Here is a 57,354-nt window from a genome sequence, read left to right on the forward strand (position 1 = left end):
ATCTATAAGAGGGAATACACAGAGGGGCCATCTATAAGGAGGCTACATAGAGGAAGGTATATACTATAAGGGGGGTCACATAGAGTCAGCCTACCCACTAAATGAGGGTGTAAAGGGGCCAATACAGATGTGCAGTTTGTAGAGAGATGAGGATGGTGAGGAGTGAGGACCCTAATATGTTTCTCTGGCACAAGTTCTTGTGATGGCCCAGGGCAGATGGAGAAGAAGATGAAAAGGGAAGAACTCTGATCAGAGAAGATGTCCCCCTGTGAGTTACCTGATGTAACTGCACTGTAGTGTATATGGTGTATAGACCCTGTGTAGAGCTGGTAGGGGTTGATGTTTTTGTTCTATCCCCTATTAGTGATGTTCTGGGGTCACTTCCCTACACTGAGCCCCCACAGATCTATGTATTCTGATCTTCCACAACGCCTCCAGTGTATAATGCACCTAGGACCCAACTACAACAGCTGCAGGCACTACAACTCCCAGCATTTACTGACAGTCTGCAGCCCTCAGGATATGCTGGGAGTTGTAGTACAGTAAAGAGACAATCCTCTGATAACTGCCTCTGTAGACAGATGTATTGCTGGACCTTCAGGGCTGATGGTTGTTACCCACAGATTGCAGCCACCAGGAGACTCTGCATACAGTGATTTATTAAAGGGTTGTCCTCTCAGAGACTACAACTTCCAGCATACCCTGAGAGCTGGGATTTGTCACAGAAACAGATGAATCCAGGAAAGAACAGGGTCAGCATGTCGTCCACCGCTGCGATCTTAACTGTAACTATGTGTGCTCGTAACGAGCGCACATAGTTACAGCCATTGGCTCCCTCCCTGTCAGTCACTCTTGTGGCCGCAGGAAGTGTTTCCCCTGCAGTCACAAGAGGCCGCTCTGTGTCCCTGGTGCCGGCGCTCTACAGGAGTCACTGAAGCGCCGGTGCCATGACAACGGGAGAGCGGCCTCTTGTGACCGCAGGGAAAACACTTCCTGCGGCCACAAGAGGGAAGAGAAGACACGAGAAGAGAAGAAGAGATGCCCGGACCCAGGTGAGTAAAAGTTTTTGTGTTCTTTTTTGTGTTATATACTATATGGGAGGAAGAGCACACAGCGGGGGTCTATATAACAGGGGGGAGCGCACAGTGGGGTCTATATAAACGGGGGGAACACACAGTGGGGGTCTATATAAACGGGGGGAGCACACAGGGGGGTCTATATACTACTGGGGGCAGCACACAAGGGGTATATACTACTGGGGGCAGCACACAAGCGGTATATACTACTGGCGGCAGCGCACAAGGGGTCTATATAACTGGGGGCAGCACACAGCAGTCTTTATTACATTGGGACTGCACAGAACTGCCTATATGCCTTACTACTATACTGGGGCACAGAACATAACTAATTATTAAGTGGGGGCGCAGGGATACCTTAAATCTGTGGGGGCACTGAAAGGTGTAACTACTATATAGGGGTACAGGGGACCTAACTACTGTATGTGTTGGAGCCTAAAATATTTCTCTGACAGATTCTGAAGGGAAGATTGCTGGATGGAGAGAGAGAGAAAGAAAAAGAAGTAAAAGCCGCTGATCAGAGAAGATGCAACCTGTGAGTGACTGGATGTAACTGCACTCTGTTATAGGCTTTTAGTGATAGTGGTCATAGTGTGGCAGTATTATGTAATGGCATCAGGCATCATTGGTGATATCTTCCTGTTTTGTTCAGAGCAGTTTTGAGGCAATATGTAATCTCTGTATGGTGGCAGGAGGGTTATAAGAGGACTACTGGGGGGGGGGGGGCGGACATGGCTTTGCTTGGGGCCCCAGAAATGCCAAGACCACCCCTGAGTAATAGTAATGTAAATACTAAGCAAATAGAGAAGTGGCACTCACCACGATACAGCCGAGCAAACGCTTTATTCAATACACTGTTGACCTGGCATGGAAGGGGGAAGGTGGAGGAGCAGGTGCAGTCCTACACATTGTCTAGCACCTGCTCCTCCACCTTCCCCCTTCCATGCCGGATCAACAATGTATTGATTAAAGAGTTTGTTCGGCTGTATCGTGGTGAGTGCCACTTCTCTATTTGCTAAGTATTCACATTATGCTGTCTATGCCTTTGCTGTTGAGCACCCCTGCAGCTTCCGTTTGCATGACTGTCTAGTTGCATTAAGCTGTTCAGTCCTACACCTCCAGTGCGATGTGAAGCAGGGGTGGATTAACTTTACCATAGGCCCCGGGCTGTTCATCAAGCCTGGGCCCCCCCAACCCACTGTAACTACGGCAGCACTAGCGTGGTGTTCATAGTAGAGGATGGATACTGTCATAATCCCCTGATTTGTGCAAAATTGTGGTAAAAAAAACAGAAATTTTTTGCAGCTCATGGCAGAACTGTAGCCAAGAGACAATACATCACTGAGAGTATAAGTCTGTTTGGGTGGCCATGGGCCCCCTAGGAGCTCAGGGCCCTGGGCTACCGCCCGAAACGGACCTATTCTGATCCGCTACTGGTATGAAGTAATGCCGGATACCTGCTGTCTCACTTTGTTGATAATAATAGTAGTACAGCTGTGCCTGATGGATAGCATAGTAATAGTAGTACAACTGTGCTGATGGGTAGTATAGTAATTGTAGTACAGCTGTGCTGATGGGTAGTATATAATAGTAGTACAGCTGTGCTGATGGGTAGTATAGTAATAGTAGTACAGCTGTGCTGATGGGTAGTATATAATAGTAGTACAGATGTGCTGATGGGTGGTATAGTAATAGTAGTACAGCTGTGCTGATGGGTAGTATAGTAATTGTAGTACAGCTGTGCTGATGGGTAGTATAGTAATAGTAGTACAGCTGTGTCTGATGGGTAGTATAGTAATAGTAGTACAGCTGTGTCTGATGGGTAGTATAGTAATAGTAGTACAGCTGTGCTGATGAGTGGTATAGTAATAGTAGTACAGCTGTGCTGATGGGTAGTATAGTAACAGTAGTACAGCTGTGCTGATGGGTAATATAGTAATAGTAGTACAGCTGTGCTGATGGGTAGTATAGTAATAGTAGTACAGCTGTGCTGATGGGTAGTATAGTAATAGTAGTACAGCTGTGCTGATGGGTAGTATAGTAATAGTAGTACAGATGTGCTGATGGGTAGTATAGTAATAGTAGTACAGCTGTGCTGATGGGTAGTATAGTAATAGTAGTACAGCTGTGCTGATGGGTAGTATAGTAATAGTAGTAATTAGTGTCAGCCATAGATGTGAGGTGCAGCGCTCCTTTCTTTCCTTGTCTGTATTTTACGTTTCTCTCTTTTCTGAGTGGCTGGCACTCCTCCTGGTAAGACCCACGTGACCACAATCAGCAGGAGGCACCTGTGCACACATGACCAGTACCTCCTATATTTCCCATTCTACCTGCTGGTGCAATAGTGAGTGATAAGACCATGTTCACACTTGTGTTGCTTGGTGGCAGCTTTCTCCGTCGGCGGTGCCTGCTGGGTTTTGGCGGGGCCCTTGGGGATTGGTCCTATGACATTGGGGTTGCAGGGCCGTTCTATGGCCTCCCTTCCCTGTTTGTGCTCGCTTTGCGGGGTTAGTGGTAGCTGACTGACAGTGTGGCGTTGGTGTAGGGACTCATGTTGGCCAGGGGACCTGCACGTGGTACATGGGGCAATATGGTTTGATCAAATTATATACCAACATCCTGGCATTGGTTTTTAAATGTAGCCATAGTGTCAGCCATAGGTGAGAGGTGCAGCAGCTCCTTTCTCTCCTTGTCCGTATAGTAATAGTAGTACAGCTGTGTCTTATGATTAGTATAGTAATGCTAGTACATCTCTGCCTGATGGGTAGTATAGTAATGATAGTGGTCACGGAGGTGAAGGCAGTCGGCACCAACTCCCAGCTACTTAAGCAGTTACTGACAATGAATCTATCACACAGGTAGTTGTGGATAATAAAAGGTAAAATATGTAGTGAAGAAACAGTAGCTGGCACTTCACTTCCCCAATGGCACTTCACTTTATTGCAGACACGAACATAGGTAGTGAGGGAGGGGGGCAGACATGGTGCCGGCGTGTTCCATGATGGAATGTATAGGACCCTTTGTCAAGTGACTGTTATAGTAATTCTAGTACAGCTCTGCTTGGTGATTAGTATGGTAATGGCAGTAACCCTTATCCTGATGAGTAGTATGGTTATAGTAGTACTTCTCATCCAGGTGATTTGGGTAGTAATAGTAGTACCCCTCATCCAGGTGATTTAAGTATTGTTCGTATTACCCCTCATCCTGGTGATTTGGATAGTGATAGTAGTACCCCTCATCCAGGTGATTTAAGTATTCTTCGTATTACCCCTCATCCTGGTGATTTGGATAGTGATAGTATTACCCCTCATCCTGGTGATTTGGATAGTGATAGTAGTACCCCTCATCCAGGTGATTTAAGTATTCTTCGTATTACCCCTCATCCTGGTGATTTGGATAGTGATAGTATTACCCCTCATCCAGGAGATTTGTGCAGTAACAGTACTTCCTCTCTAGTAATAGTAGTAACCCCCACCCTGGTGATTTGGATAGTGATAGTAGTACCCCTTTGCCTTGTGATTATTATAATAATAGTAGTACCCCTCTAGTGATTTGTGTAACAGTAATTCCCCCTTATCCCGTTGATTTGGATAGTAACAGTAATACCCCACATCCCATTGATTTGGATAGTAACAGTAATACCCCACATCCCATTGATTTGGATAGTAACAGTAATACCCCACATCCCATTGATTTGGATAGTAACATTAGTACCCCTCATCCCATTGACTTGGATAGTAACAGTAGTATCCCTCATCCTATTGATATGGATGATAACAGTAGTACCCCTCATCCCATTGTTTTGGATGGTAACAGTAGTACCCTCATCCCATTGTTTTGGATGGTAACAGTAGTACCCCTCATCCCATTGTTTTGGATAGTAACAGTAGTACCCCTCATCCCATTGATTTGGATAATAATAGTAGTACCCCTCATCCCGTTAATTTGCATAGTAACAGCAGTACCCCTCTTTCTTATCATTTGTATAGTAACAGTAGTACACCTGGGGTGATTTGTATAGTAACATTAGTACCACTCATCCCGTTGATTTGGATAGTAACAGTAATACCCCTCATTCTGGCGATTTGAATAGAGATAGTAGAACCCCTTTGCCTTGTGATTAGTATAATAATAGTAGTACCCCTCATTCTGGTGATTTGTGTAGTAACAGTAGTACCTCTAATTCTGATGATTTGTGTATAATTCTGATGGTTTGTATAGTAGTACCCTTCATCCTGGTGATTTGGATAGTGATAGTAGAACCCCTTTGCCTTGTGATTAGTATAATAGTAGTACCCCTCTTTCTGGTGATTTGTGTAGAAACAGTAGTACCCCTCATTCTGATGATTTGTGTAGTAACAGTAGTACCCCTCTTTCTGGTGATTTGTGTAGAAACAGTAATACCCCTCATTCTGGTGATTTGTGCAGTAACAGTAGTACCCCTCATTCTTGTGATTTGGATAATGATAGTAGTACCCCCTTCATCCTGGTGATTTGTGTAGTAACAATAGTACACCTTCAGTGATTTGTATAGTAGTACCCTTCATCCTGGTGATTTGGATAGTGATAGTAGACCCCCTTTGCCTTGTGATTAGTATAATAGTAGTACCCCTCATTCTGGTGATTTGTGTAGTAACAGTAGTACCTCTCTAGTGACTTGTACAGTAACAGTAGTACCTCTCTGGTGACTTGCACAGTAACAGTAGTACCTCTCTGGTGACTTGTACAGTAACAGTAGTACCTCTCTAGTGACTTGTACAGTAACAGTAGTACCTCTCTGGTGACTTGTACAGTAACAGTAGTACCTCTCTAGTGACTTGTACAGTAACAGTAGTACCTCTCTGGTGACTTGTACAGTAACAGTAGTACCTCTCTAGTGACTTGTACAGTAACAGTAGTACCTCTCTGTCTGGTGATAGCTTAGACATGTGAGGGCTGTACGTTGTGCAGTGCATATTAATGAAGCTCCTGGGAGAGAACTTCCTGCTCTGTGCAGTCTGCGTCCTACTGATAAATCTTTAACTTTAATAGCTCCAATGCTGGAGGCTTATAACTCCACCGCAGCTGCCACTACTGACCAGCCTGACAGCCGTAAGTCCTGCACATGGGGGGGGGAAGACTGTGGAATTGTGCCGCTCAGGTGTAGAAGGAGGAGTGAAGTTCTTCTCTGTGATACCGGTGACAGTTCCAGGTGGACAGGTCCATAGTCCAGGGGCGAAGGGCGGACATTACGAAGGTAGAGGTAACCATTGTCATATATAGCGTATATAGCATTATAGTCTGTAGTATCCAAATAACAATGTCCACTTGTCCTGCCACTTGTCCTGCCCTCCGCTCTCCTCTCACCTTCACACCTCACCTTGCTTGTAAAATATTCCAAATTTCTAACAATAGTTCCAAGGCGTTTTACGGATTGTGCAGGGAGATTGTTCTGGAACAAACTAGTTACCAGCGAGGTTATAGCCCGAAGCCACCGTGAGACTGAGCATACAGCAGTGAGATAGATACGGCTCAGGATTCCAGAGAGAGTTTAGCTTGGGGAGCTAGTTTGGGTTTCTATGTTTCATACATACAATATAGACATACAGGGGTCATAAATACATCGGGAATAATTATACAAAAAAAAAAAAAATATATTAAAAAAGTATCATGGTGGGAAAAAGAAAGAGGAGAGATTGTCTCCAATGGCAAAAATATGAGCGAAAGCGTCTAACGTGATGGGAGGAGAGTGTAGAGATAATAGCGACAATAAAAAGCAATAAATGCAAATAAAAAGAAAGCAATAAAATTCTTAACAAAAACATTGACAAGACTCTAAAATAAGAACATAGAATATACAAGGGATAAGGAGGAGGACGAATGAAACGAATGAAGTAATATATAAGAATAAGTGTCTGAGTGTGAGCAATGCGGAGAGCCGACACTTCATCCCAATGCTCTCAGGGATCGCATTAATGTTCTCAGAAAGGAGCACTATTAATCACCTGTGATATGGGGAGATCTGGGGACCTCTACCTGAAAGCCGTATGTATCCTAGGAGCCATAACAATTTACAGTAATACTTCTGTTCTCAAACTTAACCCCTTAAAGACAGGGCCAATTTCGTTTTTTGCACTTTCGTTTTTTGCCTCCTTGTGCTTAAAAGGCCATAGCAGTTGCATTTTTTCAAATAGAATGCCACATGAGCCCTTATTTTTTGCGCCACTAATTGTACTTTGCAATGACAGGCTGAATTTTTTTCATAAAAAACACTGCAAAACCAGAAAAAAATTCAAAGTGTGGTAAAATTGAAAAAAAAACAACCCTGCATTTTGTATATTTGGGGGGTATTGGTTTTACGCCACTTGTCCTGGGGTAAAACTGACTTGTTATATATGTTCCTCAAGTCGTTACGATTAAAACGATATATAACATGTATAACTTTTATATTATCTGATGGCCTGTAAAAAATTAAAACCATTGTTAAAGGGAATCCGTCAGCTCCCGGGCACTACCTAAGGTGTTGACAGTGTGCTGTAGCTGGCAGCCCCCAGTGAGCATGGTGCCTTTTTGGTAATTTTCCGTGCAGTGTCTCCTACTGTCACAGAGAAGTTGTTCGTGCCACACTTGTCATGCATCCTCCTCCCTCTTCATGAATAATCAATGCTGCCCGGCCTCCTGCTCGCTCAGCTGTCAGATTGCAGATCAGTCCTCTGTAGGCAGTTTATGTCTGAAAGAATCTTTCCTCTGTAATGTGTTGGAGCTGTGGTCTAGGGGTAACTCACTTGTCTAGAGACCTGATAGCAGGTCATTCTCTGGTTCGAATTCGCTAATGGAAATTAAGTCGATGTCTTTTTTTTCCTTATTATTGTATCATTTTTAAGGCTATGTTCACACACACAGTATTTTTGCTCAGTATTTTTGCTCAGTATTTTGGTCAGTATTTTGCAACCAAAACCAGAAGTGGAATGAAAACACTGAATGGCTATGTTCACACATTGTTGAAATTGAGTGGATGGCTGTCATTTAATGGCAAATAATTACTGTTTTTTTTAAAAAAAAAACAACGTCCGATATTTGCCTTTAAATGACGGCCATCTGCTCAATTTCAACAGTGTGAGAACATAGCCTTTCTGTGTTCTCAATCCACTCCTGGTTTTGGTTGCAAAATACTGACCAAAATACTGAGCAAAAATACTGTGTGAACATAGCCTTAAAAATGATACAATAATGAGAAAAAAAAGACATCTATTTAATTTTCATCAGGGGATTTGAACCAGAGAACTGCTGGCAGGTCTCTAGCCAGGTGAGTTACCCCTAGGCCACAGCTCCAACACATTAGGGAGGAGAGATTCTTTCAGAGATAAACTGCCTACAGAGGACTGATCTGCAATCTAACAGCTGAGTGAGAAGGAGGCCGGGCAGCATTGATTATTCATGAAGAGGGAGGAGGATGCATGTCAAGTGTGGCACGAACAACTGCTCTGTGACATAAGATTGTACATAATCCGCTGCACGGAAAATTACCAAAAGGGCACCATGCTCACTGGGGGCTGCCAGCTACAGCACACTGTCAGCACCTCAGGTAGTGCCCGGGAGCTGACGGATTCCCTAACATAAATATGTTCCTTAACCCCTTAAGGTCCAAGCCAATTTTCATTTTTGCGCTTTTGCTTTTTCCATTTTATGTTTAAAAGTCCATAGCGCTTGCATTTTTTCACCTAGAGACGTATATGAGTGCTTATTTTTTGCGAAACCAATTGTACTTTTTTTGCGAAACCAATTACAGGCATAATTTTTCCATAAAATATGTTGTGAAACCGGAAAAAAATCATTTGCGCTGTCAAATTGAAAAAAAAACGAATTTGTTTTGATTTCGGGGAGTTTTGCATTTACTCCGTTCGCCCTGGGGTAAAACTGACTTGTTATGCATGTTCCTCAAGTCGTTACGATTACAACGATATATAACATGTATAACTTATATTGTATCTGATGGCCTGTAAAAAATTCAAACCGTTGTTAACAAATATATGTCACTTAAAATCGCTCCATTCCCAGGCTTATAGCGCTTTTATCCTTTGGTCTATGGGGCTGTGTGAGGTGTCAGTTTTTGCGCCATGATGCGTTCTTTCTACCGGTAACTTGATTGCGCATATACGACTTTTTGATCGCTTTTTATTACATTTTTTCTGGATTTGATGCGACCAAAAATGCGCAATTTTGCACTTTGGAATTTTTTTGCGCTTACGCCGTTTACCGTACGAGATCAGGAATGTGATTAATTACTAGTTCGGGCGATTACGCGCGCGGCGATACCAAACATGTTTATTTATTTATTTATTAATTTATATTTATAAAATGGGAAAAGGGGGGTGATTTGGACTTTTATTAGGGGAGGGGATTTTTTATTAATAAAAACACTTTTTTACTTTTTTTTTTACATGGACTAGAAGCCCCCCTGGGGGACTTGTATATAGACAGCACTGATCTCTCATAGAGATCAATGCTGTGTATATACACAGCAAAGATCCATGAGATCGGTCATAGATTGCTATGGCCTGCTGCAGGCCATAGCAATCTACTCCCGAGCCGGGATCAGCGTCATTCCGACGCTGAGGCCCGGCACGGCCAGAAGAACGGATCTCCCCCCCGCGATCGCATCGCGGGGGGGAGATCCGACCCACTAGACACCAGGGATGTTGTGCATAAAGCACTTCAATGCAGCTGTCAGGTTTGACAGCTGCATTGAAGTGCTTAATTAGCCGGCGCGGCAACGGGACCCGCGCCGGCTAACAGAGGCACTGCCCGGCTGCACGTGTCAGCCGGGATCAGCGCCGTTCAGAGCGGGGTCCCGGCGGGACCCCGCTCTGAACACCCCCGCGGCGCCATGACGTATTAGATACGTCATGGGTCGCTAAGGGGTTAAAATCGCTCTAGTCCCAGGCCTATAACGCTTTTATCCTTTGGTCTATGGGGCTGTGTCAGGTGTCATTTTTTGCGCCATGATGTGATCTTTCTATCGGTACCTTGATTGCACATATGTGACTTTTTGATCGCTTTTTATTACAATTTTTCTGGATTTGATGCGACCAAAAATACGCAATTTTCCACTTTGGGATTTTTTGACACTTACGCCGTTTACTGTGCAAGATCAAGAATGAAATAAATTAATAGTTCGGGCGATTACGCACGCGGCGATACAAAACATGTTTGTTTATTTATTTTTATTTATACCATAGGAAAAGGAGGGTGATTCAAACTTTTATTAGGGATGTTTTTTTTTTTTTTTACAATAATAACACTTTATTTTTTTTACACCTATACTAGAAGCCCCCTGTATAGCCGAAAGCAATCGAGTGCCGAGCCAGGATCAGCGCCGTAATGGCCGGTAAAGAATGTATGGATCGCTCCTCTGGGACAATGTCCCGGGGGGGCCACTGATTTGCCATGTATGAACATGGCCTAAAAAAAAAGTTTTTGAAAGTCACCACCTGCTCCCATTGTAAACAAATTTGGTGTCGCTTCCTCGCTGTAGAAGTATCTAATCTGTTAGAATAAAACGTTATTCATTCAGCATGGTGGCATAAACTAAAAATAATATCAACGCCATAATGATTGATTTCTGGTCAGATATATCAGCTGAAATAGAGTAAAAGACAAACAAAATGTCCCATTTACCCCAAACTGGTACCAATAAAAACTACACATCACGGTGCAAAACAATCATAATACAAAAAATAATCCTAATACAGCTTCTTAGATTAAAAAAAAGGAAAAAGTTATAGAGCTTAAAATATAGAGATTTAAAACCTTGTTTTAATTTTTTTTTTACATTAGTAAAATATAATGAAAAAAAGAAACAATTCTATGAATTGGATATCATTGTGGTAGTTCTGACCTGCAGAAAAAAGATAACATGTCCGTTGTACAGTAAGGGGAACTGTGTAGAAACAGAATCTTTTACATTTCCAGAAAAGTGGGGTATATGACAGCCCCAGCCTCCTGTTCTGCCACAATTCACCATGTATTATATTCTTCATAGCTGTTATTGTAGCGCCATCTAGTGCCACCACTAGATATAGCAGCAGGTATATAGGGAAAAGAACTGGATAGCAGTTAAAGTGTCGCTGCAGTGCGTCCTCTCCAGACTCTGAGTCACATGATCTGTTGGATTTATAACGGAGCTCTATGGACTGATCAGTCCGATATATAAGGGATGGACTCATGCGACAGGCAGTGCAATCCAGTGGTTTCTGGATTTATTCATAAGTCAGGAATACCTATAATAATTCCTCTATTTATATAGCACAAACTTACTATGCAGCGCTGTAAGTACCCTGCTATCACTCAGATTGGTTCCTGTCCCAGTTAAGGTTCACAATATAAATTCTACAATTTCTACAATATGTGGATAGGGTTCATCATGTGTTCGGCATTACCAGGCTTCATCATGTGATCAGCATTACCAAGTTTCATCATGTGATCAGTATTACCGGGCTTCATCATGTGATCAGCATTACCAAGTTTCATCATGTGATCAGCATTACCAGGCTTCATCATGTGATCAGTATTACCAGGCTTCATCATGTGATCAGCATTACCAGGCTTCATCATGTGATCAGAATTACCGGGCTTCATCATGTGATCAGTATTACCGGGCTTCATCATGTGATCAGCATTACCAAGTTTCATCATGTGATCAGCATTACCAGGCTTCATCATGTGATCAGTATTACCAGGCTTCATCATGTAATCAGCATTACCAGCCTTCATCATGTGATCAGTATTACCAGGCTTCATCATGTGATCAGCATTGCCGGGCTTCATCATGTGATCAGCATTGCCGGGCTTCATCATGTGATCAGCATTACCAGACTTCATCATGTGATCAGCATTACCAGGCTTCATCATGTGATCAGTATTACCAGGCTTCATCATGTGATCAGCATTACCAGGCTTTAACATGTGATCAGCATTACCAGGCTTCATCATGTGATCAGTATTACCAGGCTTTAACATGTGATCAGCATTACCAGGCTTCATAAGTTTATTATAAGAAAAAAACCTGTGATGAAGCCTGATAATACTGATCACATGATGAAGGCTGGGAATACCGATCACATGATGAAGGCTGGGAATACCGATCACATGATGAAGCCCGGTAATGAAGTGGCCAGATAGTCAAATGGGCTGCCTGTTCTTTAGGCAGCCCAGGGCCTCTGTGACGTGTCCCAGGCTTTCTTCCTTATTTTCTTCCTCCCTCCCCTTCCTTACCTGATTTCATGGATCAATGCAGTACATATGTATTACTCATAGGTGTCCCTAAAGGGAACAACAAATTAGTGTAAAAAATTAAAAAAGGACAACAAAAAAAAACTATATATAGAAAATCCAAATCCCTAATGAAAGTTTAAATTACCCCTTTTTTCCCATTTTATAAATAAAAAAATATAAACTAAAAAAAAATTATAAACATATTTGCTATGGCCATTGCTATGGCCAGTGCAAAATTACAGATTTTTGGTTACATGCAGAAAATTTTGTATAAAGCGTGATCAAAAAGTCTCATTTACACAATCAAGATACAAAGTATAGAACATGGCGCAAAAAATGACACCGCAAGTAGCCGCATAGACCAAAAAATAAAAGGTTATAAGGATCAGGATAGAGAAATTTGAAACACATCTATTCATTTTTTAAAAAGTTTTAATCTTTTAAAAGCAATAAAATAAAAGTTAAATAAAATTATTATATTATTAGGCTATGTTCACACTACGTAAATCTACGGCCGTAGTTCTCGCCGCAGAGCTACAGCCATAGTGAAAATGTGATAATTTTATTGTTCAGGCGATTACTCATGCAGCGATATCAAATATGTTTATTTATTTATATTTATAAAATGGGAAAAGGGGGATTATTTATGAATGAGAAAACGTTATTTTTATTTTTTATACTTTAACTTTTAGTCCCCCTGGTGGAGTTTTATTATTACTGCACTGATCTTTTATAGAGATCAGCGCAGTATACTTAATACAGCACTGATCGAATAGATAAGCGCTGTTCTGGGCTGCAGACCAGATACATCGATTGCCAAATATATAGGGGACAATGTGTCAATGGAGACTCTTCAGTGAGTACTCCATTTTAATTTTTGTCTCTGGTCTCCCTGAGCTCAGCGATTGCTGTGTTTCATAGACTGTAAGTAAAGGAGGTTCACATTAAAATTTCTGCATAGAATGTAGGCTTACAAGCGCTGTGGAATTTGTTGGCACTAAACAAATCATTTTTTTTTTAGAATGTTGACACTGTTGACAGAATGTAGGCTTAGAATGTTGATATAGGAATGTTGGCATAGAATGTAGGTTTAGAATCTTGGTATAGAATGTATACTTATAATGTTCACATGAAATGTTGGCAGAGATTATTAACATGGAGTGTTTGCACAGAATGAAGGTATAAAATGTTGACATAGAATGTTAGCATAGAATGTAGGCATAGAATGTTGACGTAAGAATGTTCTTACAGAATGTTTACATACAATGCTGGCATAGAATGTTAACAAACAATATTGTCACAGAATGTTGACATGAGATGTTTGCATAGAATATTGGCATAGAATATAGTCTTAGAATGTTGGTATAGAATTTTGACATAGAAATAGTGGCATACAATATTGTCATAGAATGTTGACATGGAATGTTGGCATAGAATGTAGGCTTAGAATGTTAGCATGAAATGTTTGCATAGAATTTCGGGATAGAATTTAGGCTTACAAAATTGTCATAGATTGTTGACAGAATGTTGTCATAGAATCTTGGCATAGGATGTTGACATAGAAGGTTGGCATAGAAAATTTTCTTAGAATGTAGGCTTAGATTGTTAACCCATTGATAACTCAATGGCACTGCATTTAGCTCTAGCTCACCAACACTGCATATAACTTACCAACACTGCATATACATCACCAACACTGCATATAACTTACAAACACTGCATAAAGATCACAACACAGCATATAAGTTGCCAACACTGCAGAAAACTCACATACACTGCATGTAGACCAGAGACAAAGGGGGAAAACCTGTTGATGTTGCAGATAACCTAACACACTGCTGATAGACCTAACACACCGCTGATAGAACTAATACACCACTGATAGACCTAACACCACGCTGATAGACCTAACACACCGCTGATAGAACTAACACACTGCTGATAGAACTAACACACTGCTGATAGACCTAACACACCGCTGATAGACCTAACACACCACTGATAGACCTAACACACCGCTGATAGACCTAACACACCACTGATAGACCTAACACACTGCTGATAGACCTAACACACCGCTGATAGACCTAACACACCACTGATAGAACTAACACACCGCTGATAGATCTAACACACCACTGATAGACCTAACACCCCGCTGATAGACCTAACAACTGCTGATAGACCTAACACCCCGCTGATAGACCTAACACACCACTGATAGACCTAACACACTGCTGATAGAACTAACACACCACTGATAGACCTAACACACCACTGATAGACCTAACACACTGCTGATAGAACTAACACACCGCTGATAGATCTAACACACCACTGATAGACCTAACACCCCACTGATAGACCTAACACACCCCGCTGATAGACCTAACACACCGCTGATAGACCTAACACACTGCTGATAGACCTAACACACCGCTGATAGACCTAACACACTGCTGATAGACCTAACACACCGCTGATAGACCTAACACACTGCTGATAGACCTAACACCCCGCTGATAGACCTAACACACCGCTGATAGACCTAACACATTGCTGATAGACCTAACACAACTGCTGATAGACCTAACACCCCACTGATAGACCTAACACACCGCTGATAGACCTAACACCCCACTGATAGACCTAACACACCGCTGATAGACCTAACACAACTGCTGATAGACCTAACACCCCGCTGATAGACCTAACACACTGCTGATAAACCTAACACACCCCGCTGAAAGACCTAACACAACTGCTGATAGACCTAACACAACTGCTGATAGACCTAACACACCACTGATAGACCTAACACAACTGCTGATAGACCTAACACACCGCTGATAGACCTAACACACCGCTGATAGACCTAACACACCGCTGATAGACCTAACACAACTGCTGATAGACCTAACACACCGCTGATAGACCTAACACAGTTTGTTACCCCTCAAAATAAAACAAGAGGAAAAAAGGAGAAAGGATGATGGCGCCTTGTGTAATCCTGTTACGTGAAAATGCGTGAAATAAAAGTATAGGTGGACTCTCACCTTTTAACCCCTTGGGCTTTATGCGTAACACCCCACTTTGGGGTAGCTCGTAGCGTTGGAGGATGGCTGCCGGCCAAAGGATCAAGGATTGCAAAATGGTGAAGGGAAATGCAACTCGCAAAATGCGTAATTGCTTATTTTATGTACATTTTTACTGATTTTATCCAATAAATCAGCCATTTTATGTTTTATACTCCACTGGCTGTGAAGGAATTTTTGGCAGCGCCAGGATACCTGCCCAGGTACTTTTTTCTTCTCTCCACTGCATATTACCCCCAAGGTATTTATCTGATTTTCTGCAGTGTTCTGGTTTATGAGGTTACAGGGGTACAGAGGTATGGGGTACAGGGATTACAAAGGTGTGGGTATACAGGTGTATGGTACAGGGGTTACAGAGGCGTGGGGTACAAGGGTACAGCGTTGGACTGGCCCACCAGAGGACCGGAGGATCCCCTGCTGGGCCCCCAGCTTTAGAACCTGCACTAACACTGACATGTCGCTTCTCAGTGGTTCTTCAATGGTGGGCCCCTGGGATCATTTCCTCTGGTGGGTCCCAAATACCCCAGTCCAACACTGCAAGGGTACAGAGGTGTGGGGTACAAGGGTACAGAGGTGTATGGTACAGGGGTACAGAGGTGATGGTACAGGGGTACAGAGGTGTGGGGTACAAGGGTACAGAGGTGTATGGTACAGGGGTACAGAGGTGATGGTACAGGGGTACAGAGGTGTATGGTACAGGGGTACAGAGGTGTATGGTACAGGGGTACAGAGGTGATGGTACAGGGGTACAGAGGTGATGGTACAGGGGTACAGAGGTGTATGGTACAGGGGTACAGAGGTGATGGTACAGGGATACAGAGGTGTATGGTACAGGGGTGTATGGTATAGGGGTACAGAGGTGTATGGTACAGGGGTACAGAGGTGATGGTACAGGGGTACAGAGGTGTATGGTACAGGGGTACAGAGGTGTATGGTACAGGGGTACAGAGGTGATGGTACAGGGGTACAGAGGTGATGGTACAGAGGTACAGAGGTGTATGGTACAGGGGTACAGAGGTGTATGGTACAGAGGTGATGGTACAGGGGTACAGAGGTGATGGTACAGGGGTACAGAGGTGATGGTACAGGGGTACAGAGGTGATGGTACAGGGGTACAGAGGTGTATGGTACAGGGGTACAGAGGTGTATGGTACAGGGGTACAGAGGTGTATGGTACAGGGGTACAGAGGTGATGGTACAGAGGTGTATGGTACAGGGGTACAGAGGTGTATGGTACAGGGGTACAGAGGTGATGGTACAGGAGTACAGAGGTGATGGTACAGAGGTGATGGTACAGAGGTGTATGGTACAGGGGTACAGAGGTGATGGTACAGAGGTGTATGGTACAGAGGTGTATGGTACAGGGGTACAGAGGTGATGGTACAGGGGTACAGAGGTGTATGGTACAGGGGTACAGAGGTGATGGTACAGGGATACAGAGGTGTATGGTACAGGGGTACAGAGGTGTATGGTACAGGGGTACAGAGGTGATGGTACAGGGGTACAGAGGTGATGGTACAGGGGTACAGAGGTGTATGGTACAGGGGTACAGAGGTGATGGTACAGGGATACAGAGGTGTATGGTACAGGGGTGTATGGTATAGGGGTACAGAGGTGTATGGTACAGGGGTACAGAGGTGATGGTACAGGGGTACAGAGGTGTATGGTACAGGGGTACAGAGGTGTATGGTACAGGGGTACAGAGGTGATGGTACAGGGGTACAGAGGTGATGGTACAGAGGTACAGAGGTGTATGGTACAGGGGTACAGAGGTGTATGGTACAGAGGTGATGGTACAGGGGTACAGAGGTGATGGTACAGGGGTACAGAGGTGATGGTACAGGGGTACAGAGGTGATGGTACAGGGGTACAGAGGTGTATGGTACAGGGGTACAGAGGTGTATGGTACAGGGGTACAGAGGTGTATGGTACAGGGGTACAGAGGTGATGGTACAGAGGTGTATGGTACAGGGGTACAGAGGTGTATGGTACAGGGGTACAGAGGTGATGGTACAGGAGTACAGAGGTGATGGTACAGAGGTGATGGTACAGAGGTGTATGGTACAGGGGTACAGAGGTGATGGTACAGAGGTGTATGGTACAGAGGTGTATGGTACAGGGGTACAGAGGTGATGGTACAGGGGTACAGAGGTGTATGGTACAGGGGTACAGAGGTGATGGTACAGGGGTACAGAGGTAATGGTACAGAGGTGTATGGTACAGGGGTACAGAGGTGTATGGTACAGGGGTACAGAGGTGATGGTACAGGGGTACAGAGGTGATGGTACAGGGGTACAGAGGTGTATAGTACAGGGGTACAGAGGTGTATGGTACAGGGGTACAGAGGTGTATGGTACAGGGGTACAGAGGTGATGGTACAGGGGTACAGAGATGAATTGTACAGGGTTAGAGGGGTGTGGTGTACACAGGTGTAGGGTACAGGGGGGTCGCTCACTGATCTCACTATGGGCCGTGGTCACTATGTTATAATTCAGGGTTTGGTCGCCCCCGGCTATTCCAGTTCTCACCCATCACAGCCTCCTCTATAGTATATTTATCTCCATCTATAGGACAGACAGGTGACCACTACCATGCACATGGATGAGGACACTACGGGGGGTATCACGGCTCCGGGGTCGTCACATAAGCCGTACGGAGGTGAAGGGCCCAACGTGCACTAAATTCCGGACAGAAACGGAAAACAATCACTTGTTTTCATTTCCAAATGTGTTTTTCGTGCCTCCACATTCCTCTCATTTCCTCAGCGATGTAGTTAAAGATGGCGGCCACCAGGTCAAGAGACCTTGGCATTTCCTTGAGACTGGCCAAGGTTTCCTGTAGATTGGGAGGGGAAAGAGGTGACAGGAATGGGATGGGATGGGAAGGGAGATTTCCTGTCTCCATTTATATCCCGCACACTTGAGCACACGCAGGAACAGGAGAGAGATGCAGTAGGATCAGGTCAGGACGTCGGCAGGCCGGTGTCAGCTGGGTGAGTGTGCCTCCATGTCTGTGCTGGCGGCGGTGGTGCTGGTGGGGGGGAGGCAGCGGGCCACCCCCCATCTGTGATGCAGGTCAGGACGGGGCCTAGTCTTATGCTTCTCCAGGCCTTTGTGTTGTCTTGGTGAGGTGGATCCACAGACATCACAGCTGTATGATGTCCATGACACCAGGGGACGTTATATCACACATAGAAATATATGACGGCCGTGTATCCGTGTAGCTCATAATAATAAATATCACTCAGGTGAATGTAAAATATCCAAAACTGTAAGACAATGCACTGCTAGGGGGCGCTACATGTGCATCACAAGTGACACTGCTGGACTAGAGCAATAATAGTTAGATATATATGGATATAATGCAGGGTATAATATATGGTATCATGCAGCTAAACATGCAGGTGAAAATACAGGTACAATACAAGTTATAAAAGGAAGCATAACACAGGAATAATACAAAGTATAAAATATATAAAACAGCATAATACAAAGTAGAACTTGGGGTATAATACAGGAAAATACAGTATATAAGTCAGGGTATGTTTATAGAGTATGTTTATAGCTGGTATAAGGTATACATCTCCTGTATATAGTAATATGGAGTATGCTGGTATAAGCTGGGGATCTCCTGTATGTCACTATATATGTACAGCTGGTATAACCTGGGGATCTCCAGTATATAATTATATATGTACAGCTGGTATAACCTGGGGATCACCTGTATATAATTATATATGTACAGCTGATATAACATGGGAATCACCAATTTATAATTATATATGTACAGCTGGTATAACCTGGGGATCTCCAGTATATAATTATAGGTGTACAGCTGCTATAACCTGGGTATATCCTGTATATAATGATACAGCTGGTATAACCTGGGAATCTTCTGTATATAATTATATATGTACACCTGGTATAACCTGGGTATATCATGTATCTAATTATATATATGTATGGTTGGTATAAGTTATACATTTCCTGTATATTGTGTTATAGAGCATGCTGATATAACATGGGAATAACCTATTTATAATTATATATGTACAGCTGGTATAACCTGGGTATATACTGTATATAATTGTATATGTACAGCTGGTATAACCTGGGTATATCCTGTATATAATTATATATGTACAGCTGGTATAACCTGGGGATCTCCTGTATATAATTATATAATTATATATGTACAGCTGGTATAACCTGGGGATCTCCTGTATATAATTACATATGTACAGCTGGTATAACCTGGGGATCTCCTGTATATAATGATACAGCTGGTATAACCTGGGAATCTCCTGTATATAATTGTATATGTACAGCTGGTATAACCTGGGTATATCCTGTGTATAATTATATATGTACAGCTGGTATAACCTGGGGATCTCCTGTATATAATGATATATGTACAGCTGGTATAACCTGGATATCTCCTGTATATAATTATATATGTACAGCTGGTATAACCTGGGTATATACTGTATATAATTATATATGTACAGCTGGTATAACCTGGGGATCTCCTGTATATAATTATATATGTACAGCTGGTATAACCTGGATATCTCCTGTATATAATTATATATGTACAGCTGGTATAACCTGGATATCTCCTGTATATAATTATATATGTACAACTGGTATAACCTGGATATCTCCTGTATATAATTATATATGTACAGCTGGTATAACCTGGGGATCTCCAGTATATAATTATAGGTGTACAGCTGCTATAACCTGGGTATATCCTGTATATAATGATACAGCTGGTATAACCTGGGAATCTTCTGTATATAATTATATATGTACACCTGGTATAACCTGGGTATATCATGTATCTAATTTTATATATGTATGGTTGATATAAGTTATACATTTCCTGTATATTGTGTTATAGAGCATGCTGATATAACATGGGAATAACCTATTTATAATTATATATGTACAGCTGGTATAACCTGGGTATATACTGTATATAATTGTATATGTACAGCTGGTATAACCTGGGTATATCCTGTATATAATTATATATGTACAGCTGGTATAACCTGGGGATCTCCTGTATATAATTATATAATTATATATGTACAGCTGGTATAACCTGGGGATCTCCTGTATATAATTACATATGTACAGCTGGTATAACCTGGGGATCTCCTGTATATAATGATACAGCTGGTATAACCTGGGAATCTCCTGTATATAATTGTATATGTACAGCTGGTATAACCTGGGTATATCCTGTGTATAATTATATATGTACAGCTGGTATAACCTGGGGATCTCCTGTATATAATGATATATGTACAGCTGGTATAACCTGGATATCTCCTGTATATAATTATATATGTACAGCTGGTATAACCTGGGTATATACTGTATATAATTATATATGTACAGCTGGTATAACCTGGGGATCTCCTGTATATAATTATATATGTACAGCTGGTATAACCTGGATATCTCCTGTATATAATTATATATGTACAGCTGGTATAACCTGGGGATCTCCTGTATATAATTATATATGTACAGCTGGTATAACCTGGGTATATACTGTATATAATTATATATGTACAGCTGGTATAACCTGGGTATATACTGTATATAATTATATATGTACAGCTGGTATAACCTGGGGATCTCCTGTATATAATTATATATGTACAGCTGGTATAACCTGGGGATCTCCTGTATATTATATATATACAGCTGGTATAACCTGGGGATCTCCTGTATATAATGATACAGCTGGTATAACCTGGATATCTCCTGTATATAATTATGGCTGCGTTCACACTACGTATATTTCAGTCAGTATTGCAACCAAAACCAGGAGTGGATTAAAAACACAGAAAGGATCTGTTCACACAATGTTGAAATTGAGTGGATGGCCGCCATTTAATGGCAAATATTTGCTGTTATTTTAGAACAACGGCTGTTATATTGAAATAATGGCCGTTATTTACTGTTATATGGCGGCCATCCACTCAATTTCACCATTGTGTGAACAGAGCCTTTCTGTGTTTTTAATCCACTCCTGGTTTTGGTTGCAATATGAGGACCACAATACTGACTGAAATATACGTAGTGTGAACGCAGCCTATATATGTACAGCTGGTATAACCTGGGGATCTCCTGTATATAATTATATATGTACAGCTGGTATAACCTGGGGATCTCCTGTATATAATTATATATGTACAGCTGGTATAACCTGGGTATCTCCTGTATATAATTATATATATACAGCTGGTATAACCTGGGGATCTCATGTATATAATGATACAGCTGGTATAACCTGGGGATCTCATGTATATAATGATACAGCTGGTATAACCTGGGGATCTCATGTATATAATGATACAGCTGGTATGAGTAATACAACTTCTTGTATAAAATGATACGGGCCATACTGGATTTGTGAGATGATGTTATTGGATTAGATTGGATATTTTGTGTGATTTTTTTTAATAAAGATTTGATAGTAATGATCATTCCTTAGAAAGCATCTAACCTGCCGATATGTCTCTATAACACACGGGGTGCTGTAGATGAAGGTAAGTTTCTTTCCTTGATCCTCGGCACAGTTTTCAGGAACTTTGTACAGTGGTACCTCGGTTCTCGAACTTAATTGGTTCCAGGCAGCAGTTTGAGAACCGAGCGGTGTCTTCCCATAGGAAATAATGTAAATGGGTTTAATTGGTTCCAGCACCAACTAATAATTACCTACAGCACCATATATTACATTGATAAGTGCCCAGTATAATGTCTGCAGTACAGTACAGAGCAGCACTATATACTGTACAGTACATTACAGAGCAGCACTATATACTGTACAGTACATTACAGAGCAGCACTATATACTGTACAGGACATTACAGAGCAGCACTTTATACTGTACAGGACATTACAGAGCAGCACTATATACTGTACAGGACATTACAGAGCAGCACTTTATACTGTACAGGACATTACAGAGCAGCATTATATACCGTACAGGACATTACAGAGCAGCACTGTATACTGTACAGGGCATTATATACAAGAAACATTCGACAAAACCAGCAATTATAGTACAGCAGTCACTAACTCCTCACTTATCCTTTACTGTATAGTGCCCCTATCCCAGCACTATAACAGATGGGAGATGGCGGTGCACTGACTGTACTACTACTGTGCTGTATATGCACTCCAGCAGTCTTATACAGTACTGTACTGTATGTAAAGCCTCGCCAGTGCTAAACTCACCAGGTACAACCCACCATCCACGCTCACAAAAACATTCAGATACAGAGTACTTCAAGACTGGGGGCCCGAAAAGTGTTTGAGAACCAAAGCAAACTTTCCTTGAAAATACAATTTGAGTTCTGAGCAGTTTGAGTTAATGAGGCAGTTTGTTGCACAGGGACAGGACTACCACCCTCAGTGCATCGATCCCTCTGGTCCACCCCTTCCTAATATTAGGGTGGTGGTCTGCAGTGGCGGCTGTGATCACTACAGAGCACCAGATGAATATTCATTAGGAGGGGAGGGGCAGCCATATTTGTGCACTGAGGGTGGTAGTCCTGTCCCTGTTCACAAAATTGCCTCATTAGCATATGTATTAAACTACAAACTTCCAAAAAATGGTGCTGAGGATCAATGTATGAAAATTGCCTTCATCCTCAGCACCCCATGCACTATAGGGACCTATCAGCAGGTTAGATGCTCCTCCTGCTGATGGTTTCTCTTTAATGTTGGTAAAGTTCTAACAATATAGATATATAGATATAGTGTGTGTGTGTGTGTGCGTGTGTCTTTTATGGTCTTCGGATCATTGCTTCATCACTCTTGGGTTTGTGCTCTTACCCCTCAGTTTTTTCCATTAATCTTTGGTCCATCCTCCATGTCTCTGCCATCTTTCTGCACCCTTGCTGCCTACCCTCATCAGGGCACCCATTACTTTAGTAGTTACAGATGTTCTGGCTTCAGAACTTTCCATTCTTTTTCATTCCTTCATTGGTTTTTGGAGAAGAGATGATTTCAGGTCTTTAAGTTTTTTTTTCTTTTCCCCAGAACTGAGACCATGCCAGTCACAGCCCCCAATCCATTTGATGAGAACACCCCCCTGGACCGCCCTGCCCCTGAGGGGGGCAATCCCTTCTTTGATGATGAGGGGGAGGGTAAAAGGGAATCATTGGGATCAGATGTAAAACGTCGGGGGACACTTGAAAAAATTGCTGGACTTTCACCATTCTGGAAAGGAGGGAAAAGTCTTCTGGGGGTGAGAGGAACACCGGAGAAAAGACGAGGGAGGAGAAAATCGGAGGATGTGAGTCTCTTGTCTCTTGGCCGCAAAAAGGAGAGTGGAGAGGAAGATGGCGGTGGTCCTGGTGGTGGAGTCAAGCGCCTCTCCTTCCTATGGCTCGGTAGTAGTGGGGGAAGCACGGGCAACCGGTCACGGCGGGAATCTATGGTGGAAGTGGTTCCTGAAAGCAATGAGGTTATCCGAGAAGCAGAGAAACCACGAGAGCCACTCTCAGGTGAGTCACCATGGTGTCTCCGGCAAGTGTGGCCCCTGTTATTAGTAATGGGAACACGTGGGGCCTCACATAATGTCTTGTAGGCAGACATAGGGAAATGTAGGGATTTTTGCCATTTACTCCTTTCATATCTATGTGTCCGCGAGGCCCCCATGGACTATAGTCAGACAACCCTCTGCTTGATCAGCTGGCTGTATGGGAGGAAGAGAGATAAGTCGCCGCCAAAAGTGTCTGGCAGCAGCTTAAGGCCCTTCCGCGTGGGCCAAGGTTGAACACTCATTCCCGATAATCAACCCATGTAAAATGGTTGATTGAATCTTTTGTTTGGTTTTCCACTCAGGTCTCCCCCTCTTCCACCCTCCCTTCCAAGATGGCTCATGTAAACAATGTCCCTGGTCGGCTGTTTCTGCACTCTGTGAGGCCGGGAGGGTTAATCACAGTGAGGTCACCAGCAACTTGACCTTAGAGTAACTCTCCCGCATTACACAGTGCAGAGACAGCCAACCAGGGAAACTCATTAGTCCATCAAGTAGGTTCAACCTGGCACTACAGATCCCATAGACGCCGTCACCTAATATAAGACACACTTCACACACGCCCGAGTGCTCTGTTGTACAACAGTAATGTCCAATCAATCCAACGAGATAAAGACCAGGCACTCACCCATCAACCTGTGAACTTCTACTTTATTTCCAACGATAAATCATAAAAACGCAGGGAGAGGGAGCATGGCAAACAAGTTTCTGCCATGCTGAAACCTGTTTGCCATGCTCCCTCTCCTGCGTTTTTATGTTTTATCGTTGGAAATAAAGGAGTTCACGCGTTGAGAGGTGAGTGCCTGGTCTTTATCTTGTTGGATTGACAACCAGGGAAACTGTTTACATGAGTTGTCTCGGAAGGGAGGGGGGAGGAGGAGGGGGAGACAACTCAGAGACATCCCACTTTTCTGTGTCTTCAGCAGAAAGCAGCAGAGTAGAACTGGGGAAAGGAGAATTTAATGAGCCCCAATATTTATTGAGGCTTCTGTAGGTTCAGCAGATCAGTAAGATCAGAGCTCGTTCCCTGTCTTCCATCAGTGTGGATGTACCTGTGTATACGTATATGGGCAGATCCGGAGAGATAGCTGTCAGCTGAGGAGCTGAACGGACATCACATTTTTATTATAAACATTTTTTAATGACTTTTGTCTGCATACTTCCAATTTTCTATTTTACGATCTCTGTTTTACAATAATCCTAAAATCTTGCCGTTTCCCCTCTGGCCATACAGCCTGATAATAAATGGGCCGAGACTTCCTGTTCTGTACAGGTCACAGCTCAATATTCTCCTCTTAATCATTCCAAACCAAGTTTATAAAAAAACATTGAAGCCCATAGATAACACAAGAATCCGGCATTCACAGTAGGTGCTGGTCACAGCTTTACACCTCCCCTTCCTTGCACAATGACCTCTGCACAGGTCACATAGCATGCCTTGAAAACTCCCTCATAAAAGTCAATGTGTTATCTACACTATTGTTTCATATCATCCAGGCGGTAGGGAAAGTAAATCATATATTGAAATGTATAGCTAGAGACATAACCAGTAGGAAGAGGGAGATTGTGATCCCGCTGTATAGAGCTCTAGTGACATCACATCTGGAATACTGTGTCCAGTTCTGGAGACCTCACCTACAGAAAGATAGTGATAACATAGAACGGGTCTAAAGACGGCTACAAAAATGGTGGAGGGTGTCAGGCATAAAACCAGGATAGACTAAGGGCCAGTTCACACAGAGAAAAACTGGCAAAATTCCATGGCGGAACTCTCCACTGCAGAATCCTGCCAGCCTCTGTGTCATACTGGCTGTCTATGGGAGGGCTTGCGCGCCTCTTTTTTCACACCTCTACGCTCGGAAGAATTGACATGTCAGAGAGAGGAGGCGCTAGGCCTCCCGTAGACTGTCTGTATGACATGGAGGCTGGCGGAGAGTTCCGCAGTGGAATTCCGCCAGTTTTACTCCGTGTACACTGGCCCTAAAGCTGGCCTTACCCTGACTTAAAATCTTAAAAACGCCAATTAAAAAACATGGCTTTTAAAAAAAAAAATAAAAAAATTTACAAAAACGCCATGGCCAGATGTTAGCTGGGGGAACACAATCTTAGATGAGATTAGATGCGGGAATGTTGTGTTAGGTAAATCTACAGTAAGGGAATGTAAACCTGCCTGGAATACACATATATCTATTCTAAGATGATGATAATAATAATAATAATAATAATAATAATAATAATAATAATAATAATAAAGGAAATGCTAATAGGGCAGACTAGATAGACCCAGTGTTTTTTTTTTCTGACAACAATCTTCTATGTTACTATCCATGTAGCTGCTGAAAATAAAAATGCTGTTAACAGAGTAACCAGAAGGCCTGGCAATATGGCTGCACTCATAATAACATTCAAAACTAGTGACAGAAATGCTGAACAGGTCGGTGTATTACTTAAATCATTCTGTTCAGCCATTCTTCTAATATGCAGGAGAATAGGATTCTTGCCACTCCCCTCCCCCAGCTGCTGATTGACAGGTAACTGCCTATACACAGCATGGATAAATAACGTCCAATCAGCAGCTGGTGGGCGGAGCTTTCTGTTTCTCATGAATATCCAGGACTACTGGGCTCATGCACATAATGGAGAGGACTACTTATTGTCCATGTTATTCAGGAGAAGATCTCTGGATCAGCTGCACAGAACAATGTAAGTGATACATCATTCTACCCTGAGATAGGACAGCACAAACTTGCTGACATTGTCTCTTTAAAGTCCCCATACATTTTCAGTAGCTGTCAGCTGACAGTTATCTCTCGTGATCTCTCCATATGGGCTCACGTGTATATGTTCTCAGTGGCATGGCTACAGGGGTAGCTATAGGGGTAGCAGGTGTCACAGCTGTGGCTGGGCTTAGAGACCTCCCTTACCATATGCCTAGCCAGCTAACATTTGGTTACAACGCTCAACAGTATATGGAGGTTTGTGCAGCAGCACTGACAGGAGTCACACAGTTTAGAAGTCAGAGGAATAAAGTAATAAAACAAGAGGCTGCACTGACAGGAGCAGAACAGGTAAGTACTGTGTGTTATTCACAGCCAGACTATGGTAGGTTGGAAGTAAGCTCTGCTACCCAGGGCCTCACTGAAAGGAACAGTTGTGGAGGACACGATGCTCACAATCTGGGGCACAATTTCTAGCAATGTGAAGACTGTTTTCTCACTTTTATCTTAATCCAGTTCTGGAAATCCTACAGCTCATCCAGCGTCGGGAACTGCGATCAGCAGACCAGCACGTTATAGAACTAGAAGCCGAATGTGATGGAGAACTGAGTCCTGTGGGCCTGAAGAGTCCGGGCCGGCAGGCCAAGGATGTGACTCTACTGTATGAGGCCCTGATGAAGGAGATGTGGGCAGTGGTGGAAGAGTCTCTCAACAACAAAGGGAAACATCTCAAACTGAATGAGGTCATCGGTGTCATCCAGCAGGAGGAGGCCCGGGAAAACCATGGCAAGAACATGAGGGGACATTGGGCAGAGGCCGTGCAGAGGAGCGTGCAACAGAGGCTAAAGAGCAACCTAGAGGGCAAAATGGGCTCCCTGCCATCCCAAGCCGACAGAGTGAAGAGAATTGTGGTGGAAGACCTGACGTCAGTGAAGAACTATCTGGTGAGTCTCAGTCTACCTGTCCAGGAGATAAATTTACCTATTTAAGATGGAACATAAACCTAGACAGGGCCTACAGGTACAGTCTGCTTGGGTCTAAGCCTGACTTCTTCATGTCTATGTGGTCTCAGGGAGTAAAAAGACCAAGACATGGAAGGGACGGCGCCCCTGCTGCCTCCATGACCCATAACTGAGGTTTACTTGTTTAATGTCTCTGTTCTCCAGGTTTGTTCGTACCCCAGGGAGTTTGAGGTTTTCCGGATCTACCTCTCTGCCTACCACCGAGGAGTTGCTGATTGGCTCAGTACAGCGACCCAACGTGACCTGGAGACCAATGACATCTACTTTATTTTGGACTGGAACAGTAATGTCTACTGCAGGTGAGGTGAAGCACACGTGGTGGGGCAGGACATGCTTGATCTGGGGGATAGACTATATAGACAGTGTATATATATTATATATACAGTATATTGGTATCAGCAGTGAATATCACATTTTATACAGGGATATCCTATCCAGACCAGAGATCTCCCCGCTCATCAACCCATATGAGTTGGGCCCCCTGCTAACCAGTGACACAAGAACCATGCTGGAGCAGCAGTATGTCAGCCTCATACAACAACGCATTTCCAACAGACTGGAGGAAGAACATAAGGTGGAACAAGATCGATGGACACAGACTATAAGGAATGAAGATCTGCATTCAGGCTTCAGTGGAAGAATCATCCAGGTGCTTTCTTAAGTTTATGACCTCTGTCCATTCTTTGTTCTCTGACTGCTGTCCATTATATGTTCTTTGACCGCTGTCCATCCTCTGTTCTCTGACCGCTGTCCATTATCTGTTCTCTGACCGCTGTCCATCCTCTGTTCTCTGACCGCTGTCCATCCTCTGTTCTCTGACTGCTCCCTATGCTCTGTTCTCTGACCGCTGTCCATCCTGTGTTCTCTGACTGCTCTCCATTCTCTGTTTTCTGACGGCTGTCCATTATCTGTTCTCTGACTGCTGTCCATTATCTGTTCTGTGACCGCTGTCCATCCTCTGTTATCTGACCGCTGTCCATTATCTGTTCTCTGACCGCTGTCCATCCTCTGTTCTCTGACCGCTGTCCATTATCTGTTCTCTGACCGCTGTCCATTATCTGTTCTCTGACCGCTGTCCATTATCTGTTCTCTGACCGCTGTCCATCCTCTGTTCTCTGACCGCTGTCCATTATCTGTTCTCTGACCGCTGTCCATTATCTGTTCTCTGACCGCTGTCCATCCTCTGTTCTCTGACCGCTGTCCATTATCTGTTCTCTGACCGCTGTCCATTATCTGTTCTCTGACTGCTGTCCATTATCTGTTCTCTGACCGCTGTCCATCCTCTGTTCTCTGACCGCTGTCCATTATCTGTTCTCTGACCGCTGTCCATTATCTGTTCTCTGACTGCTGTCCATCCTCTGTTCTCTGACTGCTGTCCATTATCTGTTCTCTGACCGCTGTCCATCCTCTGTTCTCTGACCGCTGTCCATTATCTGTTCTCTGACGGCTGACCATTATCTGTTCTCTGACTGCTGTCCATTATCTGTTCTCTGACCGCTGTCCATTATCTGTTCTCTGCCCATCCTCTGTTCTCTGACTGCTGTCCATTATCTGTTCTCTGACCGCTGTCCATTATCTGTTCTCTGACCGCTGTCCATCCTCTGTTCTCTGACCGCTGTCCATTATCTGTTCTCTGACTGCTGTCCATTATCTGTTCTCTGACCGCTGTCCATCCTCTGTTCTCTGACCGCTGTCCATTATCTGTTCTCTGACCGCTGTCCATTATCTGTTCTCTGACCGCTGTCCATTATCTGTTCTCTGACCGCTATCCATTCTCTGTTCTCTGTCCATCCTCTGTTCTCTGATAACTGTCCATTATCTGTTTGCTGATCGCTGTCCATTATATTCTTTGACCACTTTCCATCATCTGATCTTTGACCGTTGTCCATTTGTTCCCCGACTGCTATCTGTTCTCCCACCACGGTCCATTATCTGTTCTCTCATCGTTATCCATTCTCTGTTCTCTGACCAGGTCCATTATCTCCTCGCTGACTGCTCTCCGTTACCTGTTCTCTGATCACTCTTACTCTTCCATTAGATTATGAAGCCACACATAGACCGAGCGCCGCAGATCAGCGAGGGTTTCGGGGTGATGGTGGCCGTCTCCTGCCTTTCTTGTTTCTCTGAGTTCCTGCGCAGGTATTTGTCGGTGGGACCTGGGGCATTTGGGGCAGTGACTGGGTGGTTGGGATGCTTGATGTGACCTCTGTGTCCTGAAGGTTAGATATCCTCCCTAATCTGAGGGAGGGGACAGACCCCTGGAACGCGTCACTCAATCATATATTTGCTTTTACCTATTTCAATTTTTTACAACATTTTCTGTGACAATCCATGTGGCAGCGAGAAGCATATAGCATTCCTCTGTCTCTCGATAGACTACATTTAATTTGGGAAGTCCAAAGATGAGAGGGCACAGGTCACGGCCATAGGTCAAAGGTCATAGATCCCAGTCATTATTCACAGATCTCCACCTCTTTTCTTCCTTCCTCACTTAGGTTCCACAAGTCCGTAGAGAGATTTTACTTGGAGCAGGAAGGACTGACAGAGACGACTGAGGCCTTTATCTATTGCATCATCAGTATCGTCAACTGCTGCCCCCCATTCCGGTGAGCGACCCCCAGTCTGCTACCTAAATGCACATGTGTTCCTAACACCGGGATAAAGAAGAGCAAGGAAAAGATCCAACAAAACTTCAAATGGGGACAATGTAGGAAATGAACAGCACAGCCCTACCTAATGGCAGGGGGAGCAAAAAGTTACCAATAGGTGACATCACATACAATATATGACAAAGTACTACCTAATCACGGATATAATGTACAGCACAGCGCCACCTAAAGGCAGGGGGAGCAAAAAGTAACTAATATGTGACATCACAGACAATATATGACAAAGTACTACCTAATCACTGATATAATGTACAGCACAGCGCCACCTAAAGGCAGGGGGAGCAAAAAGTTACCAATAGGTGACATCACAGACAATATATGACAAAGCACTACCTAATGGACGAGCAGATCACGGCCAATACATAACATCACTGATATAGAGTACAGCATACGGCTATACGTCCAATATATAACATCACTGATATAATGTACAGCACAGCGCTATGTAACAATTGGATGAGCAGAGCACAGCCGATACATAACATCACTGCTATAGATAATGTACAGCATAGTGTTACCTAGGATCACAGCAGACACATAAAATCACCCATACCAACAATGTAATACACAGTCAGGATTTACAACCATCTGTAAATTTCTGGACAATGGAATTTTTTTTCTAAAGCCTGTAAATAAAAAATATTCATGTGTCTGTAATGTTTTGAAGCTGTAGGAACTTATATAGATTATTGCTATTGTAATTATTAGTATTTACTGTTTAGATTGGAAACACTGTGCACAGCACCACCTAGTGACATGACTGCTACAATACAGCTAGTACAAAGCATCACCAGTATATATAATGTACAGCACCACTTAGTGACAGGACGACTATAATACAGCCAGTACATAGCATCACCAGTATACATAATGTACAGCACAGCACCACCTAGTGACAGGACCACTACAATACAGCCAGTACATAGCATCACCAGTATACATAATGTACAGCACAGCACCACCTAGTGACAGGACCACTACAATACAGCCAGTACATAGCATCACCAGTATAGATAATGTACAGCACAGCACCACCTAGTGACAGGACCACTACAATACAGCCAGTACATAGCATCACCAGTATAGATAATGTACAGCACAGCACCACCTAGTGACAGGACCACTACAATACAGCCAGTACATAGCATCACCAGTATAGATAATGTACAGCACAGCACCACCTAGTGACAGGACTACTACAATACAGCCAGTACATAGCATCACCAGTATAGATAATGTACAGCACAGCACCACCTAGTGACAGGACCACTACAATACAGCCAGTACATAGCATCACCAGTATAGATAATGTACAGCACAGCACCACCTAGTGACAGGACCACTACAATACAGCTAATACATTGCAAATAACCTGAACATTTTAATTTTCTGTCTTTAATGTAAAAAATTTTTTTATAAATTCCGTTTCTCACAATAATTTGTGAAGGAGTCTAATTATGTAAACTTTATTTTTAGAGATTTTGCCAGTCGCATGGCACAACTTGCTAAAGGAGATGGGGTGGATCTACAGGGTCAAGCTGAGGGATCCCTGGATCGTATCACTGCTCTTGGCACTCGGGCCATTTCTGACCTGATTCTGCTCGACATAAAGGTACAGACCTGTTATCTCATCGGATTGGCTCACTTTCATATATAGGTGCTGTATTCAGGGGTGATTCTAGCCTCTCTGCTGCCCGAGGCGAACTATAGAATGACGCCCCCCCCCCCGGTCAATCCGCCCACATTATAATCCACTACTGCCCCCCCCCCCCCACTGCTGTCCCCAATAAACATAATGTTTGGTCCCTTGCTGCACAGAGGATGTCAGGAGAGGAGGGGGCTGACTTTATAGGAGAGGTCCCAGCAGCACAGAGGATGTCAGGAGAGGAGGGGGCTAATCCTATAGGAGAGGTCCCAGCAGCACAGAGGATGTCAGGAGATGAGGGTGCTAATCCTATAGGAGAGGTCCCAGCAGCACAGAGGATGTCAGGAGAGGAGGGGGCTAATCCTATAGGAGAGGTCCCAGCAGCACAGAGGATGTCAGGAGATGAGGGTGCTAATCCTATAGGAGAGGTCCCAGCAGCACAGAGGATGTCAGGAGATGAGGGTGCTAATCCTATAGGAGAGGTCCCAGCAGCACAGAGGATGTCAGGAGAGGAGGGTGCTAATCCTATAGGAGAAGTCCCAGCAGCACAGAGGATGTCAGGAGAGGAGGGTGCTGATCTTTTAGGAGATGGTCCCCCTCTTCCCCCCTTATAGATGGTCCCCCTCTTCCCCCCCTTATAGATGGTCCCCTCTCCCTTATAGATGGTCCCCCTCTCCCCCCCTTATAGATGGTCCCCCTCTCCCCCCTCCCTTATAGATGGTCCCCCTCTCCCCCCTCCCTTATAGATGGTCCCCCTCTTTCCCCTCCCTTATAGATGGTCCCCCTCTTCCCCCCTTATAGATGGTCCCCCTCTTCCCCCCCCTTATAGTTGGTCCCCCTCTTCCCTCTCCCCCCCCCCCCTTATAGATGGTCCCCCTCTCCCCCCCCTTATAGATGGTCCCCCTCTCCCCCCCCCTTATAGATGGTCCCCCTCTTCCCTCTCCCCCCCTTATAGATGGTCCCCCTCTTTCCCCCCTCCCTTATAGATGGTCCCCTTCCCCCCCTATAGATGGTCCCCCTCTTCCCTCTCTTCCTCCCTTATAGATGGCCCCCCCCCTTATAGATCGTCCCCCTCTTTCCCCCCTCCCTTATAGATCGTCCCCTCTTTCCCCCCTCCCTTATAGATCGTCCCCCTCTTTCCCCCCTCCCTTATAGATGGTCCCCCTCTTTCCCCCCTCCCTTATAGATGGTCCCCTTCCCCCCCTACCTTATAGATGGTCCCCCTCTTTCCCCCCTCCCTTATAGATGGTCCCCTTCCCCCCCTACCTTATAGATGGTCCCCCTCTTTCCCCCCTCCCTTATAGATGGTCCCCTTCCCCCCCCTATAGATAGTCCCCCTCTTCCCTCTCCCTCTCCCTTATAGATGGTCCCCCCCCTTATAGATGGTCCCCCCTTATAGATCGTCCCCCTCTTTCCCCCCTCCCTTATGGATCGTCCCCCTCTTTCCACCCTACCTTATAGATGGTCCCCCTCTCCCCCCCCCCCCCCTGCACAGCAGATAAAACAAAAACAAAAAACAGCACACAACTCACCTACCCTCCGTTCCCCCGTCGAGCCTCTCTGGTCTGGTCCAGGCTGATGTGCGGCTGCCCGGGGTGTCCCGTCCTGTCCCCGGCAGCGCGCGCATCACAGAGCTCCCCGTGCGCCTGTGACTTCCGGCGCACAGGGAGCTCTCTGATGCGCGTTCTGCCGGGGACAGGACGGGACACCCCCGGCAGCCGCACATCACCCGGGGGACTAAGGCTGCATTCCCACGTTCCGTGATCCTGACGGATCACAGACGTGGAATGCATGTACTGGAGCCCCCCCCGCGCCCGGGCAGTATCTGTAATGAGATGCTGTGAGCGGGGGGGACTGTATTCATAAGCGCCGCGCTGTAGTATCAGCACGGCGCGGCTGATTTAGTACAGCGGGGCGCTTATGAATACAGTCTCCCCCGCTCACAGCATCTCATTACAGATACTGCCCGGGCGCGGGGGGACTCCAGTACATGGTACAATCAGTGGCGGATTATAATGTGGGCGGCCGCCCGAACCGCCCATATTATAATCTGCCACTGAATGCCGCCAGAGCCGTTTTAATACATTGGTGGGCCCAGTGCACAGCCCTCAAGAGTGGGCCCCCCCTTCCCTTTCGGCACATTGTATAATGTACTGAATTTGCCCCCACACTGTATCAAGAGCCCCAATACATACAGTAGTTACCTTATAACACTATTTCCACAATACAGTGATTACATATTACATAAAAACTGCACTAAACAAAACAGAAAGATATCACCAATGATACCATTACATAATACCGCCACATCATGACCCCTAACACTACAATCCTATAACAGAGTGCAGTTACATCCAGTGACTCACCGGGGGCGTTTTCTCCAATCAGAGTCTGTCACCTTTTCTTTTTCTCTCCATCCAGCCTGGGCCACCTTGAAGTCTTCTCCTGGCTGTGAATCTTCTCTCCAGAATCTGCCAGACAAATATTTTAGGCTCCAACACATCCAGTAGTTAGGTCCCTTGTACTCCTATACAGTAGTTACACCCCTCTGTACCCCTACATAGTTACACCCCTCTGTGCCTCCATAGTTTTAAGGTGTCCCTGTAGTATATAGACCCTCATGTGCTCCTCCAGTTATATACAGCCCTCCTGTGCGCTCCCCCATTAGTATATAGCCCCCCTGTGCACTCTCCCCAGTAGTATATAGCCCCCCCTGTGCTCTCCCACAATAGTATATAGCCCCCCTGTGCTCTCCCACAATAGTATATAGCCCCCCTGTGCTCTCCCCCAATAGTATATAGTCCCCCTGTGCTCTCCAATAGTATATAGACCCCTATGCTCTCCCACAATAGTATATAGCCCCCCTGTGCTCTCCCCCAATAGTATATAGCCCCCCTGTGCTCCCCCCAATAGTATATAGCCCCCTGTGCTCCCCCCAATAGTATATAGCCCCCTGTGCTCTCCCCAATAGTATATAGCCCCCCTGTGCTCTCCATAATATATAGCCCCCCTGTGCTCTCCCCCATAGTATATAGACCCCTGTGCTCCTCAATATGATATAGCTCCCTGTGCTCACCAATAGTATATACCTCCCCTGTGCTCCCCAATAGTATATAGTCCCCTGTGCTCCCCAATAGTATATAGCTCCCCAGTGCTCCCCCATAGTATATATTCCCCTGTGCTCCCCCATAGTATATAGCCCCTCTGTGCTCCCCAGTAGTATATAGCCCCCTGTGCTCCCCAGTAGTATATAGCCCCCTGTGCTCCCCAGTAGTATATAGCTCCCCTGTGCTCCCCAGTAGTATATAGCTCCCCTGTGCTCCCCAGTAGTATATAGCTCCCCTGTGCTCCCCCATAGTATATAGCTCCCCTGTGCTCCCCCATAGTATATAGCCCCCCTGTGCTCCCCCATAGTATATAGCCCCCTGTGCTCCCCCATAGTATATAGATTCCCTGTGCTCCCCATAGTATATAGACCCCTGTGCTCCCCAGTAGTATATAGTCCCCTGTGCTCTCCCATAGTATATAGGTCCCCTGTGCTCCCCCATAGTATATAGCTCCCCTGTGCTCCCCCATAGTATATAGCCCCCTGTGCTCCCCCATAGTATATAGCTCCCCTGTGCTCCCCCATAGTATATAGCCCCCTAAGCTCCCCCATTGTATAAAGCTCCCTGTGCTCCCCAGTAGTATATAGCCCCCTGTGCTCCCCAGTAGTATATAGCTCCCTGTGCTCCCCCACAGTATATAGCTCCCCTGTGCTCCCCCATAGTATATAGCCCCCTGTGCTCCCCCATAGTATATAGATTCCCTGTGCTCCCCATAGTATATAGACCCCTGTGCTCCCCAGTAGTATATAGTCCCCTGTGCTCTCCCATAGTATATAGGTCCCCTGTGCTCCCCCATAGTATATAGCTCCCCTGTGCTCCCCCATAGTATATAGCCCCCTAAGCTCCCCCATTGTATAAAGCTCCCTGTGCTCCCCAGTAGTATATAGCCCCCTGTGCTCCCCAGTAGTATATAGCTCCCTGTGCTCCCCCACAGTATATAGCTCCCCTGTGCTCCCCCATAGTATATAGCCCCCTGTGCTCCCCCATAGTATATAGATTCCCTGTGCTCCCCAATAGTATATAGCTCCCCTGTGCTCCCCAATAGTATATAGCTCCCCTGTGCTCCCCCATAGTATATAGTCCCCTGTGCCCCCCCATAGTATATAGCCCCCTGTGCTCCCCCATAGTATATAGATTCCCTGTGCTCCCCATAGTATATAGACCCCTGTGCTCCCCAGTAGTATATAGTCCCCTGTGCTCTCCCATAGTATATAGGTCCCCTGTGCTCCCCCATAGTATATAGCTCCCCTGTGCTCCCCCATAGTATATAGCCCCCTGTGCTCCCCCATAGTATATAGCTCCCCTGTGCTCCCCCATAGTATATAGCCCCCTAAGCTCCCCCATTGTATAAAGCTCCCTGTGCTCCCCAGTAGTATATAGCCCCCTGTGCTCCCCAGTAGTATATAGCTCCCTGTGCTCCCCCACAGTATATAGCTCCCCTGTGCTCCCCCATAGTATATAGCCCCCTGTGCTCCCCCATAGTATATAGCCCCCTGTCCTCCCCAATAGTATATAGCCCCCTGTGCTCCCCCATAGTATATAGCCCCCTGTCCTCCCCCATAGTATATAGTCCCCTGTGCCCCCCCATAGTATATAGCTCCCCCTCCCATATAACATTGAAAAAAACAAACACTGTTACTCACCTGGGTCCACGCGTTCCTCTTCTCTTCCCTCCTGTGGCCGCACTTCCTGCGGTCACAAGAGGCTGCACTCCCCTTACCCTCGCGCCGACGCTCCAGTGACGTCGGGTGCTAGAGGGAGAGCGCGGCCTCTTGTGACCGCAGGAAGTGCGGCCACAAGAGTGAGTGACTGACAGGGAGGGAGCCAATGGCTCTCTCTCTGTCAGTGTCGCTGCTGCTGCAGCGCTGAAGCGCCGCAGCAGCAGCGGGCGGGGGCAGCGGGGTTAGCCCGGGGGGCCCGGCAGGGGGCGCCATGGAGGGGTAAGTAGATTACCCATCCATGGCGCTCCCCCCTGACAGGCTGGTGGCCGGAGCCCTGTGCGACCGCATTGGTCGCACATAGCAACGGCCGGCCTGCTCGGGGGGGCCCCTTTAACCAGTGGGCCCGGTGCACGTGCACCATGTGCCCTCTGGTTAAAGCGGCCCTGAATGCCGCCCCCATTAAGATAGCTGGTGGCGCCGCCTGAGGCAGACGACTCAGGTCGCCTCATCATTGCGGCGCCCCTGGCTGTATTCAGGGTGTATATATATATATATATATATATATATATATATATATATATATACATATATATAATCGATCCCATGAACCATTGAACCATCGCTCTATGAGCCAAACATGTGACAGTCGTGTGTCAGATTTTTTAATGAACTTTTCAATACAACTGGTCTTTTTCTCTTTTGGTCATCCAACACAATAGCCATTCTCCAAAAAGATTCTGGGTCGGCGATGGCTGAACAATTCAGAGGCGTGTGATGGGATTGTATCCATCTTGGGGGAGCGTACAGCTGCCTTGCGCAAACTAAGCCCAGGACCTTACCAGGTAGGTGTCCTCGAGGGTAATCAATGTGCTTGTATCCAAGTCTCTTGGAGACAGTGTAAGAGATTGATGATGTTCTGCTTTTTGATCCAGGCCACCATATCAGAGCTTCATCGCAGGATTGTGCTCGAGCTGGTTCGTCCTCTTATACAAGGCAAAATGTCCTGCACCACTTCAAAGGCCAGAAGGAAAGTGGCCACCAAACTGAGAGAAGAGTCTAAGCAGCTGGGGCAGATCTTCAGCAGGCTGGTAAGAGATGATCTCTGTTGCTGTAATCCTGATCAGGAGCCCCAAAGGCTTCTCCATCATAAAATATCACTGCCCACCCCCGATACTGAAACATGTCTTCTGTTCTTAGGAATCTCCCCAAACCACCTTGGACCAGGTCATTCCCCGTCTCACTGAGATCCTTGTTCTAGACGATACGGCATCTATCCAGATGGAAGTTGGGATGCTGGTGTCCGACTTCCCAGATTTCAGGTCGGTGCATATCCTAGATATCATCAAAAGTGTACAGTAAGTTAAAGGGGTATTCCACTCAAACATAACTTTTGATATGTTGCTGCCCATTGATATGTTGCTGCCCATGGTTAGACTAACAATTCCTTCCATACTTGTTATTATCTATTCAGTCTCCTTCCCCCAGATCTCAGCTGCTGCTTTCTGCTGAAGACACAAAAATCTGTATGTGAGCTTTTCTCTCTGTCTCCCCCCCCCCTTCTGAGATGGCTGATGTAAACAAGTCCCTGACTGGCTTTATCTGCAACATTGTAGCTTCTTTGTTATGCAGTGAGGGTTATTGTAAGTCAACTCAGACTTAAAATAACCCTCCCTGCATTACAAAGAGGCTACAATGTTGCAGATACAGCCAGTCAGGAACTTGTTTACATCAGCTGTCTCAGAGAGAAAAGCTCACACACAGATTTCTATTTATTCAGCAGAAAGCAGCAGATGAGAACTGGGGGAAGAAGACTGAATAGATAATAACTAAGTATGGGAGGAATTGTTAAGGCCCTATTCCACGGGTCGTTTAGAGGAGCAATATCGTTCGTATTCGGCCGATAACGGCCGCTACGAACGATATTCGTCCCGTGGAATAGAGTTTAACGATCAGCCGACATCGTTCATGTCGGCTGATCGTTGCAGTCGCTTGTTTTTCAACATGTTGAAAAACAAGCGACTGATATAGCAGCGATCTGCTGCCGTCGCTCCGTTGAATAGGACCGTCGGCAGCAGATGCTGCTATATCCTATGGGCTGCCCGGACGATCAGCGATCCCCCGGGCAGCCCCCCCAGCAGCTCCCCGCCGCCCCTCCCGCACTCACCCGCTCGCTGCAGCCGCGTTGAATAGCGGCGGCAGCGAGCGGGGAACGAGGAGCAAACGAGCGCTAATAGCGCTCGTTTGCTTCTACAAACGACTCGTGGAATAGGGGCATTAGTCTCACCATGGCAGCAACATATCAGAAGTTATGTTTGAGTGGAATACCCCTTTATTATGTTGAATGTTTGTAATCTCTGTGATGTTTGCCTGTATTTGTTCTCCCTTATACCTGTTGATGACTTTTCATGCTCTTCTCTTCTCAGGAAGCGTCATCTGTCTTCTTTACTGGATGTTCGTGGCTTGTGGGACCCAAGCTCCAGGCAGCAGATCTTGGGTGTCCTCCATGACTTAGAAAGTGTCGATGCTTTGCCTCTTTCCCGGAGTGCTCCAGGTTTCTTCTCTGAGATCGGCATCACACGGGACACCCGCTGCCTAAACATCAGTTTCTCCAGAGCCTCCCAGTTTGGTCGCAGGACTCTCAGTCGGCTCCACCATCGGCAAAGAAATATTTCAAGTCCTTCTGGTGGTGGTTTAGGCAACGGTGAAGAAGATACACAGCTCTAGACGCCCACAGCCTTGTACGGCCAGGGTCACGGTTAATAAGGCGGCAAGCGGTGGAGATATCCGGAAGTGATGGACGTGAGAGCTCCCCCTGTGTCATGTGACAGCCACATCACCAGGTTGTCACTATAGTTGTTGGCAGGAGCCCGAGTCTTGTCCTCCAGCAGGCTGGCCACAGTCATCGCCTTCTGTTTCTGCCATGGAGATTTGTTGTGGACTCGGAAAGGACTAACGTCCCCAGCAGATGCGGTCTATGTACATGTAGAATATATTCTGATGATTCAATGATAATAAAGATTAATTTAACAATAGATGATGTTTCCTTATTCCAGACACAATCCATAAAACGGCCAATAACTGGTGATAGGTGGTAGATTGGCAGATATTTCTATTCATACACGCTTGACGTTGCGGAGAGTCCCTTCAGCCCATGTCATCATCCCTCTCATCTCCTGAGTACTTTTAGGGGGCTGAGACCAAAAACCGACCCCACATGCCAAATGGACCCGCAGAGTAGAAGAGTCAAGTTTTCTTTGGCCAATTGAGATACTGGGCACCCGAGGGGTTAAAGGGGTCAAATAAATTCTTTCAAATAACTGGTGCCAGAAAGTGCCTGAGATTTGTCAAGTGGTGTATTCTCTCGTCTTCCAGTATCAGCTGCCGTATGTCCTGCAGGAAGTGGTGTATTCCCTCCAGTCTGACACAGTGCTCTCTGCTGCCACCTCTGTCCATGTCAGGAACTGTCCAGAGCAGGAGAGGTTTTCTATGGGGATTTGCTGCTGCTCTGGACAGTTCCTGACATTGACAGAGGTGGCAGCAGAGAGCACTGTGTCAGACTGGAAAGGATACACCACTTCCTGCAGGACATACAGCAGCTGATATGTACTGGAAGAATGGAAATTTTTAATAGAAGTAAATTACAAATCTCTGGGACTTTCTGGCACCAGTTGATTAGAAAGAAAATATTTTTTGAGTGAACAATCCCTTTAATCACATACAGTAATGACATTAGTGTGTCCATTGAGACACACTATTTAGCTTTTGTGCCAAACACTTTCACATACAACATGTGGCGGGGGACATGTGAGGCTCATCAGGCGCCAGAGGCCACTGACCCCTGCGGACCCCATAGCTATGTCCTTGTCTTATCTACTGCACACATCCATTTACTACAATGACTTCCTATTCAGTCATATCTTCCTCCAGATCCTGAGATCCCCAAGAAGCACATAACACTACAGGACGGCTCTTACTCACCAGCGGCGGAGGTCAAGGTGGGGTCTTGGAAGTGTTTTATGACAGACTTTTATGGGTCCTGGAATGTTCTCCCCAAGGTGACAGGGAAGTGTCAATGAGGGATACAGCAAAATAAACAGGATACAGGAGGGAACAGGCAGGCAGAGGTTACTGCCACATCCTGTTTAGATGGCTGATAGGACAGTGGCCATGTGCACCGACTTAACCCTGTCAGTAAAAGAATATAGACATAAAAAATGTAATAGAGGGACATTATTATTATTATTATTATTATTATATACTGCAATGATAGAGGAGAGGTCACTATTATATACTGCAGTGATAGAGGAGCGGTCACTATTATTATATACTGCAGTGATAGAGGAGAGGTCACTATTATATACTGCAGTGATAGAGGAGAGGTCACTATTATATACTGCAGTGATAGAGGAGAGGTCACTATTACTATATACTGCAGTGATAGAGGAGAGGTCACTATTATTATATACTGCAGTGATAGAGGAGAGGTCACTATTATATACTGCAGTGATAGAGGAGAGGTCACTATTATATACTGCAGTGATAGAGGAGAGGTCACTATTATTATATACTGCAGTGATAGAGGAGAGGTCACTATTATTATATACTGCAGTGATAGAGGAGAGGTCACTATTATATACTGCAGTGATAGAGGAGAGGTCACTATTATATACTGCAGTGATAGAGGAGAGGTCACTATTACTATATACTGCAGTCATAGAGGAGAGGTCACTATTATTATATACTGCAGTGATAGAGGAGAGGTCACTATTATATACTGCAGTGATAGAGGAGAGGTCACTATTATTATATACTGCAGTGATAGAGGAGAGGTCACTATTATATACTGCAGTGATAGAGGAGAGGTCACTATTATTATATACTGCAGTGATAGAGGAGAGGTCACTATTATTATATACCGCAGTGATAGAGGAGAGGTCACTATTATTATATACTGCAGTGATAGAGGAGAGGTCACTATCATTATATACTGCAGTGATAGAGGAGAGGTCACTATTATTATATACCGAAGAGATAGAGGAGAGGTCATTATTATTATATACTGCGGTGATAGAGGAGAGGTCACTATTATTATATACTGCAGTGATAGAGGAGAGGTCACTTATATACTGCAGTGATAGAGGAAAGGTCACTATTATTATATACTGCAGTGATAGAGGAGAGGTCACTTATATACTGCAGTGATAGAGGAGAGGTCACTATTATTATATACTGCAGTGATAGAGGAGAGGTCACTTATATACTGCAGTGATAGAGGAGAGGTCACTTCTATATACTGCAGTGATAGAGGAGAGGTCACTATTATTATATACTGCAGTGATAGAGGAGAGGTCACTATTAATATATACTGCAGTGATAGAGAGGTCACTATTATATACTGCAGTGATAGAGGAGAGGTCATTATTATTATATACTGCAGTGATAGAGGAGAGGTCATTATTATTATATACTGCAGTGATAGAGGAGAGGTCACTATGACTATATACTGCAGTGATAGAGGAGAGGTCACTATGACTATATACTGCAGTGATGGAGGAGAGGTCACTATTACTATATACTGCAGTGAGGAGGAGAGGTCACTATTACTTTATACTGCAGTGATAGAGGAGAGGTCACTATGACTATATACTGCAGTGATGGAGGAGAGGTCACTATGACTATATACTGCAGTGATAGAGGAGAGGTCACTATGACTATATACTGCAGTGATGGAGGAGAGGTCACTATGACTATATACTGCAGTGATAGAGGAGAGGTCACTATGACTATATACTGCAGTGATGGAGGAGAGGTCACTATTACTATATACTGCAGTGATGGAGGAGAGGTCACTATTACTATATACTGCAGTGATGGAGGAGAGGTCACTATTACTATATACTGCAGTGAGGAGGAGAGGTCACTATTACTATATACTGCAGTGATAGAGGAGAGGTCACTATGACTATATACTGCAGTGATGGAGGAGAGGTCACTATTACTATATACTGCAGTGATACTTGCAGTGATTACACTTCCTTTTAAACACCAGTATTTTTGTCAATATTTTTAGCCACAGAAAGGTGCGGGTCCAAAACACATAAGAGATTTCATCTTTCCATTATAGTTTTTCTGTGTGCCGCTTCCTCTCCTAGTCCTGGTTTACAAATACCGACCGAAATACCGGCGTGTGAAAGTAAGACAGATCATAAAACACAATGTTCTTTATTATGCAGACCGGCTATATATAGGCCTATAAATATAACTCTGTGGGAGTCATTATCCGGCTGTCACCTCTTTGTGTCTCATTGTCATCATTATCAGAGCTCAGAGATGTGCAACAGCCCTGGCACTGCATCCTGTCCCTGCCAGACTTTACCCAACTGCTCGTGCCTCCTTTTGCCCCCAAGCTTTAGTTAGACAAATTTTTCACCTCCCACTTTAGTTAGGCCCCCATACTTTAGTTAGGCTATCTTGCCCCCATAATTGCACTATCCTTTGGACTGCCATAGTACAGTTCACACTGCCATAGTACCTTCACACTGTAGTTTAGCAACTATACTGTGCCCCCACACTGTAGTTAGGCATCCACAATATAGTTAGGGTCCCAATCCTTTCTTTATTCATTATCACGCAGAATGAATGTGTCTTTGGGTAGATCAAGGATCGGGAACCTTCAGTCCTCCAGCTGTTGGAAAAACTACTTACCTGTCCAGACATGATGGGAATTTATTGTAGTTCTGCAACACCTGGAAGGCCAAAAGTTCCCCATCCGTGAGCTACATGTAGCCCTGTGCAGAAAGCACTGTGATATCATCGCACCACCTGTTCTGGGAACACAGTTGGCCTGGACCATATCACTTTGGTTGTAGGCAAAGTTTCCAACTGCATCTGCATCCGGAATAGGCAGATAAATTAGAAAACAGCTCTTTTGCCCAGTGATCCAGGTCATGTATGCTGGACCCCCCCCCCTCTAGTCGTCTTGTTGGCCAATCCAACACCAATGTACTTTTCCCCTATCACCAGGATAGGGGACAAGTAAGAGATTGCGTGGGTCTGACCTCCGTAACCCCCCCCCCCCCCCCCCCCCCCGCCCCACTGATCTCCAGATTGGTCCTTGGCTTATGAATACAGCCCAGGGTACGGCATGGGACCCACGGCTCTATTCATTCCTATGGAGCTGCCAGAAAGAGCCAAGTAAGCTGAAAAAAGCTAAACTCTGCTCTTTCCAGCGGCTCCATAGGAATGAATGGGTCACATGCTATATTCATAACAAACAAGCCAGGGTCCCAATATGGAGATCAGCAGGACATATGGAGGTCGGACGCCCCATGATGTAAATGCCCATCTCTGACTGCCGGGACCCCATCAATCCTGAAGGAGCTCCAATGCCCTTCTCTACAGAACATATACAAACCTGTGAGGGTGCTACAGTGCTAAACCTACGCTACGGTTCTATCATTTTCAGAATCAGTGGACTGGCATCATAACATCAGGACTCCCAACGTACAGAAAGTTATTGCATGTCCTAGAGATATACATTCATATATATATAAGCTATAGTTTTTTGATGTATGATGGAGGCAGGGTATGACGGACCATGAAAGTGAGCGCCAATGAAGGGTTCTGTATGGGGCACCAACCGACCTAAGGTTTGCCCTTGTGGTGACAGAGGGGTTAACTGGTTAAGAGGTTCCCAGACCTGATTCCTGGAATAAACTATTTCCTGCCCATGGAGGGGGGGTTGCTGGCGATATAATTAGTCTTAATATCCACTCCCGCAGCGCCGGAGCTGTTGATAGTTTTTCTCCGGAAAGTGCTTATTTCTTGTTTATGTAGTGAAATTGGCAGGCGACAGGGAGGGGATGAGCGCGGGAAGCAGTCTGTGTCAGGCCGGTCATTAAGTATACAGCAGGTATATATAGAACAGGAGGTCTCGCCTCGGCTATTATCAGGAGACGGCGACCGCTGTCTTTGCTGTCTCTTGTTTCAATGCCAAGAAGTAATAGGACGTCCATCAATCCCACCCTGTGTCTATGTGATGAGGGCAGCACCCTCCAGGCTCCATATATATATATATAAATGAGTAAACGCATTTCCTGTGTATTATGTATTTTATAAGTATATGTATATATGTATAGGTATAAGTATGTATAGGAATATGAGTGTACTTTGTAAGATATACTGTATGTGCCATGTTGGATTATTGTTTATGACGAATGACAGATCTACATCCCATCAATGAATGCCCAAACATGACCTCATATCACGGCCGAGACCAACCCTGAACAACAGATCTGCATCCTATTAATGTAAGTTCTGACCAGACTTCATATCATGGCAAATACTAAACATGAATGACAAACCTGCAACCCATCAAATGAAGCCAAGCCAAGTCATAATAGCATAGACCGACCATAAATGACAGTTCATGATCCATCAATGTAATACCAGACAAGTCCACAGATCACAGAGGGGATCTACCACAGATCTGCAACCTATAGGAAGCCCTACACCAGGCCTCATATCATGGTAAAGACCAACTATTAATTACAGATACATATGCTATCAATGAAATCGAAGACCACAGATCAAGGAAGACACTGATCATGAATAACGGATCTGCATCTGTCTAAAAGGAACGATTCAGTAGATTATCGCTCCAAGTACTAAAGACGCCGATCAGCCAATGACGATGATTGACTGATCGTGTCTTTTGGTTGTGCCAAAAAATCATCAGCCGCCGGGCACAAATGTGTCATAGTAGCTGATGAATGTGTACGTGTGTAGCTCTTCACGCGCCACAGTGTTCTTCTCGCTATTGCCTGCCACTGCCGCTGAAGATTCTACTCTGGTCAATCAATGGCCGCGGCGCTGTTCTGTCTCAGCCAATGATTGGCTGAGCAGTCTGTCACCTCAAAGACCGGTGTAGAAGCTTCAGCGGTGGCTGCGGGTGGAAGCCAGGAAGAGGGAGCAGGCTGAGAAGTGAGAAGAACACCAGGGAGTGTGAACAGGTATGCATATACTTTATTATTGTACACTTAAGGTAAGGGCTGCACAGACATTGCTTATGATGTCCATGTCGAGCCATGTAATAGACCCTTGCCATGTGATAGGCGCTCGCTTATCCAGAATATCAGGCCGTGTAATATGGCCCTAAGGTATCTGTATCCCATCAATAAAATCCAAGACCAAACCCTAGATCCCAGCAGAGAACAATCAGGATTGACTGATCTACATCTCATCAATGGAATCCCAGACAAATCCACAGATCACTGCCAGGAAGGATCATGAATGACAGATGTATTTCCCATCAATGGATCAGGCCATATCAGGCCTCATATCACAGAGGTTGGTTATTTTGTCGATAATGTTGTTATAACTTTTGCCTCTGCAGGAGGACAACCTTCACAGACCAACCAAGAAGTCATCAGGAAATGGACGACGGAAATCCCTAATCTTTTACCAACATAAGGCTCTGACGGCCGCAGACAGTCCCTCTCTCTCTGGTATATCACTATCGTCATTGTCCAGAGAACATTAAAAAACTTTGCTCCCTGTAAATGTTACGTTGTGAATGCTCCAGAGTGTAATGTCCCCTTCATACAGAAGCAATATATTATATGCATTCAACCTGATGGATGTTTCCTCTGGAGTGAACACGCAATTCCCTCCTGAGGGCAGCAGGGGCAGCATTTAACGCCTTCTGTTTATAATAATAATAATACTTCATCTTCCAGTGCTGACAGCAGTGAACTCTACAGACAATACTGCGACCTCAGCCCTTGCACGCCATGTCTCGGGACATGCTACAAAAACACAGGGAAACAAAATAAGGCAGAGGAACAAGCAGCAGTCTACAAGCAAACAGAAGGGTCAACCTAAATGCACACAAATAAGGATGCCAGCCATCTGCCCACAATATCTGCAAATTTACACGAAATACCCCACGTAACAGCTTTGTACCACGCGGTAGTCGTGATCTTCTTTCGCCTTTAGGTCTCCAACAACAATAGTGCTCTTTAGAGTTGAGCACATTCAGGTTCGACAGAGTTTGTCACAATCACAGCCAAATTACACAGCGTGACATTACATGGCAGTGTGACATAAGATGGCGACATCGAATCAGGAAAATTTGTGTTGGAATTTGCAAGAGCGATGTCTGCCGTCACAGTACAGAGAAACTTTGCGGCACTTTGTGTTAGGTGAATTCGAAACCACTTTGTTTTTTTATATTATGGGAAAAGTCTCGGCCACCGAAGGAATGGAAGAGACAATGAACAGGATTCGAGCCGTGGGGGAGCAAAGTCCTAGAAAGTCACCAGGTTCACCATTGCGTAAATCAATTTCTGCGCCTGCTGTATGGGAGGTGCAGGTCAGGCCAGTTTCACTAAGAGGCAGGATAATTGGGGGTGGGCGGTCTTAATAAATGTTCCCCAAAGTGTAGCTAGAGGAAGATTTATCGATAGTAGTCTGTCAATAGGATGGGCACCTCTGAGTTTCCATTTGGATGTTTGCCAATAACTTAATGAAAGTACCAAAGCGTTGGATCAGCCGTGCCAGAAACGATGCACCAATGCTGAGGTGGCCACCAAGGTCATCAGATATAACACCCTGCAACTTCTTCTTGTGTGGCTAAATCACCAGCTCAGAGTATCTGCCCCCAGCCACAAGATCTTGATAACCCAAGAAAATACATCACTTTAACAGTGGAGTCCATATCCAGGAATATGCTGTCTGTACAGACTTGGACTACGGCCTAGACATCTGCCATGCCACTAATGTAACTATAAACGTTTCCAGGTACAGATAAAACTTGGATAGATAGCATCTTCTCATGTTAATGCATCTGTGTTATGGTCTCTCTCTGTTATGATTACTGAGGCTAGAACTTTGCACTATCCTTCAGCAATCACCCTGTATATCTACAGCATGCGTTATTGCTTATTGCTGCAGTATCTGGGTGGTTCGGTAACATCAGCATTTCTGGCCTGCGTGACAAGCTGCCATTACCGCAGTGGTGTGGGAGAGAGAAGCTTGCCGGAAGAGCCAAGACATTAGCAAGTCGAGAGTGTGATAGGTTATAGAGATAAGTTCTGACTTGTACGACTGCTTTTTAGGTGTGCAAAGCGAATCTTAATAGTGACAGAGGTAGTAACAATGTGAAGGCGGCTGGTGAGATAGCTGAGGTCGGGGCTTCTGCACTCTGTACTCCCATTTGATTTGCCTGTAGGACCCTCACGTGGTCTCACATACAGAGATCATAGTCACTGGGTCCAGGTTAGCCTCTGATAACTGATATAGTCACATGGTGTCCTGGCGTGATTTATCCTCTAGACTAATGATGAGCAAACATCAGGAAAATGTCCGGGAGATAAATTAGGTTTGATGAGAGAAGAAAGAAGCATGGTACTTTGATAAGATATATTAATGTTCATGTTTTTCAAGATTTTCCATAATTCTTTTATAAAAAGATGCCATATTTGTTGTCATGATTGAACCATTCCTTTGTTACTGTACAACATAAGAACAGTGCATAGTTCTGGATGCAAAAGCATCATAACATGAAGAAGATTCATAAACCGAAGACAGTCGCATAAAACTCTATGGCTGTAACCAACAGAGTAAAAATATCATATAGCACAGTAACTATATACAATCTCCACTTCTCTGCACACACGTGAGTCATGTACGGTGGCTTTTGAAAATATTCACAAGAAGAATTTCAAAAACAGTTACATATAAACATGGCTACGCAGAGTCCAAGTGAAGAACAAGGACCAATTTAAGATATTATAGTTGTAAATGAGTAGAAATGACATCCAGTCTTCATAATGCAAAGACATTCATACATAGTATACATCCAGGAATCCATTGTTGTACAGAACACCAATTGTCGTTAGATCGAAAGAAACATATTTAAGAAAGAATGAAAGAGAAAAGAAAAGGGAGGAGGGAGGGAACTGCAAGATGGGAGTATAAAAGCAGGCATGTAACTACCAAAATGCCAAAAGGAAGAAAAGCAGTTTCATTGGGAGATACAAGTCAAGTAGCGATTGCTGGGCTGTCCCGGAATTCCAGCCATACCATCCAGGTGCCATTGAATTGATGATTGTGGTCTCCATCCCCCACTACCATCTCCTCCAATCAAATAATATGGCTAACTTCATCCAACCACTCAAGAAGAGATGGTGTGGTGGAAGATTTCCAATGGCGAGGCAACGCCATTCTGCCAACAGTCAGGAACTGACGGAGTAAACCCTTCTTTATTGAGGAGATAGAGCCTGGAAATATAGAGAGAAGGCTAGGGTGTAAAACATCTCACCCCCTAAAGTCAGTACTATGTAGAGACACCTTCTGAGGCAATTACAGCTGTGAGTTCCTTTGGATAAGTCTCTGTGAGATGCCATATTTTGGATGTTTTCCCATTCCTTAAGACAAAACAGACCCAGCTCCTTCAAGTTATATGGTTTCCGCTGGTGAACAGCAATCTTGAAGTTTGACCAAAGATTCTGCATTGGATGAAGGTCTGAGTGGTGAGTCGGCCATTCCAATACATTTACACGTTTCCCCTTGGTGTCTGCAAAGTTTAGTTTTGGTCTCACCTCAGCAGAGCCCCTTCCTCCATACGTTTGGGGACTCTCTCACATGACTTTTGATAAACTCAAAACCAGCCTTATTTATCGGTTCTAGCTACTCTTCCATAAAGCTCTGCTCTACAGAGTGTACGGTTATTGTGGTGGTATATACAGATCCTTCAGTTTCTGCTCTATGGAGTGTACGGTTATTGTGGTGGTATGGACAGAGTATCTGCTCGGGAACTCTGAAGCTTCTACAGGGTTACTTTTGGTCTCTGTGCTGCCTCTCCGACTAATACCCTCTTTGCCTGGTCTGAGAGTTTTGGTGGCACCCTCTCTTGGCAGGGTTGTTGTGGTACCATGTTCTTTCCATTTGATGATAGCTGATTTGATGGTGCTCCAGGGAATCATCAGAAATTTGGATATTTTGATATAACTCAATCCCGACTCGTACTTCCCAACAACTTTGTCCCCGATTTGTTTGGAGATCTCCTTGATCTTCATGGTGTTGTTTGGTTAGTGGGGCCCCTTTTTATCAGTGTTGCAGCTTCTGGGGCTTTTCAGAAAAGGTATATAGTACATACTGAATTCGAACGATAATCGTACGTGTAAACGCAGCGAACGACGAGCGAGAAATTGTTAATTTTGATCTTTTATCTTGTTCTTAAATCGTCGTTCGCAAAAAATTCGCCGATCGTTCCGTGTAAACAGTCGTCGCGCGAAAGTCCGGCCGCCCGCCCCCCCCCCGCTCATCCGCAGCCCCTGCGCCAGCTCGATCGCCACCCCCGCCGCTCCGATCGCCACCCCGATCACCACCGCCGCCCCGGCCACAAGCATAGGTTACCTGCTCCGTGTAGCAGGTTTTCGAAATCCCCGGCTCCCCTCTGAAGAGGAGCACTGATTGGCTGAAGAGGAGGAGGAGCCGTTTGAAATTCCCGGCTCACCTCTTCAGCCAATCAATGCACTGAAGAGGGGAGTCGGGGATTTTGAAGACCTGCTACGCGGAGGTTAACGTATGGTCGTGGCGGGGGCGATCGGAGCAGCCGCGTCGGCGGGGGGGGGGGCATCGGAGCGGCGGCAGGGGGGGCCATCGGAGCGGCGGCGGGGGGGCAGCGGTCGGAGTGGCGGCGGGGGAGCGATTGGAGCAGCGGGGGTAGCAATCGGAGCGGCGGCGGGGGTGGCGATCGGAGCAGTGGGGGTGGCGATCAGGGCAGCACAGGGGGCTGCGGTTGACCGTGGGGCCGGGCTGCGGATGACCGGGGGGCCGGGCTGCGGGCAGGGGGCCGGGCTGCGGGCGAGCAATCGCAAAACGATTTTTCCGGACGATATATCGTACCGTCTAAACGCTGGTCGTTATGAAAAAAAAATCGTTACACCGACATCGTTAATCATACGATCGGCCCGATTATCGTCTCGTGTAAACCCAGCATTAGATTGCACACACGTGGACTTCATTTCACTAAGCATGTGACTTCTGAAGGAAATCAGTTCCCAAGCACCTTTTAGTGACTTCATAGCAAAATGGGTAAACACATATGCACGTGCCAATTTTCAGTTTTTAATTTCCAAAATCTTTTTTGTATACATATTTTTTTCTGGGTGTCCTGGTGTAATGAGGCTCTCTGGCTGTGGATTGAGCGCCTGTGATGGCCCCAGCCTCTTAAAGGTCCAATTTGCATTCATCTTACCTTACCTTAATACCTAAGTGTCCTAGCCTTCCTCATGACTCCTTACCTGAGCAATAAGTTCCTTTTTGAGTCGCCAATAGTATTTTCCTAGTTCTCTTTGGTATCCACCTGGATTGTTTTTATGACCATATCTTCTTGACTGCTGCCTGTCCCAACTTCTCCCTTATTTGGGGAATAAGTATCTGCTAGATTTGTATTCTCAGTGTATACTTTGCTTCTGGATGTGTCCCCCATGGCTCCATTTGGCAGGCACAGCAGCAGTGGGACATTAGATATTAGTATATGTTCACACAGATAACCCGCTCACCCCCGCTTGTGCCATAGACTCCATTCTATGGTCCGGCGGAATCCGCTCGCCCGCCCAAAGAATGAACCTAATCATTCTTTGGGCGGAAGGCAGAATCTGTCTAACCATAGAATGGAGTCTATGGCACAGGAGGAGATGTACGTGAGCGCAAGTGTCGGAATCCGCGTGGATTCCTCAGTGTGAACCCTTATAACGTCATTGTATTGCACGCACCAGCCCTTTTTGTATACAGTGTACACCGTAGAGCACCATCCTGTTTTCCCTTTCTTTAAGATGTCTATCACATATCACTGAAATCTGCCTGAACTGACACATGCATCTGACTATGAGTATTTGCTTCTGCCTTGGTACCGTGATTTGGTGACTTCAGTCTGCTATCAGCCAATTATTAATAACAGGTACTTCTTAGAGGGATAATGATCCGGGGATCTGCTATGGGAGAACCCAAATTTCCTTTGGGTGAAGAATAGTCCTTTAAATATCTATATAAATTGCTATGGAATTAATGGCGCTTTAAAAACAATAATAATTATATACACTCAGTGTAGCAGTGTCTACTCCATCCAATGTATCTGCCGCCATCTTCTGGACACTGTGGGGCAATACAGATCAAAGAGTATTGGAATTACAGTAGTATCTTCTGCAAAACTCTGGTAAAATACCAACACAAACCAGAGTAGTACTGACAAATTTCAGAACAAAGGCGATGATCATTGCCATCAGCTGATCGTTGTCTTTATTACAAGGATCGATAATGTGCCGAATCAGCCTGATTTGGTTAATTATCGTTCCGTGTAATAGAGCCCTTACACCTTTGCCCCCATCTGAGATGCAAGCAGTGGGTAGGTGACCACCTGGGGCACTACCTAAAGCATGAAGGGGGGAGGTGCAGACAGCGGCATACAGATCTGCCACGCTACATTGTGCAGCTAAGGGCCCTATTACACGGAAAGATTATTCTGTGAAAAATCGTTATATCACTCAAATTTAAGTGAGAATCTCTCTTTGTTTATGCGGCAACGATCAAGCAGCTGACGAAAATTTGTTTGTATGTTGTTGATCGCATCTTTTGAGCGTAGGCGCAAATCTTTTGGTGTAGGCGCACATCGCTCGATTGTTATTACGATCGCTCATATATTAGAGTATAAGAACAAGCGTAACTAACAACTATTGTTGCATGTATTATGGTGAATGATTCTAGGTTGTTTGCAAAAGCTCTCGTTTGCAATGGTTTATTGTTAATCGGAGAAAACGAAAAAGGACCCTAACTTTCCCTCACCAGCGTCCCCTAATGTATGTTGTCAGTGTTTCTTAAGTGTGCAAACACTTATTGTTAGAGTTGGAGACTAAACGACACAAGACACTGGCACCCACCCCCCTGCCCCTGCCTACTTGCCTCATCTGCTCTAGGCAGCAGTGGACAACTGGGCGGCAGTCCCTAATTTAAAGCTACTCTGAATCCACAATCTGGGTCGGGTCACGGAACAGCGGGTCTCTGGCCGGATCATCTCAGCCGTTACTTGAGTACCGTCCGGATGATCTTTCCAGCCTCGGAGCTCTGATGCGGGCGCATCAGCGCGCGCCCGCATCAGAGCTTCCCATAGCCCACAGTGAAGCAAGCAGCCGGAGCCGCTTGCTTCACTGTGTGAACTGACAGGTCTTTCGGCGTCCGGAATTCACTGAATTCCGGCCACAGAAAACTGACATGTCAGTTTTTTTCGGCGCCGCATGGGATCCCGGCCGGAGCGCATACGATGTGTGTACACTCCGTCCGGGATCCCATTGCAAATAAGGCATTGTTCAACTCCTCAAAACTATGGCAATAGTTTTACGTAGTGTGAACATAGCCTTAAACTTGCAGCCCTGTGTCAAACTGGCGTGGCCTAAATTATCTGTGCCCTAACCTTGCACCACCCCTCCGTCCATTCTCCATACCTTCTTCATCATTAGGAATGCCACTCGTAGAATTTTTCCTATTCTTCTGCAATGAACATTGCACAGGTGCCTTAACAATCCAGCCCATGTGCCGTGCTCACACAGCTGATGAATAGGAGACAATCTGCCTGGAGCATTCCGAATGATGAAGAGGTCGAGGAGGAGGAAAAGAGAGGTAGTGCCAGCCTAATGCACAGACACTCTAGGCCACGCCAGTTTCACACAGGGCTGCAAGTTTAAAAGTTGTTTTTTAGGACAATACCTGCATCCCCTGCCGAACGGACCCCAGGACAGATCTTGGATTGAAAGCAGCTATCTGAAGGTACAAGTGGTTTGGGGTGGGCAGATTGTGAGTACAGAGTCACTTTAAGTAAGGGAACATGAAAAAAGACAAACAGACAACAGGGTCAGAAAGTCCAGGTCAAAACACACACTAGCAAGGCTGTACAAAAATAAAGTAAGAAAACAAAGGCAGAATTCAAACCCAGAAGTCAGAATGCCAGGGAGTAAATGCAGGAGCAATGTTAGGTCAAGAGGGAACTCAGGGTCTGAGGCTCTATCGCAGGCAAGGCACAACCAGAAGTGCAGGATACTTATGGGACCAGAAGTCCCGGCCCAGAACAATTCCAGCAGCTGACTGGCAGCACCAGATGTCAGTCAGCCTGATTAGAAACCACTTGAACCTAATGCCGATCGGGCAAGGTAGGTGAGGCCCGGCTGCGGTTACATCAGCAGGAAGTGCCTCCACGCCCCTAGCAAACAGCCAGGACGCTGGTCGTCAGGGGCGCAGTTGGCGCGCTCCCTGCACCTGAACAGACCGGTTGTCAGGGACGCCATCACCAGGGAGCCGATCACACATACCGGCAGCAGTATGGGCCGGGGGTGCAAGTCTCTTTCTAACACTTATCCTGCCTTCCTCGGTGTCTTATGCACTGCTTTGTCACTGGCCGCGGTAACACTACCCAAAATTGCATTGAAAAATGGTTTTCCCTAAGATAAACTTTCGACCCATGACTAAGAACAAGTCAACGAGTCAGCAAACCTGTATCCTTGCCCTGTGTAGAGCAGTGAATGATTCCCAGATAGTCCCAGATAGTTTCATAGTACCAGAGTAACCCCCTGCTCATCACTGATTATCAAGAGAATCATTTTTGGGGGTCATCATTACAAAGCCTCTATATGGGAATGTCATCACCATCTATCCAGTCAGTGGCTCGCATTGACTCTAACATGTCAGACCAAACTGCAAACCTTTGTGAGGTTATGGAAATTTTATTTAATTAAGCATTTGGCTTCATACTATAATTTTGGATAGATATGGAGCATACGTTTCTCTTATGTCCTGTCAGTTTTTTATACTTATACGTCTCATACTCATACGTCTACATTGGACCATATCTGTTCTTCTGTGCAGACATTTGTTGTTATTGCAGCGGCACAATTATAGCCAGTAATAGGATCCTGAGAGAACCATCGATTAGATGTATGACAGAGTCCTTCCTTGTTTTACCCGTATGTTTTCCTTCCCTTTCTTTGCTTATTTCCCCCCTTTTCTTGTGTTATTTCCCCTTTACTATATGCTTTATTTCCACATTATTTCCAACTTTGTTACCTTCTTTCTTTTGCCATTTTCTTTCTTTGCCTTTATCTTTTCTTTTTCCTTCTGTCTCTATTCTCTTTGCTCCCTTTCCTTCTTCCCCTTTTCCTCATTCCTTTTCTTTTCCTTACTTCCTACCTCTCCGTTACTACTTTCCATGTTCTTCCTTATCATTGTTTCTTTCCATTTTCCATGTTCTTCCTTTCTGTTGCTTATATCTCTGCACTTAGTTTTCTGTTTTTCATTACTTACTGTTACTTTCTGTCTAATCTTCCATTTTGTTGACTCTTACGTCTTTCATCCCTTTCCCTTCTCTTTTCTCCTTTTCCTTTATTTATTTCCGTGTTCTTTTCTCCCTTTGTTTCATTTTCCTTCATTCTAGGAGCTCTTTCTATTTTCCTGTCCTTCCTTCCCATTTTTCTTCATACAATATGTACACTACCGTTCAAAAGTTTGGGGTCCCCCAAACAATTTAGTGTTTTCCATGAAAAGTCCCACTTCTTCACCACCATACGTTGTGAAATGAATAGAAAATACAGTCAAGACATTGACAAGGTTAGAAATAATGATTTGTATGTGAAATAACATTGTTCTTCCATCACACTTTGCTTTCGTCAAAGAATCCTCCTTTTGCAGCAATTCCAGCATTGCACACCTTTTGGCATTCTAGCTATTAATCTGTTGGGATAAGCTGGAGAAATTGCCCCCCACGCTTCTAGAAGCAGCTCCCACAAGTTGGATTGGTTGAATGGGCACTTCTGGCGTACCATACGGTCCAGCTGCTCCCACAACAGCTCAATGGGGTGGTGATCTGGTGACTGCGCTGGCCACTCCATTCCCTATGATAGAATACCAGCTGCTGCTTCTGCTGGAAATAGTTCTTGCACAATTTGGAGGTGTTTAGGGTCATTGTCCTGTTGTAGGATGAAATTGACTCCAATCAAGCGCTGTCCACTGGGTATGGCATGGCGTTGCAAAATTGAGTGATAGAATTCCTTATTCAGAATCCCTTTTACCCTGTACAAATCTCCCCCCTTACCAGCACCAACCCCAGACCATCACATTACCTCCACCATGTATAACAGATGGCGTCAGGCATTCTTCCAGGCATTCATTTCTTCTGCGTCTCACAAACGTTCTTCTTTGTCATCCAAACACCTCAAGCTTGGATTCATCCGTCCACAACACTTTTTTCCAGTCTTCCTCTGTCCAAAGTCTGTGTTCTTTTGCCCATCTTAATCTTTTTCTTTTATTGGCCAGTCTTAGATATGGCTTTTTCTTTGCCACTCTGCCCTGAAGCCCAAAATCCTGCAGCCACCTCTTCACTGTAGATGGTGACACTGGTGTTTTGCGGGTACTATTTAATTTAATGAAGATGCCAGTTGGGGACCTGTGAGGCGTCTGTTTCTCAAACTAGAGACTCTAATGTGCTTATCTTCTTGCTTAGTTGTGCAACGCGGCCTCCCACTTCTTTTTCTACTCTGGTTAGAGCCTGTTTGTGCTGTCCTCTGAAGGGAGTAGTACACAACGTTGTAGGAAATCTTCAATTTCTTAGCAATTTCTTGCAATAGCCTTCATTTCTAAGAACAAGAATAGACTGTCGAGTTTCAGATGAAAGTTCTCTTTTTCTGGCCATTTTGAGCGTTTAATTGACCCCACAAATGTGATGCCCCAGAAACACATTCTGCTCAAAGGAAGGTCAGTTTTGTAGCTTCTGTAACGAGCTAGACTGTTTTCAGATGTGTGAACATGATTGCACAAGGGTTTTCTAATCATCAATTAGCCTTCTGAACCAATGAGCAAACACATTGTACCATTAGAACACTGGAGTGATAGTTACTGGAAATGGGCCTCTATACACCCATGTAGATATTGCACCAAAAACCAGACATTTGCAGCTAGAATAGTCATTTACCACATTAGCAATGTATAGAGTGTATTTCTTTAAAGTTAGGACTAGTTTAAAGTTATCTTCATTGAGAAGTACAGTGCTTTTCCTTCAAAAATAAGGACATTTCAATGTGACCCCAAACTTTTGAACGGTAGTGTATTTTGCTCTTTTTTGGCCCACATTCCATTTGTGTCATGCATCGTTCCTCCTTGCTATTTCTTTGTTCTTCCTTTCTTTTCCTTTTTTTACTGTTTTTCTCCATTCTTTTTCTCTTTTCTTTCTTCCACCTGCCTTTGTCCGAGTTATTTCTTTTTTTTATTTTTTTGTCTTCTACCTATTACTTCTTCTCTGTTTCTTTTTTGTTTTCATTCTCTTCTACATTTGCATTTTTCCTTATTTACACGGTCATCTTACCTCATAGTTTTATACCTTTCCTTCTTCCTTGATCATTCTTCTCTTTGCCATATTTCCTGCTCCTCCTCCTCTTTGCTTCTTTTTTACTTCTTCCCTTGGTCATTATTCTATCCCATTCGTTTGCTTCTTTCCCTGAT

General features: G+C 44.9%; 1 protein-coding gene and 1 long non-coding RNA gene across 8 annotated transcripts; one reads left to right on the forward strand and one right to left on the reverse strand.

The window, feature by feature from the left end:
• Positions 1 to 1,554: 1,554 nt before the first annotated feature.
• EXOC3L2 (exocyst complex component 3 like 2) lies at positions 1,555 to 39,842 on the forward strand. Of its 7 annotated transcripts, none has more exons than XM_069985542.1 (12): positions 1,555 to 1,611; positions 23,488 to 23,954; positions 27,223 to 27,650; positions 27,873 to 28,027; positions 28,152 to 28,377; positions 29,767 to 29,867; positions 30,224 to 30,334; positions 31,874 to 32,009; positions 37,530 to 37,652; positions 37,743 to 37,898; positions 38,008 to 38,129; positions 39,234 to 39,842. In XM_069985542.1, exons 2-12 carry the CDS (start codon positions 23,498 to 23,500, stop codon positions 39,532 to 39,534), a joined length of 2,316 nt encoding a protein of 771 aa, XP_069841643.1. In that variant the 5' UTR covers positions 1,555 to 1,611; positions 23,488 to 23,497; the 3' UTR covers positions 39,535 to 39,842. The 7 variants fall into 7 exon arrangements, with proteins under 7 accessions (XP_069841643.1, XP_069841644.1, XP_069841642.1 ...); XM_069985543.1 differs by lacking the exon at positions 1,555 to 1,611 and adding an exon at positions 6,107 to 6,167; XM_069985541.1 differs by lacking the exon at positions 1,555 to 1,611 and adding an exon at positions 6,220 to 6,318.
• LOC138802351 (uncharacterized) lies at positions 37,725 to 40,888 on the reverse strand. Its single transcript, XR_011364752.1, has 3 exons — positions 40,789 to 40,888; positions 39,200 to 39,804; positions 37,725 to 38,142 (listed from the first exon to the last, which is right to left on the reverse strand). It is a non-coding gene; the product is annotated as an uncharacterized lncRNA (long non-coding RNA).
• Between the last annotated feature and the right edge of the window lie 16,466 nt (positions 40,889 to 57,354).

This window comes from Dendropsophus ebraccatus, chromosome 10 (assembly GCF_027789765.1).
Source record: "Dendropsophus ebraccatus isolate aDenEbr1 chromosome 10, aDenEbr1.pat, whole genome shotgun sequence".
NCBI lineage: Eukaryota > Metazoa > Chordata > Amphibia > Anura > Hylidae > Dendropsophus > Dendropsophus ebraccatus.

Coding starts and splice junctions, on each gene's coding strand:
- EXOC3L2 (XM_069985542.1), top strand. CDS start 23,498: ATGCCAGTCACAGCCCCCAATCCATTTGATGAGAACACCCCCCTGGAC. Junction 30,335..31,873: donor AACTGCTGCCCCCCATTCCG/GTGAGCGACCCC, acceptor CTTTATTTTTAG/AGATTTTGCCAGTCGCATGG. Junction 32,010..37,529: donor TGATTCTGCTCGACATAAAG/GTACAGACCTGT, acceptor CCAACACAATAG/CCATTCTCCAAAAAGATTCT.